This window comes from Podarcis muralis, chromosome 2 (assembly GCF_964188315.1).
Source record: "Podarcis muralis chromosome 2, rPodMur119.hap1.1, whole genome shotgun sequence".
Classification (NCBI taxonomy): Eukaryota; Metazoa; Chordata; class Lepidosauria; order Squamata; family Lacertidae; genus Podarcis; species Podarcis muralis.
Window position 1 is genome coordinate 7,219,155 of NC_135656.1, and position 72,089 is coordinate 7,291,243.

At 45.3% G+C, this 72,089-nt stretch overlaps 1 protein-coding gene across 1 annotated transcript; it reads right to left on the reverse strand.

The window, feature by feature from the left end:
• Positions 1-1,412: 1,412 nt before the first annotated feature.
• FAIM2 (Fas apoptotic inhibitory molecule 2) lies at positions 1,413-40,009 on the reverse strand. The gene is made up of 12 exons (XM_077923823.1): positions 39,593-40,009; positions 34,952-35,141; positions 25,222-25,322; positions 24,367-24,431; positions 20,937-20,990; positions 17,945-17,995; positions 16,569-16,608; positions 14,830-14,867; positions 13,429-13,516; positions 12,273-12,368; positions 7,561-7,614; positions 1,413-1,617 (listed from the first exon to the last, which is right to left on the reverse strand). Exons 1-12 carry the CDS (start codon positions 39,605-39,607, stop codon positions 1,468-1,470), a joined length of 942 nt encoding a protein of 313 aa, XP_077779949.1. The 5' UTR covers positions 39,608-40,009; the 3' UTR covers positions 1,413-1,467.
• Between the last annotated feature and the right edge of the window lie 32,080 nt (positions 40,010-72,089).

Consider the following 72,089-nt stretch of genomic DNA (forward strand, 5'->3'; position numbering starts at 1 on the left):
ATTCTATCCGAGATGGTGAAGGGATCTAGCTAAGAGGCTGGAATGTCTTCGCTTGCAAGGATCTATCTATATATGAGATTTAGAGGAGACACGGGGCCTCCATTCATGCACCCAATATTTCTAAACAGATGCAGTGTCATAATGCAAAGGTGATCTGAATACAAATGAGAATGGTAGGCTCCTGTCTACATTTCTGGAATCTCCTACACATGGATTTCTCAGTGCTGGGGTGTGTTTCCCTCCATCTTTCTGTCTGCAACAATTGGCAAAGAAATGCTAGGCCATGAGAAATGCCATGGCCATCCTCTCTAAATCTGCAAAGACTTGCTTAGCTAGACATATGAAAGCAGAAAGCATTCTTCTATCACTCCCTCCTTCTCTCTGCCTCGTCTCCTTTCAAGCCCTGATCCACTCATGGGAAGAAGTCTTAATGTCATCCACATCCCAAGAAAGGGATGGAGAGACAGGTGAAGTCATTGGTGCATGGGAGCACAGCATTAAAGTGGCGGCAAAAGGTATTATCCCAGATCTAAGGACATGTTTGCTCTTGTTAGTGGCTGGGACTGGAAATGCCAACACTGACTGAGCAGGAACACAGGGACCATTTATTCTGGATGTTTACCCTCCCCTGCTCCTCTTGCTATGCTGGAAATAGTGCTGAAACAAACAAACAAACAAACAAGAAAATGGGCAAAAGAATTGAAATTGGACTCTGCAACTTCAAATCAGCAAATTAAAACTCAAAGCCAAGCAGAACAGGCTCAGAGTCTGGAACCACCCCCACCCCCAAAATATCCTAGTGAGCATGAGGGCATGTGAAGAAGTTCTACCAATGAAGCTAAGCGAGATGGACCTTGTAAGCTGCTCTGAGCTCTTCAGAAGAAAAGCATCTAGTGGCTAGAAAGCAAATTAACAGATTGGACCTAAATGTGTGCCAGGACTTGAATTTGAGGCTTGCACAACAATTGTCAGGAAGAACACCAATAAATAAATAAATAAATAAGTAAATCAGCCATTCTGCAGATTTTCACAAACATTTGTGACCACCTTGATTAAGATCGTTTCTGAATTCCCAACTGCTTTGCTTCAGCAATTGAAACCACACACATAAAAAAATGGGCCCCCTCCCCTCCACTCTAGTGCCCATTCTGGTCCTGCAACTCCAGGTTCAATTTACAGCTTGAAGGCAGTTGCCAGAGCAAGTACATTTACACCCCAGTTTGCTTTTTGAGTCACAAAAGTTTTAACAGCATCTATATGTATATATGTACAGCCTGCAGGAGCTCAACGAGGCCGGTGGGTGGACAGGGGCCCGTCTGATGGAATGGAGTTTGCTAAAGGGCTAGAGAGGTTGGATAACTTTTTCCTCTCTCCTTTCTTTCTTCTTGTGTCATCCGATGTATATTCCTTTCTTTCTTTTTAATAATAATAATAAATCTGACACAAGCCCTAGCAGCTCTGCCAAGCTCACTCTCGGCTAGACCCAAAGATCTGCAGGAGAAAGGAGAATATGTAGATGATGTCTAGGTAGATGTTGAGAGCCCCAAAGATGTATTCCTCTGGGCTCATAGCATAGCGTCGGTTTCCCATCAGGAGCTGCGTGTCAAAGGCCAGGAACTGAGGAGAGAAAACCAAACACAGGCCAAGGTCAGTGCTGCCATTTTATACATGTCTGCTCAGCGCTGAGTCCCCCTAAGTTCAGTGAGACTTGCTCCAGGGGAAGCGAGTATAGGATTGCAGTATAGGATTGCTAAGTGTGCCAGTAACCTCTCTGGAGAAATGTGTCAAATCAGTTACGCTTGTTTTCTCTGTTACAATTCCAATTTGCCACATTTCCACGTCTGTTTACATTTAAATGAAAAAAGTCCTGAGCATTTTAGTGTGCCCACATTTTCCCCTTAATACACATTTATTTATTATTATTGTATGCAACTTTTGCCCATTAAACATATTTGGGCAAGCAATTTCCCCTAAGATAAAGCATTTGGGAGGAATGGAGGGCTAAAAATATAATGACTCCTCCTACTAATACACACACTTTTATGTGCCTATTCTCCTGACGTACACAATTCTGGGTTGGAGAATGGCAACATTTGAAGGCTGGTGGTGTTTTGGTTTGTATATTGATTTGGAAAGGGTGAATGAGGTAGGCCCAGATGAAGCTGGGGACTGAACTGAGTTTCATCCCATCCTTTCTGACCTTCAGAGCTTATGGTGATAACAGTATTGGCATGATACTTTAGCCACCTCCCTTGCTGCTGGTAGGTCAAGTCCACACCCATACCCAGCCTCAACCTCCTTCGCTCTGCTCCTCACCCGGAAAGCTCAGGCAGCTCCCATGGCTTGGATTAAGAGGGAGGATCCTCGCTGGGTGGGTGCCAGCCTGACTTGCCAGCCTGAGCCAGTGTAATCAAGATCTCGCTGCCCAGATGCAACACCTCACTCTCCTGCCTTGTACAAAGGGGGAAAGGGATCCATAAACAGAACTGAAAATGTGCATGCTTAAATGCATTTCCACTATACTCATGTCCCTGTGGCTCTCTGAGCGAATGGAAACAGGAGAAAAGAATTAAAAGGCTCACAATGGGCTACAGAATCCAGTAGATTTTCCCTGCATCCCACTATCTGCTTAAACAACAACCGCCACGATCTACCAACGCATAGCTGTCAACCGTCCCTTATTTGGTGGGAAAGTCCCTTATCCCAGCGCTGTGTCCCACTGCTGTCCCTTATTGATGATGTCACTTAAATTTCCCAGGTTTCAAAGGAAGCAGCTCCTCTCCCTCCCTCCCTGCTGGCCAGGGAGGAGGGAGGCTCCAACTGTGTTGCTTGGCTGCGTTGCTCACCCAATAAGGAGTCTAAGAACGACTGGGGGGTGGAGCTTGCATGCCTTGTGCCAATCAAATCAGCTGCTTTGCCTGGGGACTCGCCTTTGCTCAGCGCTTCCCAGTGGAGAGGTGACGGTGGTTTTCCTTGCTGCATCCCCTTTGCCGGGTTGCTGCGCTATGGGAACCACTGCTTGAGGCTTTGTTTGGCTGCTTGCTGGGCTTTCTGCCTTTGGCTCGGAGGGGCTCAGAAGTTGAACATACCTGTGTTCTGAAAATCCCTTATTTTGGCTGCTGATCCCTTATTTTCGAGGCTGCTGGTCCCTTATTTTCAAATCTGTAAGTTGACAGCTATGTACCAACATGGCCTACTGCATTCTTCCCAAAGGAGGAACACAAGGAACATCACGCAACCTTCCCCTATGCTACATATTTGGTTTTTAATTCAAGGGTGGGGACAAATTTTGCATTTCTTCCCCCGCCCGCTTTTGCTTCTGGCTTTTCCCACCTGTGGCCCCTGGAAAAGGGTGCTCAGAAAGGAATGTGACCTTCAGCCCAAAATGTCTACTCTAATGTAAACAGCGCTTTGCGTCCCGCTTTTTCTTGCGTCACAGAGCCCGGTTAAAATGCTTGCCGAGGACTGCAGTTCAGATTTGTGGTTTAGTTTCATGATAAATTGTGGGTTATCAAAGGTCCAAAGGGCAGTCGTTAGAAAGCTGCAGGAGAACAACTCTCTTTTGTTGGGAACCGGAACCTCCAGGTAGGTTTGTTCCACTAAGGTTAACATGGTTACAGAAACAATGGCAGGATCACCTGGTTAACCGAGGGCACTGGGCCATTCCCTTAGACTGGCCTGTATCTTAACCTATATTCCCTACCAGTGGGCAAAGTACAGGCTTCAAATATCCCAAAGTTAGACAGTGGAGATGGCAAACTTCTTTAGAGGTTGGTGTTTGAAGGAACATGTTGGCATCCCTGAAAGCACACCTTTTTGATTAAAAACAGGATGGGAGAAAACGTGTTCTCCCTAACAGAGAGCACGTGTTGTGGTGGGGGATACAAGCCACCCCATTGTTGCTGGGCGGATTTGCGGAGTGACCCAGGCAGTGAATTGGTTAATTTGGGTCGCTGGGGAGAATTCCTTGTTGCCAATTTTGAAGGAGGGGTCAGAGGTGTTAAATACTGGACGCCCAACTTTGGGCGTCCTCTTGGCTGCTTGCACCGGATCACCGGCCCACCCTCCCTGTATTGGGGGGGGGGTTGTTCGCTTGACCTTGCTATGCCTGTCATGGGGTTGTCTGCTTTGAGGCAGGGGCCTGGTAGGAATTTTGTACATTTGGCTGATTGGCTGGTGCCATTTGGTTTTTGCCTACTGCGTAGCAAATCGTCACAACTTGTAAGGTTGGTGGTTAGGCATTGGTTCAAATTGGTTGGTGGAGAGGTAAGTGTCTACCCCTCCAATGGTGGTGCAGAAAGGGAATTCTGTTAAAGGAATCCAGGGGCTTGCCATTCTTTTCGTCCTTGTCCCTGGCATTGGACTTGTGCCGTGCAAGCCACCAGGAGCATGAGGGTGAGAAGTGAGGGACTGAGGCCCAGCTTCATTTTCTCCCCAAAATTGTTTCCCTCACTGGCTTCCGCTGGAATCCGGAAGTCAGTCCTGTCCCCTGGGCAAGGACAGATAGTCAGAACCAATGTCTAAGCAACCACTCACTTGTGTGTATTTAAATAAAGTTGTGGCCAAAATCATGCCAAAAACCCAAACCAAAATTGATGTGTGATGTGTGAATTATTGGGGGGTGGCTTGGGGACCTCAACACGCAACATTCACCACTGCATTAGAAATAGGCATATTTGGGGCAATATTCTCTCTGATGTTGGAAAGGTAACATGGTGGCTGACTAAAAATGGTTTGGGGGAAGGCCTGATCTGGCCTGCAGGTTCAGCCAGAGTAACATCCAAAACCGACTTTTCCATGTTCAGGGAATAAGCCTTTCCGAGGTGTCAATGATAGGGAGGTTTAACTGTGCCATTGAGAGTGTGCTCACTTATGGCTTATGTGTGTGGTACGGAAGCTGTACTACCCAGGACAGGATGGGGTTATGCAGAGTTGTCAAGGCAGCAGAGAGCATTGTTGGCTGCCCACTCTCCACCTTAGAGCAGATTTATGCCACAAGGTGCCATAGGAAGGCACTGGACATAGTAAAAGATCCACCACATCCTGGTCACTGTCTCTTCGAGCTCCTGCCGTCGGGAAGGAGATACAGGACGATGAAGACAAGAACGAGCCGTCTTAAGAACAGCTTCTTCTCCAGAGCGATCTCGGCCCTGAATGGGAAGCCTGGACTTTGAAAGTCATCTAATCTTCCTTGCTGTATTATACTGTATTGTTTTAATTAGTGTTTTTATGGAGCAGTCAAGTAATTTTGTTGTCCCCGAGAGGGGGCAATGACAATAAAGATATTATTATTATTATTATTATTATTATTATTATTATTATTATTATTATTATTGGAAATACTACATTGCACGGGGACCTTCTTCCTGTATGCTGAATTGTTGTATGCACTGAGCTACGCACCGGCTGAACTCTGCCTGCAGTTTGAGAAGGTGGCACACAGTTTCATTGATAAGACACATTTCTAACAAGGGAAGAGACATGCAGCAATGTTCTGAGGATATACGCTAAGACTTCATGCTGCAGCTCAAGCAAGAAGAATCACATGATTAGTTTTAACACACAGGTACATGCAGTTGCACCATTCAGTCTACCAAAGTTTAAAGGTGCTGACCTTTAAGGCCCTAAACAGCCTCAACCCAGTATACCTGAAGGAGGGTCTCCACCCCCATCGTTCGGCCCGGACACTGAGGTCCAGCGCTGAGGACCTTCTGGCGGTTCCCTCACTGTGAGAAGCGAAATTACAGGGAACCAGGCAGAGGGCCTTCTCGGTAGTGGTACCCGCCCTGTGGAACGCCCTCCCATCAGATGTCAAAGAGATAAACAACTATATGACATTTAGAAGACATCTGAAGGCAGCCCTGTTTAGGGAAGTTTTTAATGACTGATGTTTTTAATCTTTTGTTGGAAGCCGCCCAGAGTGGCTGGGGAAACCCAGCCAGATGGGTGGGGTAGAAATAATAAATTATTATTATTATTATTATTATTATTATTATTATTATTATTATTACCTTGCTGTGAGATACATATGTCTGCGGCAAATAAGGGAGGCAAGATGAGGAGCTGCTGGTGACGATGGCAGAGGTAAGCAGCCATGCTGTGTTGCAGCTCTGGTAGTAGGGAGGGTCCGAATGGTGGTGGGCTTGGCAGGATCAGTGATGAGCCTTTCCAAGCCTCTGTGCCCTCAATAGATGCCCAGCCTTGCCAACTTCAGGTGCAGGCGCTGGTGCCCTTGTGCACCAGGCCAAATGTCCCTACTTGCTAGTATCTCTTTGAGTTTCCCCTCACTGATGGATGGCTGTTGCCTCTTACCAGCTTCCACCATATAGTTAGAGCCTGGCGACATTCACAGATGTTGTATAAAATGAATACATTCTCATGCGCGCGCATATATCTATATATAGCACAGGCGTCAGACTCTGAGACTCCTGCAGCTCCCTGGGAGACTGGTGGAAAAGGCTGCAGGGAATGCTATGCAAGCCCAAGGGGTTGTAGGCCTAGCCCATTGCTTATCTCTGCTTCTTAACTGATATAGTGGCCAATTGCCCCCCTCAAGCCCTGAGGACAATTAGCTGTGAAAAGGGAGAGAGCAAAGATAGCAAGAGATAGACAACACTCTCAGCTGATGCAATCCTTTTTTTTAAAAAAAAAAAAAAGTATATTCAGGGAAACGGTGCAAAAAATGTGTCTAATAATGAAAGTAACATAAAAACCGAAGATTGGAAACATGAGGACCTCAGAAAAAGCAAAAGTGACAGATTTATCTGCCCCTATCTTTTCACCCCCACACTCTGATGGTGAGGCATCAATAGCAAGGTAAGTTTAAAGCACATATACAGCACCTAGCACCCCTCCCAAAGACTCCCGGGAACTGTAGTTTGTTAAGGGGGTTAGAGATTGCAGTTCTTTGGGAGTAAATTTCAGTTCCCATGATTCTTTGGAGGAAAATCATCTGCATTAAATCTATGCTGTGTCCACAGCCAAGGTCTCCAAGGGGATAGCTTGGTTTTCCCATTCTGAACTGAGACAAGTGGGTGTCTTGCCCATCAGAACTGAGACCGAATCCTGAACAGTGTAGGCTTGAACACATGGATTGCAGATTGGATTGTATAAAGCACAGATTCGTGAAATACAAGGAGAGGCTCAGCTTGCGTATTTGAAGGAGTGGGGTTAGAGGAGCCTTCTTCTCCCACAAAATCAAAGGGAGCAAAGGAAGGAGCAAAAGCTTAAAATGGACCTGGGGTGGTGGTGGTTCTGTATAAAGCAATAAGAGTTTAAGAGACAAAAAAAAAAAATGACCCAATGCCTTTTGGTTGAGGACAACCTTCTTCTAGGGCACAGCAAGAGAAACACATTGGACCTTTAATCGTTTTATATGGACTCAATTGGTGGTGGTGGTTTTGAAAGATGCACTTTCTCCCCAGTGTCATTCCCCCACATCTTTTGCATCCTCTGCATGGCTACAAGTGAAAAGCACAGCTGATATTTTAACCTCTGTGAATTCTCACTCCTGGTTGCAGTGAGTCGAGGAAAGAATTGTCTTGAGCTCAGCTTACTTACCATAGTAAATACAATTGCACCCAGCACAGCATAAATGGCCTGGAGCCACGGCACCTACATGGAAAGAAGCAAGAGAGATTGGTCAGCCTCATAGGACAGAAGGATGTAAACAATGCAATCCATGTGAGAGGATGAATGGCTGGATGTTTCTACATAGTAAGATGCTCTGCTGGGTTCCATTTCCAGCCTTTCCTGAAGATGCCAGGTATTGAAACCTGAGAACTGTAAGAATTCCTGCTCCGTGGTTGCAGTCATGGGATTGTTGTCTTTCACATGACGGTGTATGTTTTGATTCCACAGAGTGGGAAGTGATGGAGACAGGATGTTTGTGTTGCTGTGTTCCGTGAAGTGGGACTATTGTCCTTTGTTTTTGCTCTTTGCTGTCTGATGCTAGAGAGGGAGGGAGCCATGTTGCAGTGCTCCGTGTGTGTTTATATGTAAATAAAGTAGATTAGCCAAAATGCTGAGTTGCTGAGGTCTGTTACGCGAACTGCAAAGACTCTGCGGATCCCTAAGTGTGCCGATGTCTGTTGGCATTGGTCGCTGTGATGTTCGAGCTGAAGGAAGCTTTTGAAGCTCCCGAACGATCGACTAGGAGGGAGAGAACATGCCAGTTGGGCATGGGTCTCTGCCAGGGTCCTACTTGAGTGTAGGACAAGCTCCTGCCTTGTAATGACTGAAACCATCAACCATCAGTTTTGATTGCACTGGCTGGCAGCAGCTCTATTGAGTTCCATTTTCAGCCTTCCCTGGAGACACCAGGTCTTGAACCCAGAGATCTTCTACATGGGCATCAGATGTTCTAACCACTGAGCTATGGCCCTTCTCTTAGTAGAGGCTCAAGGTACAGGTTGGCTCAAAGTAAAATAATAACAACAACAATAATAGACACTTCCAGAAAGAAGATGGAAAAGGAACCAACAAGATGTAAGGAAGAGAAATTATATTTGCATTGTTCTCATTTCATTAAACAGGCTCCCAAGCACAGGCTGAGGACCAAACATCACTTGATAATGATTTGAAGGGTGTTGGATGATACTGGAAGCTGAATAAAGCTCTCTTTTTTGGCAAAGACTCCTGTAGTGTGTCAGCAACAGAATCGTAACCATGTCTACACTGAAGTATGTCCTACTGAATTCAATGGGACTTAGTCCCAAGAAATGAGGGTTAGGACTGCAGTCTGTGCGGGGGACAGACAGACAGACAGAAACAGTTAACTTGAACTACATGGAAGCATTATTCTCTACTCCCTGTTAATATTTAAGATAAATGTATGACAGGAATGTGTTATACATTTCCTACCCAACTTGATAATATCTTGGGTTGTATTCAATGTAGCGCTAAGGAGAATGTTCTGTCAATATGAGGATTTCTCCTTGCACAAAACAGAACATTCCCTCCATTCCACCCCACCTCAAAAAAACAAACAAACCTGTTCTGTGGTTTTCCCTAATCATCTGGAGCAGATTTGGGTAGGGTTGTGATACATCTGGATTTTCATGGGATTCCAACAGCAAAATTAGTGTCCAGGGAAAATTTCAAAAAAATCAGCAAAATATCCAGGTTTTTGCCAACAGAACCAGGAAGTGTGTTTGAGTAGTAACAACGACTGCCCCGCCCCCACCCCCCAAAAAAGATTTCTACTTTTGAAATATAGCAACCATAGATTTAGGGATGGTGTGGGGTACATGCAGGGGGAAAAGAAGTGGAAAAATTCCATTGTACTAATGTCAATCCTTGTACAAGCACAGCTATTTAGTTGAATAAAGGTAAAGGACCCCTGGATGGTTAAGTCCAGTCAAAGGCGACTATGGGGTTGTGGTGCTCATCTCGCTTTCAGGCCAAGGGAGCCAGCGTTTGTCCACAGACAGCTTTCCGGATCATGTGGCCAGCAGGACTAACTGCTTCTGCTGCAATGGAACACTGTGACGGAAACCAGAGCGCATGGAAATGCTGTTTACCTTCCTGCTGCAGTGGTACCTATTTATCTACTTGCACTGGTGTGCTTTCGAACTGCTAGGTGGGTAGGAGCTGAGACAGTGCAATGGGAGCTCACCCCATCACAGGGATTCGAACCTCTGAACTTTCAATTTGCAAGCCCAAGAGGCTCAGTGGTTTACACCACAGCGCCACACGCTGAATATCACCTGGTGAAGATGATGGAAGCACGTATTCACCTGGGTCAAGTTTTAGATAACTATCCAACACTATGCCAAATTAAAATAGCAACATCAAAGCAAGGCCACGATGGACCTGTTTGGTGTTTGCCATCGAGAAGTACATAGTGTCACATAGAACCTGCTTCAGGGATGAGAAATCTGGGGCTCTCTATTGCAAAGCACAACATTCTCACACGCGTTGACGTTCGGCTTATTCAGGCCTGAATCATGGAAGGGTGTGAATCAAAGGACGGATTGTACTTTTAAGGCAACATAATCAGGTACTCAGTATGGTTCCAGCCACTTGAGGTCATGGAAAGCCCAGCCCACCCTGGAAATCAAGCAAACAAGCCAAGTCCGCAGTGATTAATGGGGGCTTCAAAACCCAGGCTAACACTCCTTCTTTTGTCAATATCTAGCAGGCTCTCGTGATAACTGCAGAACGAAAACTCCCTGATGGAGAATGATTGAGAGATTCTGGCATCTTTGCCCTCTTTCCCATTTCTCCTCCTCCCTGTCATAATCAGTCTTTGCTTCATGAGCAACGGCTGGTCAGGAACAGTAAACACAAGCTGGTGCCAAACCTTGCAGTTGTGTGTGTGTGTGTGTGTGTGTGTGTGTGTGTGTCAGAGGGGGGGGGTGTGGAAATGGAGACCACAGCACCACAATAGAAATGGAGATAAGGGTTAGGAAATTAGCAGGAGGGAACATGTTTGTTTGGAAAAGAAGGGTGAAGGCAAAAATGAAGACTTCTGAGCCAGTCTAGCTTAGTGGTCTTGCAGGTAGGATTCCATAGGCTGCAAAAGGAAAGGGGAATGGCCAGAGCCACCTCAGACACAATTTTGCCTAAGAATAGAGATGGATAAGGGACGCGGGTGGCACTGTGGGTAAAAGCCTCAGCGCCTAGGGCTGCCGATCGAAAGGTCGGTGGTTCGAATCCCCGCGGCGGGGTGCGCTCCCACTGCTCGGTCCCAGCGCCTGCCAACCTAGCAGTTCGAAAGCACCCCCGGGTGCAAGTAGATAAATAGGGACCGCTTACCAGCGGGAAGGTAAACGGCATTTCGTGTGCTGCGCTGGCTCGCCAGATGCAGCTTGTCACGCTGGCCACATGACCCGGAAGTGTCTGCGGACAGCGCTGGCCCCCAGCCTCTTGAGTGAGATGGGCGCACAACCCCAGAGTCTGTCAAGACTGGCCCATACGGGCAGGGGTACCTTTACCTTTACCTTTACCTTTACCTTTACCTTTACCTTTAGAGATGGATAAATCTGTCAATTTTTGTTTTTCTTAGTTTCTCATTTTCCCAGTCTTAAGTTTAGTTATTCAATGTCTGCATCAGGTTCTAAGGTGTGTTTTTTTTAAAAAAATTGTCTGCATGGAAATTCATATGCATTCTTCTTCACAATTTTGCCTAATATAATGCACCTTTGTGCATTATTTTCTCATACGGCCCATGTTATCTTGGGGAGGCAGTGAATACCATTTGGTTTTTCCATCCCATGTGCAGATGGAGAAAAAATTCTTTTTGGTTTGCATTTTAAAGCAAACCTACCTAATTTGCACTTCCCCAAATTCAAAACTGACACCTCTTTGAATCTGGAACCCCCAAAATGTGTACAAAAATATGTACATTAGTGTGAATAAAACACACTAAGTACTGAAAACAACATGTTAAAACTGCAGTAAAGTAGAGACAATGGCTAGGAAAAACATGCGAATTAGGCAAAATTGCATACAAAAATGGGCATGCTAGGAAACGTTTAGGCTAGAATGCTAATGAATTTCCATGATTTCTTCTTCTTTTTCATTGCACACTGATGCAGAAATGTGGAGAACTGAACTTAACATTGGAAAAATGAGAAGCAGAGAGAAACCAAAATGGACAGATTCACCTATCCTTTTTCACTTTCTTGAAACAGGCCCAAGCAACTTTCTCCTGTTTTTGCTTTGTAGTTTAGGTTCTGAAGAAGAGTTTGGATTTGATATCCCGCTTTATCACTACCTGAAGGAGTCTCAAAGTGGCTAACATTCTCCTTTCCCTTCCTCCCCCACAACAAACACTCTGTGAGGTGAGTGGGGCTGAGAGACTTCAGAGAAGTGTGACTGGTCCAAGGTCACCCAGCAGCTGCATGTGGAGGAGCGGAGACGCGAACCCAGTTCCCCAGATTACGAATCTACCACTCTTAACCACTACACCACACTGGCTCTGAAGGTTGGGCAGCAGAGAACTGGTAGCAAGCAGAGGGTTGACTTAAAAGCCCATTTGACTCCTGTTCCAATGCTGTGATTCCGTGTAGATTAGGCTTTAAACCAGGGGTAACCAACATGGTGTTCGCCAGAAGATACTGGACTATAATTTCCATCAGTCCCAGCTAGCATGGCCAGTGGTCAGGGATGATGGGAGTTCTAGTACAGCAACATCTGGGTGGGTACCATGTTGACTACTCCTGCTTTCAGCAATTTTGAGTGCTCTGGCCCTGAACCTCACTGTCCCAGTGAAATGACACATTCCCATGTGCCTATATTTTTGCTGGTAGAAGCAAGATGAGACTTACATATTTGAAAGGAAGCAGAATAGCCAGGATGATCCCGCTAAAAAGCAGCACCATCAGCATCACGAACAGCACGCCCTGGCAGGAGGTGAAATCATACTGTGGGAGGAAAGAAAAAGGTCATCACTGTAGCTGTGTACCCCGAATGAGTATATTCAAGGGCACCCAACTTCCAGGGAGCACGAGGTACTCACATAACCAAACACATATAGCATTTGCCAGGCAATTGCTACTGAATCTTGTACGCAGATGGACGCTCATCCTTCTCAAGTTATATCTCATGCCTTGAGATCCCTTCACTTACACTGTCTTAGACTCAGACAAGCTCTCCATCACATCTAGCTTTTTGACTATATGAGCCACAATATCCACCTCGGCATGTGTTGGGGAAATTTCAAGAGATTTCAGGAAGCCTCCTCCCAATACAATCCAAACTCAGACCCTTCCAAATTAGAACATAATGTATCTCATATTTGTGTTTGCCCCTGTCACTTCAGTTTATAGAAAATTCAGAGTTTCAATGGGCCGTTCATGTTTTATGGAGATTGAGTGATTGATTGATTGATTGATTGATTGATTGATTGATTGATTGATTTAAGTTGCATACTGCCCTATACTCATAGATCTCAGGATGGTTCACAGCATAAAATTCTGTTCTTCAACCATCAAGATTCCCAGAGTGACTTGCAGATTACGAAAGAAAAAAGTAATGTCTAAAAAGGCTTAATGCAAAAGAAAAATGGATTGAAAGGAAGGAACAAATAAGCAAACTCAGGGGCTGAAGGTGGCCCCATACCACCTCAGCTCCCCTTTTAAACATTTCATTTTGCTGCTTCTTGTTGGTGGTGGCCGTCTCCCCAGTAGGAATGGCAATGGTGCTCCTTCCAGTGATGGGTGGCTGCCATTTTTTATATCCAGATGTCTCCTTGAACAATACTATGTTAACATGTGGTGTTATTCTAGGAATACATCTGAGGTGAGGAATGACAGCTGCTGCTCCTGGCTCTGCACTTACTAATGGTAACTGTAGCTTATTTTTGCCCCGTTTTGCCCCCACCCACCTGAAAATTGCCAGAATGACCCTCCCAACTTCTCCTTCACCTGTACACGGAGTGACAAAATTTAGGATGCCCAACCCTACTAAGACACATTCACTCACCTTGGTTTGGAAGCTGAATAAGGTGACAGAGAGGCATACCAGTGCTGTTATCCCCAGGCACAGAAGGACTGACTTGGTGTTGTAGTAGCTGCAAAATGAAAAATGGAATGGAATGGTTTTAGAGATCCAAACTAAGAGATCCGCCTTCAGAAAGGACATGTGCTATAGTTTGGGGACACATTTGGTTTAGAAACTAACCCGAAACTTTGGGTTCTGATCAAGTCATTAAGTTGGAAGAGGGATGCCAACTTGTACATGTTGCTCAGGAGCACAAGGAACAGATGTTGTCAAAATATCTGAATTCTCCACATTCTGAGGAATGGGGCCTCATAATGGTACCTCTACATATCCAATTACAGTATGAGGCTACCTTTTACCAAGTCTGACAATTGGTCCATCTAGACCTGCCTTGTACATGCCAGCCAGTGGTGCTTATTCAAGGACTTGGGTCTTCCCCAGATCTGGCACCCAAGCTTTTCTAACTAAAGAGGCCAAGAAGGGATCCTAGCATCCCTCTGCATGCAAAGGCAGGTGCTATGTCACTGAGCCACAGTTGCTGACCTCAGAGGAATCTCATTGGACAGGGACTCTGAGAACCACATCCTGGGAATAACATAACAGGGATGCCCAACATCACCCTCCCACCTGCCTTGTGAACTTTCCAAAGACTCAAATATAATTAATGATAATAAAGTTGATCATGGCTGGACAAATGGAGCTGAGCTAAGTGAATCTTTAGCCTGCACCCAGCAAAGCAATTGCTTCCCCATCTTCAAATGTGGTGATAAAAACTAAGAAGAATGCACCCATTGAAATCTAATCCTAAACATGACTACTCAGAAGAAGAAAGTCCTATTTAATTCAGTGCTTACTCCCAGGTAATTGGGGTTAGGACTACAGCCTTAATCAAGAACAGCCCAAATTGGCATACTATGCTTTTGTTTTGTATTTGCAACAGCAGAATATCTTGCTGCAATGTGTTGATTGCTCTACTAGATACTGTGACCAACTAATGCCTTTGTTTTGTCCTTCCAGTACCACTGACAGGCCATCAGACAAAAATAAAACAATGAAAATTCATGATGCACCTCTGCATGAGATTGTTACAGCATGGTGGTGGGGAATGACAAATGTACATGACTTGGGCCACAAGTAGGGATGGAGGGGGAAAATGATTCATTTCATGCTTGAAGCTGAATCTATCAAATTTGCACTTTCCAAAACAATATGAGAACCTCAAGCAGCAAAATGGATCATGCCACCCTTGGGATAGAGAGGGGTGTGTGTAAATAAGCATGCTCTGACTTTCTAATGAAACATCAGAGGGTGAGGCCAAAGAATGAAATCTCTCACATAGAAGAAATATGGCAAGCATGCAGTCTCTTCTTGTGACCAACCTACCTGGAGAGCATCCCAGTCAGATAGGCCATGGAAAGCGTCTGTGGAAGGAAAGACACTTGGTTAACTTCAGAAGCTGGAGCTGAGTGTTAGGGAAAGAGGCGCAACCAGATGTCACCAGAAGCGCATGCTCTTTGTCCTTTCTGAGGACAAGCTCAAAGAACTTGTGAGCCACCAAGCAATAATAGTGCATAAAGGATGGATTTACACTGGGTAGTTTCTTCCTCTGTGGTGTCATAAACAGGCCAAAAGCCAAAGAGAACTATTCATTTAATAGTTGCATTTCAGGGGGAATTTCAGATGGTGCAATTTTTTCCTCACCCCTGCATGTGCTGCCAAAATCCTTCAATCTAGTCAACTCTTTAAGGTGCAAGGACCCCCAGCCTTCTTTGCTGCTGGGCACCCTAACTGAGGCACTGTTTTACCCCCCCCCAAATTATAGTACCCTTTGTCTACACCAGGGGTTGTCATCCTAGTCCCTACTGCCCACTAGTGGGTGTTCAGGATTCTAGGGGGGCGGTAGGGGGTTCTACAGCACAAGCTGAATCCTCCTTCCATCGAGCACTGGTGGGCGGTAAGGAAATTTCACCATCAAGAAAGATGCATTAGTGGGCGGTAGGTATGAAAAGGTTGACTACCCCTGGTCTACACCTTTCTGATTTGGGGGCTTCCTGGTGTTGTTGGACTTCAACTCCCAGCAGCCCAAAAAGCACGGTCAATGGTCAGGGATGGTGGGATTTGTGCTTAATCAACCAAAGATATTGCTGGACTACAGCTCCCATCATTCCTGGCCATTGGTGGGGGCCGATGGGAGTTGGGAGTTCAAAACATTTGGAGGGTTCCATGTTGGCGAAGGCTGCTTCACAGAGTCAATGGTTTCAGACTTTGGCTTCCAGCCACTGGAAATGGAAAGACAACTTTAAGAACGTGACGTGAGAACATAGAAAGCGTCTTGCAGGATCAGGCCAATGGTGCATCATCATCTTGTTCTCACAGTGGCCAGCCAGACGCCTGTGGAAAACCTTCAAGGAGGAATCAAGCACAAGAACATTTCCCCTCCATTGGGTTTCCAGCAACTGGCAATCAGAGGCATAATATGGAGGCAGATCACAGTCATCATAGCTAGTAGCCACTGATAGCCTTATCCTCCATGATTTTGTCCAATCCTCTTTTAAAGTCATTTAGGTTGGTGTCTATCACTGCCTCCAGTGGGAGTGTGTTCCATAGCTTAACTATGAGTTGCATCAATAAACACTTTCCTTTTCTGCCCTTATTCTTCCTTCGGCTTCCTGTTGAACATGTGGTCCGATGCTCCTGTAAAATCCCCCTTAGTAAAGGTAAAGGTACCCCTGCCCATACGGGCCAGTTGTGTCCAACTCTGGTTGGGTTGCGCGCTCATCTCGCTTAAGAGGCCAGGAGCCGGTGCCGTCCGAAGACACTTCCGGGTCACGTGGCCAGTGTGACGAAGCTGCAGCTGGCGAGCCAGCACCAGCACCGCACACGGAAATGCCGTTTACCTTCCCGCTATAAAGCGGTACCTATTTATCTACTTGCACCCGGGGGTGCTTTCGAACTGCTAGGTGGGCAGGAGCTGGGACCGAACGACGGGAGCTCACCCCGCCGCAGGGATTCGAACCGCCGACCTTACGAGCAGCAAGTCCTAGGCACTGAGGTTTTACCCACATCGCCGCCCGTGTCCCCCTTAGCTTAGCACAAATCACAGCCCCAGGTATACTACTTACAAAGATGCTCAGGAGGATCAGGTTCCATGGGAAGTACCTCCTGTGAGTTAAGTGAAAGGGAGCCAAGAAAACACTGTCGTTACTCAAAGAGCATAACCACTAGAAGGAAAATTGCACAACAGCATCTTGCATAATCAGATAATTAAAGCAGGGCGGATAGAGCAGCAGGGCAATAACAGGTGTACAGTTCTACTGGGTAACTATCGCTCAAGAGATGCTCTGGAGCACAAATGTTTCTCTTGCTGATTCAACTTAACTAAGAGTTTGCCACCTTTTCAGATGTGCCTTTTCAACAGTGGCTTGCGAAGTGTGGTTTATATCAAGCAAGCATTTCTTGGCATGGAAATGAACAATGTCACTCCTTTGCTGCTGCGAGTATAAAAAGGTAAAGGACCCCTGTCAGTTAAGTCCAGTCGCAGACGACTCTGGGGTTGTGGCACTCATCTTGCTTTACTGGCCGAGGGAGCCGGCGTACAGCTTCCTGGTTATGTGGCCAGCATGACTAAGCCGCTTCTGGCAAACCAGAGCAGTGCATGGAAATACCGCTGGAGCAGTACCTATTCATCTACTTGCACTTTGACGTGCTTTCGAACTGCTAGGTAGGCAGGAGCAGGGACCGAACAATGGAAGCTCACCACGTCGTGGGGATTCGAACCACCAACCTTCTGATTGGCAAGCCCTAGCCTCTGTGGTTTAGACCACAGCGCCACCCGCGTCCCTTGTGGGTATAGTATCTGCTAAAAGGGCAAAGCAGCTAGGATCTGGATGGAAAGAAGGATTTGGAGGGACTAATACCCAAGGACATCAATATACTGAAAAACACTGGCAAGTTCAGTGGGGGAAATCAGATCTTCCTCCCTTCCTCTTCTTTCCAATGCATAACTATAGCAGAGCATTTTCCTCACTGTGGCATGCCTCAATCAGAAAAGAAGGTCTGTTCTCCCTGTGCAATGCAAAACCAGAACCCAGGCCAGTGATGCCTAGTTCACTACATGCACCACAAGGCAAACTGATGAGCCATTATCTCAAACTGACATCAGCACCACCCACCCCTGCCAGGGAAGAAGGGATGAGTGAAGATCTACATCAGAGAGACAGCTAGAAGACCAGCTAGTAGTAGTAGTAGTAGTAGTAATTTATTTATACCCCGCCCATCTGGCTGGGTTTAAAGTATTAAAATACAGTGGTCTGTTAAACATTAAAAAACTTCCCTAAACAGGGCTGTCTTCAGATGTCTTCTAAAAGCTTGTACTGATATGAGAATATCCAGACTTCCAAGGTGACACAGATGTCTCCCACAAACAAGACAGAAAGGGAGATGCACAGAGAACCCAAATCCCCTTTCTCTATCAAATGCACTAAAAGTAGGGTTTTACCTGGGTCCAGAGCAGCAAGCCAGGATCAAGTAGGTAATAAAGAAGACGGCACTGCAATGAGAGGGGTGGCGAGAGAGAGAGAGAGAGAGGGAGAGAGGGAGAGAGATATGAACCAAGTGGGGTGGGATTGCAGATTCCCATTCAGGGCATCTGGTTGGCCACTGTGAGAACAGGATGCTGGACAAGATGGACCACTGGCCTGATCCAGCAGGCTCTTCTTATGTTAGCTTTCCTAGTCTTACCTGGAGATACCAGGATATTGAACTTGGGACCATTTGTTCTACCACTGAGCTATGGCCCTTCCTGATGTTTGGTCAATGCAGGGATGGGGAACCCTTGCAGATGTTGGACTACAACTGACCATTGGGCCATGCTGCCTGGGGTTGATGGGAGTTGCAGTCCAACAACATCTGGAGAAGCACAGGCTCCCCATCTGTGGTCTAATAGGGAGAAAGAAGAGGATCTATGACTTACTTGGCACTTTAGCTCAAGCCTCTCAAGTTCCACCTTGAACCCCAGCCTACATCCCAGAGGGCTAAGGGCTACAACAGAAACAGAAAACACCCTTCTTAATGGGATGGGGGGGGGAATGGTCCACACAATCAACCAGTTCAACCTGGTGGAGAATTATTAGTGGCTCCAGACAACTGAGTGAATAGGGAACAGGAGGTCAACCTTCAGAGAGTCTGTGCAAGAGGAAAACTTCTCCAAGTATTTTTCCACTGTGTGAAGGGCTGTAGAGTGTAACCCTAAACCGTTTGCCGTACTGTCACCTTCTGCCTGGTGGGGAGATGGCTTGTGACTGAGAAGACAGGTTCCAATTAACATTTGCAACAGTGAGGCTGAGGCATGTGGTCAAGCTGGGAAATAAAAACAGCCATGGAGTGGGGGTGGAAGTACTTGCAGTTGCAATGCCCCACCTCTTAAATCTGGTTCTTTTTAAATGAAAACATATTTTATTTATTTTGCAAACCTAAGCAGATTTGCATAGCAGCAGCAACAACAAATAAAACTCCCTCCAACCCTCCACTCCCAGAGGGCAGATTTGCACCTAGGTAAGATATGGCTTCTGTCCAGCTCTAGATTTTCACAAGCATCAATAAAGTAATGGATTGAAAGTGTCTTTCCCCAGTGTTCCATGTGTTCTTGGTGGGCGAAAGCCACGTTCAATGGATTGTGCGTATTGAATTAAACCAAACCATGTTGCATAGAAGGTGGTACTCCTCTTTCCTGTATGATGCTCATGTTCTAAAGTGGTTAACCCTAAACTTTACCTCTGAGCTACACGGCCCTCTCCACAGAGTTTTTCTTCGGTGCTTTCTAACTACCCATCCTTGGTTACACCTTGCCTGTTGCTTCTCTAGTGCTGTGTAAAGAAAAGCCAGGCTGGCATTAACTGTGCACACCTGCACAGTGGCGAAGCTACATCCCAGAAGATGTGGCGCACATCCCGGGGGCATGGCATGCATCCCAGGGGGCGTGGCACGTGTTGGGAGTGTGTGCGGCAAGCGCCGAGTTTCCCGGCGTGCTTGGCAAGCACCATGGCTGTGATGGCACCCCCTGGATGATACCCGGGGCAGACTGCCCCCCGGGCCCACCTTCGTCTGCCAGTGCACCTGCACCATCTCCCTTGTAGCACTGAACCTGCATTTCTCTGCTATTTTGCATTGTTTGCTGATCATGGAGAGGGGGAAGGGAATGATGAACCCCTCTGCCTTCTGAGGTTTCAATAAACCATTGTTTATTGTAGGTCCAAACCAGCAGGTCAGGGGTCTGCTTGTAAGTCCGCTGTCTCCCAACTCTTTCCCCCCAGGGACTCAATCATAGAGGGAAAGATGTCTAGGGTCCTCCTCTCCCTGTACTCTTTCCCACTGCACACTAAGGGGGTTCCTTCCTCCTCATCTCCAGGGCTCAACTAAAATGGGGTGGGGCTTAATGAAAGCTCCACCCCTGACTCTGCCCACTTTGGGCCAAAAAGGGCTGAAAGTGTTTGCCTATTTCTTTTTCCTCTTTATTTTATTTCCCCAAAGACCTCCTAAAACAGTCCCATACATACACCACAAGTAATAACAGTATACATCTGTAACACATGTTCCCAATTAAATGATCCACAAGTTAGTATAAACCTTTGGAACGGGTCTTTGGTTTTCTAGAGAATTTGTAAATGAAATGATGCTCCATTTTCTCCCGCCTAGCATTACATTCACCTGGTGAGCCCCAGCTGTATGACTATTCCCAGTGCCACTGAAGCCATAGGGTCCATAGCTGTCAACTTACAGATTTGAAAATAAGGGACCAGCAGCCTCGAAAATAAGGGATCAGCAGCCAAAATAAGGGATTTTCAGAACACAGGTATGTTCAACTTCTGAGCCCCTCCGAGCTAAAGGCAGAAAGCCCAGCAAGCAGCCAAACAAAGCCTCAAGCAGTGGTTCCCACAGCGCAGCAACCCGGCAAAGGGGATGCAGCAAGGAAAACCACTGTCACCTCTCCGCCGGGAAGCGCTGAGCAAAGGCAAGTCCCCAGGCAACGCGGCCGATTTGATCAGCACAAGGCATGCAAGTTCCATCCCCAGTCGTTCTTAGACTCCTTATTGGGTGAGCAACGCAGCCAAGCAACACAGTTGGAGCCTCCCTCCTCCCTGGCCGGCAGGGAGGGAGGGAGGGAGAGGAGCTGCTTCCTTTGAAACCCTGGAAATTTAAGGGACATCATGAATAAGGGACAGCAGCGGGACACAGCGCTGGGATAAGGGTCTTTCCCGCCAAATAAGGGACGGTTGACAGCTATGATAGGGTCATTTTGAGCAGGATTATTATGGGTTGGAGCTCAGACTCTACCCTTTAGCTTGTTCTTAAGGTTGCTTTTGTTTTCCTATGTCCGCCTGTCCATCAATAACTCTTGTACTGGGCCTACAAAATAACTAAACTTGCCTTATATATTAAATAAGAATGTAAAGAGAGATGGAGCTTATTTCTGAGATAAAGCCAGTACTTACTAGGAAGCCCAGTACCAGGCTGGATTTGCTTGGATATATGTTTGGACTGGTTCACTGCAGCAAAGAAAGAGAAAGACAAGGCACATGAGAGCAATTCAAAGAGAGCAGGGCACCTGTGATTCTGGCATCTCAACCGCTTGCCCATGGCCTGTAGGAGGCACACCAAACCAAACACCCTCCACCCAACCATTGCCTCTTGCCTCCCTCTCCTCCCCATCCACACTGTGGCTGTAACATTGTGTCCTCTGCTGCTAAATCTTGACACTGGTGTACAATACGGACAACTAGAGGGAGCCTGATCCACCACCCTCTTCCCAGCAATTTTTTTGGCTCTCCCAAGGCCCCACCAATTTTAGTATCAGATTTAAAAAGTTGTTGTTGTTAGATATATTATCCATCCTTCACCAGGAGATCTCAGGGCAGGTTACAAAAATTTAGAATTCAGCATTAGAAGGTTAAAACGAAACAAAAATAAAAGTAGACACAATGCTGGGCTGGGTGGAGCCCAGCACCCTGATGGGAAGGCAAAGTATCCCCTTTCCAGTCATCAGATTGATCATCTGATGAGCAGAGAGGCTGCAGTATCAGGTGATCTGCATGGTTTACCCAAAAAGGGGTCCTGGGTGTGCATCTGACTGTGTGTACATGCATATAAGCAGTTTGCATGAGAATATGATTAGCCACACCCACTGCTGCCATGTGACCTCAGGAAGGTTGGCCAACAAAACAAACAAAAAAGCAAGCCACTCTGTTGTTGAGTCTAGTTACAGGGCCGTATCAGATCTGGGTCTAGTCAGAATGTTCTTAGTATCTTGTGTAACAGGCTGCTGCTGTGTTAGCACTGGAGAACTGGGTCACTCACCCCAGCATCAGTGCAAAGGAATGGTCTATCGACAGTGCTAGGAGGGGCTTATTCTGAGGCATTTTTTCTGTGCAGCTATACACCGATTTGTGGGAAATAAATGCTTCATGTACTTTTACTGAGCAAGACCCTGCAAACAGCAAGCCCCGCTTAAACCACCCAGTGTTTGAGGAAAGGGGTGGGGTGGGGTTGATGCTCTCAGTTTCCACACAGCCTCAAAAATAATTGAAGAGGGCATCACAATCAGCATAATGCCGTCAATTTATTTGCTTTATTCTACTCCAGGGAAATGGCTGTTGGCTTTGTAGCCAGGTGATTAAGTGGCTTGAAAAGTCTCAAGCGATACCAATGTATTATTCATGTGACATGCAATTTGATGCAGGTAAGCCTTTGCATCCACCACCTCTGCCATTTGAGCATCAGACAGGTGGCCGCTGAAAACCGAGGCTATGAATAAAAGTGCACCAAACGGTGTTGCAGAGTCCTAATGCTTTCTTCTTCCAGATACAGCTGCTAGGGACAAAAAAAGGGTGATCTCCAATGTATCTCACCCAGGGAGGGGGTTTTGCTGCCTGAGACGAAATGGGAATGTGCCACTGTGCTGTCACTCCGCCCCACCACTGAAGCCTCCCTTACCAGGGTGGTACAGCAGTGCCCGTGAAGCAGTGGCAGCAGTTTCCAGGGGGATCTCATGCACTCCACGAGATCTCGTGAGATTTCAGCAAGGTCTCACCGGAGGCAGAGAAGCACTCATGGAGGCACCACCTCTTGGGTTTGGGCCACCCGAGGCAGCTGCTTCACCCCACCTCATGGGCCCTGAACAGTGTGGTATGAAGGTCAGGGGTGCTCCCTTCACAAAAGCACAAAGAACATACACCCATCTTTCTTTCACTCTACGTGGGGCTGCCCTTGAGACTGACCCAGAAACTCCAACGGGTGCAGAATGCCACGGCGAGACTCCTTACGGGGTCCTCGCTGCGAGATCACATTCACCCAGTGCTATACCAGCTGCACTGGCTCCCGGTGGGGTACAGGATCAGGTTTAAGGTGCTGGTTTTAACCTTTAAATCCCTATACAGCCTAGGACCCTCGTACCTACGGGACTGCCTCTCCTGGTATGTCCCACAGAGGAACTTGCAGTCTTCAATCAAAAACATCCTGAAGGTCCCAGGCCACAGAGAGGTTAGGCTGGCCTCAACTAGAGCCAGGGCTTTTTCGGCTGTGGCACCGATGTGGTGGAATGCTCTGTCACAAGAGACTAGGGCCATGCGGGACTTGACATCTTTCCGCAGGACCTGCAAGACAGAACTGTTCCACCAGGCCTTTGGCCAGGGCACAGCCTGACTCCCTCCTTTCACAGAACTTTAGCTTAATGGTTGCCATCAATTTGATTTGAATTAATTTTATAATGAAATGATTTTAGAATGTTGTACTATTTTATTGTTGTTAGCTGACCTGAGCCCGGCTTCGACTGGGGAGGGCGGGATATAAATAAATAAAAAATTATTATTATTATTTGATTTTATCTTAGTTTTGTGAGCCAGCTTAAGCATGTAGAAAGACAGGCTATGAATGTTTTCAACAAATTTCACTGATTCCACAGACTCTAATGTATGAGATTCCCGTCATTCTTGATACATATTGGTGGAACATATAGCTATTGAACGGAGCTGCCACCAAGGATGGAGGAGCAATTCAATTCAGTTTGCATATAAAGCTGAATTGATCAAATCCACACTTTCTGAAACAATACGAGAAGCGAAACACAAGTCGCCCTTTGAAATTTGCACTTAGGCAAAATTTGCAGTGCAGGTCTCCAAGCACCCAATGTTTACAAAAGAAGGCATATATTATGGGGAAATGTGCATAAAAAATGAATATGTTCGTGAAAGTAACATACAAAAATGCATTATATTAGGAGAAATTGCCTGCAGAAAATATGTACCTTAGTCAAAACTGCATACAAAAATATGTTTGTTAGGAATAACGTGAATTTATAATTGGAGAAATGAGAAACTGAGAGAACCAGAAACTGACAGATCCATTCCTAGGTGCTACCAATTCTCACCTAGAACAGGGGTAGCCAAGATGGTACCCTCCAAATGTGAACTGCAACTCCCATCATCCTTTGCAATTAGTCATGCTGGATGGGGCCAATGGGAGTTGGAGTCCGACAGCATCTGGTGGGTAACACACTGGCTGCTCCTGAAAGCAATGTTCAAGGCCATTGTGGATGCTCCTCTTTGGTTAAAATATCCCAGAAATTTTGAGGGAAGCTATTAATACCTTCCTGTAGTCTGCTATCATTCTGTTTAAGGCTCCAGACACACAATAAAACAAACAAAGAAATAATATATCATCGATCAAGTGTGTCAGCTTGAATGCCAGTCCACGGACTTAGACGTTTGCAAGATAGTCCACAAGACAGAAAGTCGTGCATAGTTTGCTCCTTTTATTCCCCATGCACAGGAAGAAATAATACTACTAACAGTACTACCATCAGGAAACATTAGCCAAAGCACAAAAGGCACCTAAAGCAAAATGCTTCTTAGTGGGCCAGAGACTTACCAGAAGGTGAAGAGGGCCACAATGGCAACTGTAACAAGAAGCTGAATCAAAAGGATGCTGTAAACCTAAAATTGGGGGGAAAGGATTGAATCAGCATGGCTGATGCTTAGAAACAAAAGGTAGAATTCAACACTGTGCTAAGGCAATCGTTCCATCAGTGCAAAAATGATTCTCCCTCTTCCTCCCCCCACCCATTGTGGAGGTTCTCCTGAACCTCCTGAGCAACTGCACAGGGAGGGGGCAAATCCTGCTGCAACAGCAGGCCTAATTGTGCTGGTTTCCAATAGTGCAACAACTTAGTTGAATTCAGCCCATAGTTTGACACAATCCTTCCTTGTGGGATGTGAGCCATTAAGAATCAAAGCTATCTGCATAGCCCTTTCCATCAGCTATGTTTCTTGAAGGGGGTTCACATGACACACACCAGTGACACAAACGCAAAGTCCTGTGGCCTATATGGGATCACACCCATAGGTCTCCAACCCCACTCCCACCCACATGTAACTGGATAGGGAGGCAAACTGGATAAGAGCCAGCATGGTGTAGTGGTTAAGAGTGGTAGTCTCGTAATCTGGGGAACCGGGTTCGTGTCTCCGCTCCTCCACATGCAGCTGCTGGGTGATATGGGCTAGTCACACTTCTCTGAAGTCTCTCAGCCTCACCTCATAGAGTGTTTGTTGTGGGGGAGGAAGGGAAAGGAGATTGTTAGCCATTTTGAGACTCCTTAAGGGGAGTGAAAGGCGGGATATCAAGTCCAAACTCCTCTTCTTCTTATAAGTGAGCCTAGAGCAAGAAGCATGTTGGACACCCTTGTTCCATACAGTATGGAGGAAGGTTGACTGTAAAAGACATTACCTTCCTAATGAACACCCTGCGCACACTGCGGTCATCCCAGCTGAAAGTTGTGAGTGTCTCAGTGTCCCCCGAAAATCCACTGCCATAGTTGGGACTGGAGCCTGAAAAGGATGAAAAGCAAGACATGTCAAGCTTTGCTCCACTGCTCTTCTGGGGGCAAGTAGGGCACATCTCTCTTCAAAGAAGCACAAAATCTTCCAGGCACATTAATACCACTAGGACATTCTGTCACTGGTTTCCCTAAAGTTTGCAGCAAGTCAGATGATGTTTTCTATGGCAGGTCAGTATTTGCATATTCAACTGCCATTAACAAAAACACAATGCCAGCTCCTGCCAACCTAGCAGTTCAAAAGCACATCAAAGTGCAAGTAGATAAATAGGTACCACTCCGGTGGGAAGGTAAACAGTGTTTCCATGCACTGCTCTGGTTTCGCCAGAAGCAGCTTAGTCATGCTGGCCACATGACTCGGAAAAACTGTCTGCAGACAAACATCAGCTCCCTCGGCCAGTAAAGCGAGATGAGCACCGAAACCCCAGAATCGTTCACGACTGGACTTAACTGTCAGGGGTCCTTTACCTTTTTTTAATGTTCTACCACACAAAAAGGATCAGGTATGAATGAACTTTATGTCATAAAACCAAAGGCCTTTGCAAAACAAAACAAAGATAAACAAAACCCCCAAACTTACTTACTTCTTGTTGATACATAAGCTTTCTTCAGACATTATAAAATGGTTAATATTAACCATCATAAAATGGTTAACATTTATGTTCCCTGGATTTAGCCAGCAACATTGAATGAGACTTGTATATTTCATTGATTCTGTGTCCGTATATCAGATAAAGATCTACCCACGTTTTGCCAAATTTGTCTGAGAAGACAACACTTTGTTCTTCATTGAGCAAAACAAGCCAAATCTCTAGCTTTAGATGTGATGCTAAGCTAGAGATCATGGTTTGTCTCTCCCATGTGCTAGCAGGGATAAGAGTAGCCCAGATCAGCATGTTAATAGAAAACATGTGTGATGTGTGAACTGTGCCAGTGTATTAAGCTGGAGTATTTGGTTAGATTGTGGCTTCGGTTAATGGGGACCAAAACAAATTCTTTGCAGGTTGGGGGAAAAGGCCAACATTTGATTCCCTTTTGAGGGTGAAGTGAATGGAAAGTTACCATCTTCAAGATGAACAGTTTAAAAAGATGTCACAGGTGACAGTATCATAGATCAAAGATATAAGGGGGGGGGGGAAGAGTAGCAAACCCAGCAAAACAATGAAAATTGCATGTTCCAGTTCTTACCAAAGAAACACAAAATAGGATCAAAAGGCCACAGGGCCTGGGGAGCCCAGGTAGACTTTGTACTCTCAGGATCATGTGAATGTCCCAAGAAAGAGGACATTTCACAGGACTTTCCAGTTCTGAACAAAATGTGCTTGGTGTGTGTGTGTGTGTGTGTGTGTGTGTGAACTTTATACTAGTGTATGCCTTTTTGTACACATTACTTAGCTGGACAACTGCACTGCAATATTCAGAGAAGTGCGAATTTTGAAGGCAGGCCCTGCTTTAGTTTGTGTGTTGTTTTCAGAAAGTGTGAATTAGCTAAGTGCGCTTTTTAATGTGAACTGGATTAGATTTCCCCCCTATCCTTTGTGGGAATGGACTCGGGAGATCAGCTCAAATCTCATTTGTCTCAGACTTTGGTTTAATGTGAATTTTCCATTGTTCCTTGAATAAGCATTCAGATTTGTTGTTATCCATGGATATTTCTTAATGAAACCCATTTAAAGATTTTGAAGAAATATAACAACAAGATACCAACACCTATTCAGTGCTGTTACACTGTGAAAAACCTCTACTATGTATCCCTTGTGATTCCCCCCCCTCTAAACTGAAAACAATACACACTTTAGTCTTTTTCATAAGGAAGGTAATTCACCTGTTTCCTGCCCCTTTCCAACTTTACAATAATCCTTTCTGAGATGGAATGACCAGCACAGTACACTGTATTCCAAAAGTGACTGCACCATAGATTTATATGATGCCATTATGATAGTGGTTCGTTTTATTTTCAAACCCTTTCCTACCACCATCCAGAATGGAAGTTGCCTTTCTTCATTGCCATCATATATTGAGCTGAGCTGATCTTTTCACTGAGCATTTTCATTCACCATGACCCAAATATCTCTTTTGAAAATAGGGGGGGATTGGGGGGAAATAAAATACATACTTATTAATTTTAAGAATGTATAAACCATGCCTTTATCCAAAAGTAGATTACGGAGTTGTATAGGTAAACACTTGAAATATGCAGTGTGGTATTAAAATAGTGTAAATGAACTCAAAAGAAATTCAACAAAATTATAATAAAATTGAGGGGACCAAAAACTCAACAATATTTAAAAATGTATTTGAAATTTATTTATTTTTTAAAAGTTTATTATTATTTTTTAAGGCGCCAAACAGAATATAGAACTGATGCTAGGCATATCTCCCACAGGAGAGCATTTCATAGCTGAAGTGCCAGCACAGCAAAGGGCCTATCTTTTTAATACAGTGGTACCTCGGGTTACAGACGCTTCAGGTTACAGACTCTGCTAACCGAGAAATAGTACCTCGGGTTAAGAACTTTGCTTCAGGATGAGAACAGAAATTGCGCAGCAGCAGCACGGCAGAAGGCCCCATTAGCTAAAGTGGTGCTTCAGGTTAAGAACAGTTTCAGGTTAAGAACAGACCTCCAGAATGAATTAAGTACTTAACCCAAGGTACCAATGTATACAGGGACGCGGGTGGCGCTGTGGGTTAAAGCCTCAGCGCCTAGGACTTGCCGATCGAAAGATCGCAGTTCGAATCCCCGCGGCAGGGTGCGCTCCCGTTGCTCGGTCCCAGCGCCTGCCAACCTAGCAGTTCGAAAGCACCCCCGGGTGCAAGTAGATAAATAGGGACCGCTTACTAGCGGGAAGGTAAACGGCGTTTCCGTGTGCGGCTCTGGCTCGCCAGATGCAGCTTGTCACGCTGGCCACGTGACCCGGAAGTGTCTGCGGGCAGCGCTGGCCCCCAGCCTATAGAGTGAGATGGGCGCACAACCCTAGAGTCTGGCAAGACTGGCCCGTATGGGCAGGGGTACCTTTACCTTTACCACTGTATACATATTGTATTCCACCTATAACTGGAGAAGAACCTGCTCCAAAGATCTTAATATATGGGCGGGTTGATGAAATTAAAGGCATTCCAGTGATTGTACCTTTGAAATCCCTTCTCCACTGTGTGATGGTGGGTAATAATATATATATAATGTGTGCAGAAAATGCAGAGATACAGTTTATTGCCTCCAGGAAATACTGCAGTACAGTTGCCTCTTCTCCACCATAGCCAATCATGGCAGACATTTTGCTACAAAAGGATATGTGTCTATACATATCATGGGCTATATAGATATTGCAATTAGGGCTCAGGTTAGCCCTTTATTTTTCAGCTGTGGGGCCGAGGTTTTTCCTATTACTGAGCATTAAGTCTTCTTGTGAGCATATGAGGTGGGTCTCCCAGGGAATATTTCTCCTTTACGCCTAATGCAGAAGAAATCCCTCAGCTTGGTTTAATTGTCTCAGACTATACCATCTTGACATCACCTATTATGACAACTCTATCCACACCAGGGACAAATTTGGCCAAGATACAACAGTCTGCTTCATTTACAGAGTTCGTACTGCTTCATTGCCTAACTTCCAATGTTATTCGGTTTAAAATGGTGAAAGATTTGCTTGTTTGGTGCAAGGCTCACTCTGTTTTCTATTGCTGTTGTTATGTTCTGAGTTGAATAGGATCCAAAATGCAGCAGTCTGATTGGTCCTAGAACAATAGGATCCAAAATGCAGCAGTCTGATTGGTCCTAGAACAATAGGATCCAAAATGCAGCAGTCTGATTGGTCCTAGAACAATAGAATTCAGAATGCAGCAGTCTGATTGGTCCTAGAACAATGCAGCAGTATGATTGGTCTGCAGGAGCCACCCAATCCGGCTCCAGATGGAAGTGAATCCACAACCTGATTGGCCTACAGGAGAATTCTGGAATTAGCCAATCACGTGCAGCCCTTTGTGTAAATAATGTATATAAAGCAGATACTTTGAGGGGACTTTCATTCCTCCTCACCACTATGAGCTGAATAAAGAGCATGAAATCCACTCTTGAGTATATAGAAATTATGTATTTGAACCAGGTAGCTACACTATAGCCGAAGCAACCAGTATGATGCTCTCCAGTTATTGCTCTCATCATTCCTGACCATTGGCTATGCTGGCCTCAAACACTTGGAGGGCACCACACTAGCCCTCCCTGCTCTGCAGCTTAGCCAAATTATTTTACCCCATGTTTTCATCCATACAGGACTCCGAGATGGCTAACAAGCCATCATTTGAAAACAACAGCAATTCAGATTCAAGCACTACAAATAAAACAGCCACCAGCAAACTCCAATGTGATTCAGCAAGAGTAACACAACACTATCAAACCGATAGTTACATAAATTCAACTAACAAATATACCCACAACGTGCATACAACAACCATACTTTGCAAAAGCAGATGTGGAACATTACAAAGAAAAGTTCATCTTTTGCAAGTACTGCTCCTTAAAGTTATTAGGTTTGACACTTGTATTCGCTAAGACATATGTGGAACACAAAAAGCTTTTGTTTGGACATTACGTTTAAAAAAACTGATTCATTTGTGCATACAGTGGTACCTCGGGTTAAGAACGTACGGTAAATCATTCTGGAGGTCCATTCTTAACCTGAAACTGTTCTTAACCTGAAGCACCACTTTAGCTAATGGGGCCTCCCGCTGCTGCCGCGCCGCCAGAGCACAATTTCTGTTCTCATCCTGAAGCAAAGTTCTTAACCCGAGGTACTATTTCCGGGTTAGCAGAGTCTGTAACCTGAAGCATCTTTAACCTGAAGCATGTATGTAACCCGAGGTACCACTGTACATGGAGCATAAAAGCTTCTATTTGGACATTACGTATATAAAAACTGATCTATTTGTATTTCATGTTCTAAATGTTGGTCCTTAATTGCTTCTACTCAGTTAGATAATGTGAAAAGAGTTATGTTTATATGATGTATAAAGAATTTATACACAAAGAATTTAAACACAGCCAGTTACGTTGTGGGTATATTTGTCAGCAAGAGTAACAGCAAAACCAAATCAATAATTACCGTATTTTTCGCTCTATAAGACGCACTTTTCCCCTCCTAAAAAGTAAGGGGAAATGTGTGTGCATCTTATGGAGCGAATGCAGGCTGCGCAGCTATTGCTGAAGCCAGAACAGCAAGAGGGATTGCTGTGCAGTGATCCCTCTTGCTGTTCTGGCTTCTGGGATTCAGAATATAAGGTGTGTCTTATGGTCTGGTGCGTCTTATAGAGCGAAAAATACGGTAGTTGTGACTCTGGTTTTTATAAAGTACTGTAATAGTAACAGGCAGATAGAGAGGAAGGTAAATGGATAGTCTTAAGCCATGGATTTCCACAAGTTGGTATTATCCAAAGGTAACACCTCTCAGCCAGAGGTGCGAGATAAAGTGCTGGACGGCTTGGGAGTCAGGTGGAGTCATAACAGAAGCAGCAGCCCTTACGATATCCAGCCCCCTTAAAGCATTCACAGTCACCAACAGGACTTTGAACTGGACTTAGAAATGGATCAGCAGACAATATTAGGCAGAATGAGGCAGCTGTAGTTCCCCACTGCCACACCATTTCCTCTGAGCCCCCTAAGGGAGTAGGAAACCCTTGCCCATCTACTTCAAGCCATCCAGAAATAATACCAGTAGTAGTAGTATACCATACATCTGGTATACTGTAAGCCAGTGTTCCCCAACCTTGGGCCTCCAGCTGTTTTTGGACTACAATTCCCATCATCCTTGACCACTGGTCTTGCTAGCGAGGGATGATGGGAGTTGTAGTCCAAAAACAGCTGGAGGCCCAAGGTTGGGGAACATTGCTGTAAGCCATACCAGCAGTTTGCAATCTACCTCCTGCTCAGTCCTGCTCTACTCTACCTTGTAGTTTTGCCGGCATGATGCTGTTACCTGGAGCTACATCTTTTTGTGGTTAACTTACTATCTGGACCAAACTTTCCATATGAATCATTTGGTCCAGAACTTCTATCAGGACTCTTAAATTGCAAGGAACCTTCAAACATGCAGTCCTCAACCACCTACAGGCTAAAGTGGTAGTGACCTAGGAACTATTGGCCATATGTTTTTATTTCATGTGTAGGTTGCCTTTATGCTTGTAGGACATTATGATCTGCTCTGCATAGCATAAATTGACTTGCAAAAGTAGGTAGGGGAGGGTGTGGGTGGGCCTCCTACTTTTGGCAGGGAGGAAACTGGACATTTGGTCCTTTCTCTTCCATAAAAGAGGCTAGATTTTTGAGAGAGGGAGCCTGGATTGTCAAGCATGTAAAATTGTAAAAATTTAATTGCACGGGTTTTTAGTGGTCAACAACCCATGATGCAATCCCTCTGTGAATTTATATAGGCTATTGCAACTTGCTGCTCTTTGTTACTAAGCCCAACTTCATTTCCAGATACACTTAACTGTTGTGAAGCAGCAGGCTGAAAGCAAAGATGAACAAGGTTTAAGTGTCTTAAGGGAGCTGCAGATAAGGAGCTTAGGGGCTTATTAATTCTAAACCACCCTTTCCAGCTTGCGGGCAGCCTCTCCCTAATGATGTTTCACCAACGTCAGAGAGGTTCATGAGATGCAGTTTTTGAGGAAGTATCATACAGAATTCCCTCCTATTAATACCCCCTTCCTAGAGTTGCCGTACATTCCTAATTCTAAGGGACCTCAAAAAACGATAGGATACTTTGGTTACGGTTGATCAAGCCACAAAATAGGGTTCATTGCGGTCAGAATCAATTTGGGCAAATATTGAAACTAGGCCACTTGCAATACTTCAGGGAGAAGATTAGAACATGTCAAAGAAAAAAGAATTATGTCCATTAGATTTCTAACCCACCGCAGCAAAACAAAATATTCATTAATCACAATGCTACTCAAAGCCACCCCTAGCATTAGGCAGAGTGAGGCAGCCCATCTCAGTCACCTGATTTGGGGATACCAAAAATAGCAGCAACATTTGGATTATTCGGATTATTAACATTATGATTGCTCTACATCATTTTACAGCCATTGGGATTGCTATTTGGTTGCTTGCCCCCAGTATCCAAATGCTGTGTTCCAGCTCTGTGTATATTGGAATCGTTGGAGTGGTTTAATGCTGGTCACCCAGAATGAGTGCTTTGAGAGGGGGAGCCCGGATTATGAGACATGTGATAAAGGTGAATAATATACCTTTGCTTTTCTGAATTATCACCCACTATTCAACCCTAAACCCAGGTTTGCTGGTAACTAGATTCCACCACTGTGTTGCAAGCTTTATGCAGCAAACTCCTGTGGAATCAGGGCATTCATATTAAGAACAATCAAATGACACTGCCGCCCCGGGGGACACTTAAGGTGTATATTTTTAGGACCCACCTTATTTTTGTGACTGTAAATTGTTTAAAACTGATTTTAATATTGTGCTTTACTGTTGTGTTACGTAACCCAGCCTGGGACCTTAGGGTGATGGGAGGGGAATGAATCAATGAACGAATAAGCGCCTGAACCAAAGCCAACGTTCACTGAAACCTTTTCATAGTCACTCAGTTGGACCTTGTATTAAACTCCCAACACCCATTGGAACATTAAGATCCAAGCTATAAATTAAGTAGCTGAAAATTCGCATTTACTGTATTTCTCGAGCGTATTCTTCTTATTGCTGCTTTTACGTAGCAAAAACATGTCCATTGTCCTCTGAAGGCTCCAGCACCCAGAAGCAGATGTGAAGATCAATGAGAGAGTAACCATTCTGAAAGGCTGCATGCCCCTCCTTGGTGACATCATTGTGATGGCACAGGACTAGAACCTTCAGGTGGCAGATGAACTCACCCATCCCTCTGGGGCCTTTGGTTCCTCACTGAGGATTTCCTGGGGCATGGTTAGGGATGCCCAAGGAATCCATTGAAAATGGACTATCAAACAGATTTTCTTCTGTCCACCCATTCAAGCCCTATTGCAGCACGGACTCTTGCTATTAATCAGGCTTCCTCAACCTCGGCCCTCCAAATGTTTTGAGACTACAATTCCCATCATCCCTGACCACTGGTCCTGCTAGCTAGGGATCATGGGAGTTGTAGGGAAAACATCTGGAGGGCCGAGGTTGAGGAAACCTGCTATAAATGCTCTTCATCTTAGCTCATGAAACTGAAAATATTTTTTAAACATGCTCACATGATACATATATAGATGCATAAATTGTTTTGCAATATACATTATTTACATATCACTGATGTAGAATTGCCAGTGTCCCAATAGATGCCTCTCTGCTTTTTAAATTTCTGAAGTGTTTGTTGCTAGAGGGAGCCTATATGCATTGATTGCAAGCCTAACCATGTTCTACTCAGAAGTAAATCCCAAAACTTCAATGAGGCATACTCTCAGGTAAGTGGGGGTTAGGATTTCGACCTTAATCTGTTTCCTATTGTGAATTTCAAAAACCAGTGGAATGAATCACTCATTCTTGCTTTTTCACATGGAAAGAAATGATCTCTTGTTACCTGTGGATTTTATCTGTGCTCTACAGTTAGTCAGAGTCCCTTTGTCAAACTGGGGAAAACCATCTGGATTTGACTGCTCATTTTTACTTACAATCCATCCCCTAAATCTTTATTTTCAAACCAAAATTTAATTTAAATTTACTTTTCTCCCCCACTACCACCAGCAAGTTTTGTTGATTTATAGCTTGTACTTTCCTAGATACTACTCAGTTCCCTTTGTACTGTGCAGGGAATTTTAAAACTGGACATTATTTTTATTTTCATTGCAGGAATACATTCACACAATGAGGATTTCAAGCTTTCAAACACAAAGTCATGTTCACTGTAAACATTTAAAACATTTAAAACCTAAATTGGTTTGAGTGTAATGTTTCAGCAAGCACATGACCACGAACATTTTCCATATAAATACACATTTATTAAATAGACGATGCAATAAAAAGAACTTATATGTTAACTGAGCAAAGGAGAATGTCTGTAGAATTTAGAAAATCCAGCAAACATAGAGCAAAATATCAACAAGATATTAAACTGTCCCTTCTTGACTCCTCAGTCAGGGAAACAAGAGAGAATGGCAAGTTTATACGGAGCTGTGAGAAATCAAATCTCCCAGTTCTCTTAACAACTAGTACATAATTTATAGAGTTTCCACAAAGGTAGCAGTGGAGGAGCTCCCAACTTATCCACAAAGCTATGAATTAATGGAGACATTTTAATTAAAGATAGATAGATAGATGATAGATGATAGATAGATAGATGATAGATAGATAGATAGATAGATAGATAGATAGATAGATAGATAGATAGATGATAGATAGATAGATATAGATAGATAGATAGATAGATAGATAGATAGATAGATAGATAGATAGATAGATAGATAGATAGATAGATAGAGATATGAATATTTTTATAAATAAATAATTGCATATAACTGCATAATGACACCACAAATACTCAAATACTCATGCAGGGTAAGAAGTCAATAGCAGTGCAAGACTATGTGTATCTACTCAAAAGTAAGTCTGATTAAATTCATAGGGTTGTATTCTAAGAGAAAGCGGAAACTCACTGGGATCCACATACGCCCAAGCTGGATGGAGAGGAACGTTCAGAGGTGGAGGGAATGCCCCTGATTTCAGTCCTTCTGCTGAGGTCGCCTCTTCGTATGTTGGAGGAGCTGATGGGACGTTTGTGTTGTCCTTTTTGTCTGCATCTGCCTGCTGCCCTTCAGAGTTTGCAGGCTTGTTATTCACGGAGAGCTGCAGAGCAAAATAGGAAATTGAACATTATTATTTTTTGTTTTTATTTTTAAGAAAATAAATAAAAAACCCTCATGTGTTTTGTATGGGACAAAGAGGAGGCAACCAAAACAAAGTTCCAGTTCCAGTATTTTTTTAAGGGGACACATGGCCAAGGGAGCTTCAGCTGCCCTCTTAGCCTAGAAGAGGTGGGGCATATATACAGAGAATGGTCTGACCTTCTCAGCTTTCCCATGTCCAGTAAGAACGGCAATACTGTTTAAGCAATGGATCTGTGGTGAACCTTGGTTGAACTAAATGCTGAGTCTTTCCACCTTGAGTAAACTAAATTGACTACTGCCCAGATTTAGGACATGCTCATTTCTCATATACACCAAGTAAGGTCTTGGAAAATGATTTTTTCCTAAGACCTCTTGTCAATGATGGCATGTTAGCCAACAGTCGTAAGAGGGAACTTTAATGGCAGAGGTGGTTCATATGCAGGTCAGCACGGAGATTCAGAGACTTGAAGTAAAGTTAGCTTTTTATTAGGATAAACAGCATACAGTACATCCAGAGAGCACCACAGGGCACAGCTTGCCTCCAGGAGCACAGTGGCCAAGACTGCCTGTCTGCACCTCCTAAGGTAAAGGTAAAGGGAACCCTGACCATTAGGTCCAGTCGTGACCGACTCTGGGGTTGTGCGCTCATCTCGCTCTATATGCTGAGGGAGCCGGCGTTTGTCCACAGACAGCTTCTGGGTCATGTGGCCAGCATGACTAAGCCACTTCTGGCGAACCAGAGCAGCACACAGAAATGCCATTTACCTTCCCGTCGGAGTGATACCTATTTATCTACTTGCACTTTGTGCTTTCGAACTGCTAGGTTGGCAGGAGCAGGGACCAAGCAATGGAAGCTCACTCCATCGCGGGGATTCGAACCGCCAACCTTCTGATTGGCAAGCCCAAATCTCTTCATTAGATGTATGTCTTCCAAACAACCTTAACCTCTTGTTCCCTCTGTGCTCTTTGTTTGGCTACATGCAAAACTTTGTGTGTCCTTGGAGACAAGGGCAGGAGGGGAGCTTAATACAGTGGGACCTGTCAGTTCCCGTGAAGCTGCCATAGCTCCTGTCCCCTTCCTCCTCTGCTTCAGGTCCTGAACCTGAATTTCTTCCCTCTGCTTCCTGCCCTGCCCTTGAATGGCTTTCTACCTGTGGCTCCTCTCTCTCCCTCAAGCCTGTTGCTTCTTCATCACCCCACCCTCCTCCTTCCTCTGACCCATCTTCCATGTCCCACCACAAGTTCCCTGGTTCACAGGCTTCCTCCTCTGAGGTTTCCTGTGGGGGTTCTTCCAGAGCCTCCCACCACTCTTCTTCATCCAGCCAGTCCCTGACCCAGAAGCTCAACTTTGTGGTGCTTTTAAAGAAGCAAGTGGGAACTAGTAGGGTTATAGCAAAAGGTTCCTCATTACGTTTTTCATGAAAGCCATTGTTTCCTCATGTATATCAAGCGAGGGGCTGTGGTCCTCTAGATGTTGCTGGACAACAACTCCCACCATCCCTGGCTGTGGCTGGTGGAAGTTGTAGTCTAATGACATCTCGAAGGCCTCAGTGGGTTCCCCACAGTTGTCGTATTCCATTTTGTTTCGTAGATGTGTCCATTGCCCTAGACCAGGGGTCAGCAAACTTTTCAGCAGCAGTCCCCTGTCCCTCAGACCTTGTGGGGGGCTGGACTATATTTTGATGGGGGGGGATGAACAAATTCCTATGCCCCACAATAACCCAGAGATGCATTTTAAATAAAAGGATACATTCTACTTATGTAAAAACATGCTGATTCCCGGATTGTCCAAGGGCCAGATGTAGAAGACGATTGGGCTGGATCCAGCCCCCGGGCATTAGTTTGCCTACCCATGCCCCTAGACTGATCCACTGGCTTTTTGTGAGACTGTAAGCTCAGCCTTGCCATCTAGGAGTTCAATCTGTAGACCAGAGGTGCATAGCTGTCAACTTACAGATTTGAAAATAAGGGACTAGCAGCCGAAATAAGGGATTTTAGTCTACCAGCTGAAATACGAAGTTAAAAGGGACCAGAGAATTTTGGAGAGCAGCGCCAGTTTTTAGCCCTTGGTTTCCAGAGGTTGCTGCTCAAGACACCAGCCGATGAAACACTGCAATTAAATAACTACAAACAGCAACCACTTTTCACGCAAAACAAAGTCCAAGCTACGAAGATGCTGCTGCAGTTGTGTATCTTTTCTCTCGTGCTCCATCTGCAGCTCTCAATTCCATCAGGTGGGGCGGGAGGAAGGGGGGGGAATAGTGCCCGAAGTAAACCCACAGATCAGACCATCTATGCTAGTCTACCACTACAAATCTATGGGAGAAGCATTTGCGGTCCTTCCCTTGTAGCCCTTGGAACACCTGCCCACGCCTCCGCCTCCTCCTCTTCCTCCTCTCTTGGAACTGCTTTCTCTATGGTTGCCCTCGCTCTCCTCTCAAGGCTCCTCAGCAATTCATAGGCCATGCCAGGCTGCCCATCTCATCCGGGTCCTTCAGCGGCACAGCCGCAGTACGGCCTAGCGGGAGCGGCAGTGACGGGCAGAGGGGAGGCCCCAGGCAGAGATGCTCAGTTCGGCGGCCGCGAGGAGGATGGTGGCGGAAGGGCCCGAGGCTCCCGCCAGTCCCGGCGGGAAGGGGCTCCCAGGGGCTGAGGCTGGTGAGAGGAGGCCGGAGGGGGGCAGGCCGGGCAGCCAAGCAACACAGATGGAGCCTCCCTCCTCCCTGGCCGGCAGGGAGGGAGGGAGAGGAGCTGCTTCCTTTGAAACCCGGGAAATTTAAGGGACATCCATCAATAAGGGACAGCAGCGGGACATGGCGCTGGGATAAGGGACTGTCCCTTCAAATAAGGGACGCTTGACAGCTATGCAGAGGTGGGGAACCTGTGGCCCTCCAGATGTTGCTGAACTGCAGCTCCCATCATCCCTTTCCATTGGCCACGTTGGCTGGGTCTCATGGAGTTGTAGTTCAACAGCATCTGGTGGGCCAAAGGTTCCCCACCCCTCCTGTAGACTGCAGGATAATCCAGCCCATAGTATTTCAAATTATGCCTCTGCTTCTGTGGCTTGAACAAAAAACACATGTCCTCCCTAATGTCTCACAGCAGTTAAAAATACTTAAAACAACAGAAGCAACACACTCTGTGGTCCAGCATCACTTGGCACCGCTATCTTGAATAACAGATTCAAAATAAGCCCTATTGACCTCAGAAGGATTTAGGTCCTAGTGCAGCCTGACACTCAATTTGGCGTCCCCAACTCCAACCCTGTACAATCAACAGCACAGCTCCATAAAAACAATGCTAATGAAACCCCCCGGCTGTTTCACAGCAGCAAGAGCCGTCTTGCAGTGCAGCCACCCCACAAAAGCTTTCTATAATTATAACAACTCAACACATGGCAGCTGAACAATCTGAGCCAATCAGCAGCAGTGCCAAAATGAATCAGAGGTGTGTGGAGTTGTCCAGGAGTTGCGTCAGTGTGGTGCCATCTGGATTGAGGTGACCTAATTCAAAGGGAGCAAGTGCCTAGAAGGTGAGGAGGGGGGGGGGCAGAAGAAAAGGGAAGGGGACCTTTGCAAAGGAGATTTCTTAGGTCCAGCTTTGTGCAAGAAATTTAGCATTTCATACGCATCCTCTAGTATAGGCACGGGAGTAGAATCTCATTGTATGACATCAACACCCTGCTGGCCACATTCCAGTTCCACAAGCAAGGGAGCATTTGGGATAACTCATCCCTATTACATAACTCCCTTTGCGCACAGGTGAGACCCAGAATTATGGAAGACACAACATAAGCGATTGCAGCAGCATCCAAAATTGAACCACCATAGATTTGTTGCTTGCATCATAGCCAGCAGCCCAGGGTTCTAACACCTACAGGAGGCTAAAAACTAAAACATGCATTTAATGCCCCTCTGATGCTGCTTTTACATGGCAACTGATTTCTTATAGGGGGGTTGGGGAGGCTAGGGCCAGGGGGTGTGATGGATGAAATTTAATCTCCTTCAGTTCAATCTCCTGCAATGAGTAAGAGCAGGATTTCTTATTCTTGCAAGGTTTCAAGAGCACTTTTAAAGGGCTGGGAGGAACACAAATCCCAGGGAGAGATGATAGGGGATAAGTTGAGGTGATTGACAGCAATCCTGTCACTAGCCCTGCGCTGACATGCAATAAACCTCTTCCCACATCCCCCCCCCCCGCTTTTTCTCTTTCGCAACAGGGATTTGGTGCAAAGAACAAGCAGATGGATGATTTGCTCTCATACACAAACACACAAAGATGGTGAGGTTGCATTAATTCAGCACCACAATTGCACTTGTCCTTACACCACGCTTAATTCTGCCAAACATCTACAAGCCAGCTTGATTATTAGAATTAAGCAAGGCATATTTGGTCCTGATCCCCACCTACCTTTCCCTGCGTCATGTTTTCCTATGGACTGATGCTCCTCTGCTTGAGAGAATGGCACTTCGCAGGAAGCGAGAGCGAGGATAGCTATTTTTCTCCCCTCTGCTCAGCAGCTGACTGGCTACGTATTATTTGCTGGCTCTTTCCCTGGCGTGTCGCTTCAACCTCTGCAGCCTGGTCTGGTGATGCTCTTACATTCCAGCAACATCTAGATCTCATCTCCCTTCTGGTGGTGGAGGTGGGAATCTACCATTCCCGAGCTGCTGAACAGGGGGGGATGCTGAGGAAAGCAGATGCAAGAAAGAAAGGTGGGGGTGCCGAGGAAGGACAGTGCAAGCTTTTGACGTAGCTTCTTTCAGAGCGTGATGCAGTGTCACACGCAGAGAGACAAACCCAGCAAATGGCAGAATGCAGTTTAACGGCGGAGGACCAGAATCGCAGAGTGAACAAACAAAAGGGGAGGTGAAAGAGAGGAGGTGATGCAGAGGAGAGCTGGGAAGGATGCTCTTCTAAGACTTAAATGCACCACTTTGCTGCGTTACTAACAGCAGCCCAGGGAGCGATTAGCAGCAGAGCAGCTTGGGGAACCACAGTGTTGCACATCAGAAGGGAAAGACGCCCTTGCTTCCACTCTGACTTTCACATAGTCAGCTAGATAGTTTTATCAGGTTTGCATTTATCACTTCACCCATCCAAAGACATCCCAAAGAGATTTGCAATGGTAAAATGCAGAATACCTTTTAAAAATAAATCAATAGGACAGTTCAAAATCATTTAAAACAACACAGTGGCTTTGTGCATATATAATCCTCTCTGAACAGCTGGCTATGGGGCTGTGGACACACCACATATTTAAAACAATTCCCCTTCAAAGAATCCTGAGAATTGAAGCTGCTGGGAAATGTAGCTCTCCTATGGAAGACTACACTTCCCAGGATTTGGGGTGTGTGCTTTAAATGTAGGTTTCACGCAGAACCTTCATTATTCTTTGTACTTTCTTGTCAGATTCTCCTTTAAAATACGTACACATTTACATGTTGTGTGCATTGTGGCCTAGATGCCTTACAGGACTATTTTCATCCCTCTTAAAACTTTAATGGGTCATGCATTTTATTTGCCTTAATTGCTGAGCCCTGAAGACAGTCCTGTTTTATTGTCGTGCTCTTAAAAAAACAATCACAAGCCACATGCACATCAGCAAGAACACGAGCAGAAGATCTACCCAGTTTCAATGAGGTGCAAGGTTTAACAACTTAGCTCTTAGGTTTTTGGCATTGTCAAAGATTCATTGTACAGTTGGAAGGTATCCCAAGGATCATCTAGTCCAACCCCCTGCCATGTAGAACTCTCAACTAATGCATCCATGTAATGGTTCTAGGGGTTGCTTGTGCGTAAGCCGGTGCTTATCTCCCCGGCTGGGTGCAAACACTTGGCTGGGTTGCCTAAGTGGACCTTTTCTGTCCAGACAGCCACTCACCCGTGGCTGACTCAATCGCTGGCAGAATCCGTGAGTGGGCGTTTCTTAAACTTCTTCCAGCAAAGAAGTTCTTTGACGCCTAGTCTCTGCCTACCCTCTCTGCGCGGAAGCCTTCTGCGCAGGGAGGGTGTGGGCAACGGAGGACCCCTACTCTCCCCGCTGGTCTCCGGCAAGGAGTCATGAGACCGCCTCGCCGCTTCCCCCATCTGCCCCCCTTCTCCACTGGTGCTACGCTGATTCTCTTCCCCCAGAAGATGGGCTGCTTCTCCCGATCCCTGGACGCTCTCTGGAATCCCTCTGGCTTTTGCTCTCTCCCTCCGGCACTGATGGCAGTTCCCTGACAATCCATGACAGATCTTTCTCCTCTGTTCCTCCACTCCCCCACAGGGAAGCCACATGTCACTTTTATGTGGCGGCAACAACGAGTCTTGCAGCACCTTAAATATTAGCAAATTTGTAAGAGCACAAGCTTTTGCGGAACACCCACAAATATGTTGGCCTTCAAAGTGCTGCAAGACACGCATTCTTGGTCTTCCCCTTTGTGTGCCTTATATTCTGCATGCAAACCAGAGCCCTGAGTGTGCCCCACTGGCATTCCTAGATGGTGTTTGACAGTGGCAGTGCAGAGGTAAAGGTAAAGGGACCCCTGACCGTTAGGTCCAGTCGCGGACGACTCTGGGGTTGCGGCACTCATCTCGCTCTATAGGCCGAGGGAGCCGGTGTACAGCTTCCAGGTCATGTGGCCAGCATGACTAAGCTGCTTCTGGTGAACCAGAGCAGCGCACAGAAACGCCGTTTACCTTCCCGCCAGAGAGGTACCTATTTATCTACTTGCACTGGCGTGCTTTCGAACTGCTAGGTGGACAAGAGTTGGGACTAAGCAACGGGAGCTCACCCCATCGCGGGGATTTGAACCGCCGACCTTCTGATCAGCAAGCCCTAGGCTCTGTGGTTTAGACCACGCCACCCACATCCCTATGTGGCATTGTATACTGAATTTTTAATTACTGGGAGTCCATTTTCACCTAAAACATTCAATAAAAATATAATAAATATAATTATAACATAATATAATATAATAACAACATAAAATAAAATTGAAGCATTATGTCTAAGGTGCCCACTTGCAGGGCCAGCCTGCAGGAATTTTTCCAGGTTGCAGGGAGGACATAAGTACTGAAAGGATGGAGCAGATGAAAGATAGAGACAGAGAGAAAGAGAAAAGATGAATAGCTCCTGTACATTTTGCCTCATATCCCAGGTTCTACAAATGCGGCGGGGGGGGGGGGATTCTTTAAAGAAAATGAAAGCTGGAAATCTGGGGGTTGTTCCATTTGCAGAAGCTGACTGGACTGGCAGTGTAATCTTACTTTGACACTGATGATAGTATAGCCCATTTCTCCCTTGCATCTGAGGGTAGCAAAGTAGCTTAGAAGAGTCAAGAACAACCATCGAGCTTCACAGCTCTGTCCTCCAGCAGAGGGGAATAGCCGGGACAGATGGTCACCACTTCCCCCTAACATCTTCTGCCTGAGGCAGTTGCCACAGTATTTGCCTAACAGTAGGGCCGGTCCTGGCCATTTGCTAGGATACTGTAAAAAGTACTACTGATGTTGCAACAAGATTTGCTTTACTTATTTACTTACTTATTTCAACAATTAACCTGCAGTTTATACTTTTAGCATGTTAATTAGTTATACAGTCCAGAAAACATTTTGCTCTTGAATGCTTCCAGAACAAAGTTGGAAATTCAGGAGTTTATTTTATTAAAGCTATAGGCACAGTGCATTAGCTACTGTTGTGTCGAAAAAAATACTACTATTGCATTCTATTTCCTCCCTGTAAATTGTTGTCTATTTCTGAGTCATTCAGAGTGATGCAGCAGTTTCACCCTCAGACTTTAGCGAGAAAGTAAACTCCTTATACAAGATGAATATTTACCTGTCAGGATGACAACGGTTTAACAAGTTGTATTATTTATACGTTCAGTTCAATACAGTTTGTTTCTCCCCCTTGAGCCCAAGAGGGGGTTTGGTCTTCTTGCTCCAGAAGCGCATTCTCATCCTCTCCAACATTTCTCAGATGAAAATAGGGACATCCCATTCCATAATGATAATTTTACTATTTATACCCCACCCATCGTACTGGGTTGCCCCAGCCACTCTGAGCATCTTCCAACATATATAAAAACATAAGAAAACGTAAGAGGGACACGGGTGGTGCTGTGGTCTAAACCACAGAGCCTAGGACTTGCCGATCAGAAGGTCGGCGGTTCGAATCCCCGCGACGGGGTGAGCTCGGTCCCTGCTCCTGCCAACCTAGCAGTTTGAAAGCACGTCAAAGTGCAAGTAGAGAAATAGGTACCGCTCTAGCGGGAAGGTAAACAACGTTTCTGTGTGCTGCTCTGGTTCGCCAGAAGTGGCTTAGTCATGCTGGCCACATGACCCGGAAGCTGTACACCGGCTCCCTCGGCCAGTAAAGCGAGATGAGCGCCGCAACCCCAGAGTCAGCCATGACTGGACCTAATGGTCAGGGGTCCCTTTACCTTTACCTTAAGAAAACATTAAACATTTCTTTTTTAAAAAAAAAAGACCCTCCCTATACCTCGGGTTACAGATGCTTCAGGTTACAGACTCCGCTAACCCAGAGATAGTACCTCAGGTTAATAATTTTGCTTCAAGGTGAGAAGAGAAATCGTGCTGCGGCAGCGGGAGGCCCCATTAGCTAAAGTGGTACCTCAGGTTAAGAACAGTTTCAGGTTAAGAACGGACCTCCAGAACGAATTAAGTTCTTAACCTGAGGTACCACTGTACAGGATGCCTTCAGACCAATCAGGGATCGAATAACTCCATACCCTCCAAGATTTCTCTAAAGAAAATAGGGACATCTTAAGGAAAAGTGGGACATTCTGGGATCAAATCAGAAACTGGGGTGGCTTCTCTAAATCCGGGACATTCCTGGAAAATAGGGACACTTGGAGGGTCTGTAACCTTTCGTAGTAATGCATACATCATTAGTCTATAGCATGCCTGTCTTCATAAATTCTTCCAGTCTACTGGCAGAGGAAGAGGGGGGAGGGGGAGCGCACCATCCCCGGCACCACAATCCCAGTGGGGTGCCATCGCAGATGCCCCCCTCCCATGCTGGGCATCATGCCCCCACAGGTGGTGCACCATGCCCCAAGAACACGCACCAGCCCCACTCCCACCTGCTCTCCACCCTCGGTGCCGGAGCATGAAGCTCCGCCACTCTGCTTGAAGTCTTCACACTCCCATGTTCTCAGTCAATGGCAAGAAAACTCCCACCCTATGTGCTAAGACGCCCACGCCCACATTTTTTAAGATGGGTAACAATTAATAAGGCCATGATTCAGCATTTCTGTGACCTGAATTTGCGGCTGCCACAAGTTCCCCATCTCTGCGCCATGCTTTTTGCAAATACCATTCCTAAGACCTATTTTATGGTTAGGTAGCTGTGGTTTGGTCCCTCCTTCCCGCAGGCCGCAGTCAGCACAACTAATTTCTTCAAGGAAGTTTGCCATGTGGAGATGCCTCTAGGTAAAAACCACAAGCCACAGTAATCTAACGCTAAATTACAAAGCACTATGTAAGGGGAAGAAAGCCAGCAGTTAATTAACCGCAAAACCCAAGATACATACTTCACTTACAAGACAACATCTATAATCACTTACAGTAATCAGCAGCTAGAAAGACAATTTATTTAATTATGTAACCAATGTGTGTGTTCTGTAGGCAGATCAGCATTACTCTGTTTACATATATAACCAATGCCTTGCAAAAAGGTTTTTATTTGTCTAGAATCATGATTGTCAATCAAATTATGGACGTATGCAAACAAAGCAAAACAGACAAATGCCATTCTATAAACACGAAAGGTAAAAGAGATATCTACCGTTGTGAGGACCTAGCAATAAAAGGAGAGAAAACTGAACTTGGGTTCGGGAAACCCAGAGCAGCCTAGCCTGGGCTGCAAACTCGCTTACTTGACGAGCACATTAAGGCTAAATTGTAGACCGTGTTTGAAGATTGTTAGGCAAAGAACTCTTTGGATTTGCTCAAGCCAAACAGAATTCTGGATAGTTGCTTTTTATGCTTATGGTTTATGGTAAGCAGCACAGACTCGCCAATTGGGAGGTCAGGTAAGCCTCCACCCCACTGTCTGTTACTGATTATAAAGTATCTGCTTTTGTCAGAGGACTTAGAATAATTCACAGTTTCAAAAACTAGAGGAGGGTATATGCACTTTTATATTCACCCTTTCCCCTAATATAGCATTTTTTTGTTTCGAGACCTGCATCAGAAAATTCAAAAAACTTTCTGAATTTTTGAAGGTTTTGGGAAATTTTGAAGGTTAGCTCTCTTTTGGTTTGTGTGTTATTATTTTTTAAGTGTGAATTGGTTTCAAATTAAAATGTGAACTGAACAGAGTTTCTCTGCCCGTCCCCCAGCTTTGTGTCTTTAAAAGTGTTTGGATTATTGCAACAAAATAATAATAATAATAAAATCCTTCCTGTAGCACCTTAGAGACCACTGGAAGGAATTATTATTATTATTATTATTATTATTATTATTATTATTATTATTATTATTATTATACTATGGCAAACCAACATGGCTACCTACCTGTAACTGGATTATTGCAGTTATTAGTATTAGGTTCATCCCAGGAATTGATTCATCCAATGTCTGTCTCCTTCTTTCAGGCACTGACAGTCACGTGTCTTAGAGTATTATAAGTCTCTAACAAAGTATTGTTGCACACCAACCAATATCTGAGCGGCAGAAGATTCCAGGGGTTCAAGCCTGCTCTTTAGGATATCCCTGCTCTATTCTTTTAATAGTACCTGAGAAAGCAGCTGCTACAAACAGCACAGCTAAACTAAGGGCCCATCCATACCTCGGCTTAATGTGGATTGGGAACCCCTTGTTCCTCTTTTGATTCCCCCTCATTCATGTGGTGTTCTCCTCCAAACTGCTGCTGCCCCACATTTTCTGCCCCCTAAATCCAGAGGTTCCCTATGCAATCGATGTAGCTTTGCTATTCAGATTTTCAAACCATAGGGAATCTCTTGCTTTTCATGGGAGAAAGTGTGGGACAGCTGCAGTTGGAGGAGAAGGCTGCATAGCTGAGGGGGGATTAAAGTAGGCACAAGATATTTGCCACCTAAATTATTATTATTATTTTATTATTATTATTATTATTATTATTATTATTATTATTATTATTATTTCAATTTTATGCATTTCAATAATTTTATAATCATTTTAACATTTCAGAACTTGACTTTCCTCCCCTTCTTTTGGAGGTTCATTAACTTTATTTTTAATATTTTCTGCATATCCAAATTAACTTAATTTGTTCATTTATTCATCTACTTTAAATATATACTTTTATAAAACTGCAGCTTAATTACAGCTTGTTCTTATCTATTTACAAGTTTATTATTCGATAAACCACTTCCATTCTTTTATAAAAAGTTTGTTATCTTGATTTCTTATTTTTCTGGTAAGTAAAGGTAAAGGGTAAAGGGACCCCTGACCATTAGGTCCAGTCATGACCGACTCTGGGGTTGCAGCGCTCATCTCGCTTTATTGGCCAAGGGAGCCGGCGTACAGCTTCCGGGTCATGTGGCCAGCATGACTAAGCCGCTTCTGGCGAACCAGAGCAGTGCACGGAAACGCCGTTTACATTCCCGCCGGAGCGGTACCTATTTATCTACTTGCACTTTGTGCCTTTGAACTGCTAGGTGGGCAGGAGCAGGGACCGAGCAACAGGAGCTCACCCCGTCATGAGGATTCGAACCGCCGACCTTCAGGTCGGCAAGTCCTAGGCTCTGTGGTTTAACCCACAGCGCCACCCGGGTCCCTTTTTCTGGTACAGGTAAGTTTTGCCATTTCTGCATATTCCATAAGTTTTTGTATCCATTCTTCTTTTGCTGGGACTTCTTCTCCCCATTTTGGGGCAAGTAACTTTCTTGCCGCTGTAGTCGCATACACGAATAAATTTCTATTCAGTTGGGGTAGTTCTGTCCCTATAATTCCCAAAAGGAATGATATCACCACTTAAATTAAGATGTGGTATGAATGGGCCCTAACAACCTATATTAACATTTTCTGCAAATCTTGGATGAGCAGAACCAGCTGAAATTTTACTGGTCTTATCCAATCGCTTTTTCGACCAACATTCCTCAGCTCTTTTCCCCAAGCAGGAGACGTTTACTGTGCCTTGAAATTTCACTTTACAGGTGCGTTTCAGTGTCAAATCTACTGTGGGTTAAAAACACACCTGTAATATTAATTCAAAATCAACGGTCCCAGCAGACATGGAGCTAAACATGAAACTATTCTTTCTTCCAGCAGGTGAAACTAAAACACCAAAACTCTGGGGTGTGGCAATGAAAGCAAAAATTGAGCCACTCCCTGGGATTAAATTATTCTGCCATCTAGGAGAATGATTGGGTCACCACCCCTTGAAGAACATGCTACTGCCATTATGGCATGGATTTAGGTGTGTGCCAGGTATGTGGAGCGGTGCCACTGAGGCTAGAGGGGCCTAGGAGGGGAAGACAGTGTTGGAGAGCTCAACAGAGTCAAGATGTATTTCAGAGGATGGTGATATTCCCATGATATGGGGAACTCCCTCTTGCATAAGGAGATCTGAGCAGAGTATGATTTATTCTTGCTGTTTCAACCAAGAGCTGATCAGAGGCTTTAAAGAGACAGCAATCAGAAAGGCAAAATGAAGCTAAGTCACTTGTCATTATTATTTTTATTACAATGACAGTGCTGTTTTACTGCATAAACACATGTTTTCTTTTTTTTTAAGTAATTTTTATTGAATGATTTTATCTTACAAAAAACAATACAGCCATACTACCACTAAATATAATTAAGAAATAAAAATTACATACATGGATATTTAGTTTGTTATTTGTTATTTACCGTCTTATTTGCTCCCAGACATTGCATACAACAACACACATATGTGCAGACACACACACACACACACACCCGCACACAAAATGATAATACAGTGGTACCTCGCAAGACGAATGCCTCGCAAGACAAAAAACACGCAAGACGAAAGGGTTTTTGGTTTTTTGAGCTGCTTCGCAAGACGATTTTCCCTATGGGCTTGCTTTGCAAGACGGAAACGTCTTGCAAGTTTGTTTCCTTTTTCTTAACACCGTTAATACAGTTGCGACTTGACTTCGAGGAGCAACTCATAGCACGCGGTGTGGTAGCCTTTTTTGAGGTTTTTGAAGACTTTGGTGATTTCTGAAGCTTTTCCAAAACTTTTCCGACACCGTGCTTCACAAGACGAAAAAAATCGCAAGACGACAAAACTCGCGGAACGAATTAATTTCGTCTTGCGATGCACCACTGTAATGAATGTAAATATTTTTCCCCTTTTATTTTCCAAAATCTTTTCTTCAACTTTGACTTCCTGTCAAGTCCCTTTGCATATATTTTATGTTACATTTGAATGTACACAAAATAATAAACCTTTCTATATAATTTTTCTAATACATTCTGAAAACATAATAAAAAATCCTTAATTGTTGTCCACCTCCTTTTAGTTCCTTTATCACTCGAATGCTAGCATGGAGTCAAAACTATTATTGTATTTTTGAACATATCTTCTATAACCATCCCATTTTTCTGCAAATTTTTGCTTTGAGTTTTCTCTGAGTTTGCTAGTCAGTTGAGCCGTCTCCACCAATTCCTGTAATTTGATTTGCCAATCTGTTATTTTTGGAGCCTCCTGATCTTTCCATCCCTTGGCCACAAGTATACGAGCCGCTGCGGTTGCATACCTCTCTTAGATTTTTTGGGATCTCTTTATCTAAAATGCCGCATAAACACATGTTTAAATGGTTTTACCTTCGGAGCCAGCAGTTCTTGCCAATGGCCCCCTGTAGCATCTCATCAGGCAGGGCTCTCACCTTGCATGGAGCCACACGTTCCTCACCAAGAAGGTTCTCACCCTCTCTGCTTGCAGTTGCTCCATCTCTTGCTTGCTTTGCTGCTAAAGCATTAACTTGCACTGCTCTGGAAGAGTTGCTGTTCCTCTTTCCATTTTGGCTCAGGCATATCTTGCTAACAGGTCCTCCTCCAGGAAACATGTATCCCACATCTAACACCAATGTTGCACACCACCCCAAACTCTGAGCGGTGTGAGATTCCAGGGGTTCCAGGCATTTACCCAGGGTTCACTTTCCTTGGAATGAGGGACAGCAAAGACTGTGGTCTAATTGTAATATATAGTTTGTTTGCATACATACACAACCTGAGACTATGATGTACCAGCTCATAGCATTAACACCCCAGGAAGGTCTTAGGTAAAGGTAAAGGGACCCCTGACCGTTTGGTCCAGTCGTGACCGACTCTGGGGTTGCGGCACTCATCTCGCTTTATTGGCCGAGGGAGCCAGCGTACAGCTTCTGGGTCATGTGGCCAGCATGACTAAGCCGCTTCTGGCGAACCAGAGCAGCCGTTTACCTTCCCGCCAGAAGGTACCTATTTATCTACTTGCACTTTGACGTGCTTTCGAACTGCTAGGTTGGCAGGAGCAGGGACCGAGCAATGGGAGCTCACCCCGTCGTGGGGATTCGAACCGCCGACCTTCTGATCGGCAAGTCCTAGGCTCTGTGGTTTAATCCACAGCGCCACCAGGAAGGTCTTACTTCTCCCATAGCCATAGCTTTGGAATCAAGCAGAAATTAAGCATGGCTTTGACTCTCTGGCTTCTACCTGCTTCTGGCTTCCAGCTCACACAACTCAACTCAGCGTTTGACTTTTGTTCTTGTAACTTCTAGACAGTTGAGGGAGGGGGGTCCACACATTTGCTCTCTGGCACAGAGCCACTTCCTTTGTTACCTTAACAACCCGCACTTAGGGGGTCTTTACCAAGGAGATTGTCTGACTCTTCAAGTAATTGAATCATCCATTTGATTTTGACGCTTGTTGGATCCAGGATTAGGCATGCAGCCAACTCCCCTACCCACACACACCTGTGAGCAACTCACAACAATATTAAGCTGAGGGAGGAACTGGGCTTTATGAGAGAAACCAGTCTATGAAAGCAAACATCAAAGGTTAATCAAGAATTAAATGAAGCCTAACTGTAGAGTTGGCAGCTTTTCCTGTTACGGCTCTGTGCCAAGTGTGGCCAGCCTTGCTTTGGCTTGATGGCCACATTCATCCCTGACAGCAATGGGCATGGCCGCCTCACACTGTCACATGCACAAATACAGAGGACACAGGGAAGCAGGCAGCCCCCTCCTTTGATGATTCGTCCGCCTGATGTCCAAGGAGAAGGAAACTTGCACCCCCATCAGAATGCTGGGCACTGGCGGAAGAAAAGGAGTGCAGGGGGAGCGCACTGCCCCCAGCAGCGCAATCCCAGTGGGGTGCCATCACAGCTGCCCCCCGCCCCCTGGTCTCTACTTTTCAAAAAATGTTGCTTTTGTCACAGCTGCAAAAAGATCTGTGGGATCTTGGAGGTGCAGTTGTGGCATGGAATAAACTATATCACTGAAGGGGCAAAGTATATTTCCAGGTGGGTGAGTTGTTAAGATCATGGAAAGAAATACAGTCGTACCTCAGGTTACATACGCTTCAGGTTACATACGCTTCAGGTTACAGACTCCGCTAACCCAGAAATAAGAACTTTGCTTCAGGATGAGAACAGAAATCGTGCTCCGGTGGCGTGGCAGCAGCAGGAGGCCCCATTAGCTAAAGTGGTGCTTCAGGTTAAGAACTTTGCTTCAGGATGAGAACAGAAATTGTGCTCCGGCGGCACGGCAGCAGCAGGAGGTCCCATTAGCTAAAGTGGTGCTTCAGGTTAAGAACAGTTTCAGGTTAAGTATGGACCTCCGGAACGAATTAAGTACTTAAGCCGAGGTATAACAGTATATGACTATATCTCCAGGTTGGACAACCCTGCATCTGCTAAATTTCTTCCTGTCAAAAAATTGACAGGATTGGGGGAGGGTGACAACTGTGCTATATCTTTACAGACATTTAAAAATGATTGCTTTCCTCATTTTAAAATCCCAGGGTTGAGAGTTAGGTTCCAGAATCTGTGGATGTGCCTCACGTGCAGAAGTCTTGAACATTTGCTTCAGGTAAAATTTAGTGCCATTTGTAACCTCAGCTTTGCCCAGTAAATGGAAAAGAAGCTGCTACAAACAGCACAGTTAAATTAAGGGCCCATCCATGGCTCGGCTTAATGTGGATTGGGAACCCCTTGTTCCTCTTTTGATTCCCCCTCATTCATGTGTTGTTCTCCTCCAAACTGCTGCTGATCCGCATTTTCTGCCCCCTAAATCCAGAGGTTCTCTATGCAATTGATGTAGATTTGCTGTTCAGATTTTCAACCACAGGGAATCTCCTGCGGAGGAGAAGGCTGCATAGGTGAGAATGAATTAAAGTAGGCGCAAGATATTCACTATCTACATTAAGACAAGGTATAAATAGCCCCTAACATTTTCAGCATGTCTCAGACAGGCAGAAGTGCTCCATTCCCGAAATTTTACTGGTCTTTATCTTATCTCTTCTTCCACCAACATTCCTCATCTCTTTTCCCCCAGCAGGAGCTGCTTGCTATTCCCTGAAATTTCACTTTACAGGTGCAATTCAGTGTCAAATCTACTGCAGGTTTAAAGCGCACCTGTAATATTAATTCCAAATCAACGGTCCCAGCAGACCTGGAGCTAAACACAAAGCTATTATTTGCTCCAGCAGATAAAAAACAACAACACCCAAACTCTGTGGTGTGGCAATGAATGGGGTAGGAGGATCACAGCGTATCAGCTCATTGCAAAAACCGAGCCACTCCCGGGGATTAAATTATTCTGCCATCTAGGAGAATGATTGGGTCACCACCCCTTGAAGAACATGTTCCTGGCATTATGGCACGGATTTAGGTGCATTTAGTGAAAGGCTGGTGCACAGGTATGCAAAGGTGTGCCATTGAAGCTAGAGGGGGCTGGAGGGGGGGAGGTGGTGGTGGAGAGCTCAACAGAGTCAAGATGCATTTCAAAGGAAGGTGATATTCCCATGCTATGAGGCACTCCCTCTTGCATAAGGAGATCTGAGCAGATTATGCTTTATTCTTGCTATTTCAACCAAGAGCTGACCGGAGGCTTTAAGGAGACAGCAATCAGAAAGGCAAAACTGAAGCTAAGCCGTCTGTGTTATTATTATTTTTTACAATGACAAGGCCGCTTCATAGTTTTAATGCCTTTACCGTGGGAGCCAGAGGTTTTTCCCCATGGCCCCATGAAGAGTTCAGAGGTGTTTTTGAGACAATAGGTTTGGATTGTTTAGTCCCACTTCCCCCTCTTGTTAAAGAGCAGTGCTGGGATTGCTGGCTTTTGTTTGAATGGTCACTAGTCTATGTCAGTGTTTCCCAACCTTTTTTGGGCAAAGGCACACTTGTTTCATGAAAAAAAATCTCGAGGCACACCACCATTAGAAAATGTTTAAAAAATTAACTCTGTGCCTATATTGACTATATATAAAGTAACTCTCTTTAATAGGAATCAAATAAACACAAAGAAAGTATTTTATAATTACTTTATTATGAAATAGTAAGTAAACAGAAATATGAAAAATTATAAAATACTTTATTCAGTGCGCAACCTGGGCCTGTTTGGCTGAACACAAAGCTGATATTCTGGCTGGAATCGAAGAAAGACACACACGTACCTCTTCGTCAACAGCTCTCAGTCTCTCTCTGTATTTAGTTTTTATAGCAAATGAAGGAAGAGTAAGCAGGCTGGGGTGGGTTAAGTAAGGGCTGAAAGTGCCTAGATGAAGTGGGGGAAGCTAGAGAGGAGGTACATTCTGACGTTTGAGGATAGACTAGGTTCTTTATGTGAATGATAGGTGAGTTATTTGACAGATCGAACTGAGAGCAAGGTGTGGCTTGTGTAGCTGGGGTGGACATGAATGTTTGGGGTGCAAACCCCAGGCCGGCCAGGTCCGAGGGGGGGCAGGGAGAGACGGGCCTGCCTGCCTCTGCCTGCGCTGTGGTGTGTTTTGCCCCGACCGACGGACGGACCGACCTGCCAGCTGTCTCCGCAGTAGCAGCGCGGACTGGAGCTCCGTCATTCTCCCCGCCGGTGCCCGGGGAGGGGAGTGTGGGGCGGCCGCTGTGGAAGCGACGGCGTGCTCCTCCTCCTCCTCCTCCTCTTGCCGGGCTAGAGCCAGCCGGCTAGCGCTCGCCCCTCCTTGCTCAAGCCGACCCCGCCGCCGGGGGCCTTCCCGTCCTCTCAGCGGCGCCGCCTCGCGTCCCTCGTCCGGGGGTTGGGAGGGGGCTGGGGGGAGGAAGGGGGCGAGGGGGAGCAGCCGCCGCCGCTCCTGAGGAGATTCTGAGGCGGTGACGGGCGACGCGTGGCGGAAGAGGAGGGGTCCCGCCAGCCCCGCGTTTCTCTCTCTCTCTCCCTCACGGAAACCTTCCCCTCAGCTTCTGCCGCTTTTTCTCTTCTTTCCCTCTTCCTTTTTTTTTTTTTTAAAAAAAGAAAAATCTTTCCTTTCTCTCTTTTCCAGCCCCCCCTCCCCTCTTCACGGAATTTCACTGCACTCGGGCGCCGCGGCGCGCAGGCGCACTGCTCGCTCCTCTTTCCGCGCAGGCACCTTCTCTCGCTCTTTCGCCTCCTTTTCTTTCTCTCTCGATGGTCCGCCTACAAAGGAGCGAGGGAGGCGCCCGCCATGTTTGGATTTGCATCCAGCAGGAGATGCCGCCGCCGCCCCGCCTCTCGCCGCCCGACTCGCCCGCCTCCCTCCCACGGCACACCAGGCAACGTCTCGCGGCACACTAGTGTGCCGCGGAACACCGGTTGGGAAACACTGGTCTATGTTGCTATCTGGAGCTGGACACTGCAAACATATTACTCCAGAGCTTCTCAAATGTTTTATGCTTAGGACCCTAGGAGGAAAGAGGAGAGGGGTGAATCCCATTCTTAATGAGGCTTGAATTGAAAGGAGAATGAGTCCATCTTGAAAAGGAGTGGTGCTTTTTGAACTGACAGGGGTTGTACACTTAAGTCCACTCTTTGGGATGCCCCCCACCCCATCACTGTCCATGAGTGGACCTGCCTCAAAAAGAGTGCTAGGACAGTGATTTAGGAGTCTTGTTCCAGCAGTGGGTCTCCTAGCTAAGCAGCATTCAAGCCTGTCCTGCGTTTCTCACTGTACTTCTGCCAGTCCTGGTTTATTAGTCCCAGTGGTGTTTAAACACTGGCACTGTAAACACAGAAAGAGAAGAGTAGGAGCAATGAGGGGCAAACTGAAACAAAGTACAACGGGAAAGGAAGGAAACAAAGATCCAGGCACAATGTGAAGGCTCATTTATTTGTTTATTTATTGAATTATATCCCTTCCTCCCAAAGGAGCCCAGGGTGGCAAATATTACAAGCATTAAAACAACCAAAGCATATCAAAACATCAATCCCAAAACAGGTGCAGACTGGGAAAGATTTCTACTTTGGAAGACTTGTTGAAAGAGGAAAGTCTTCAGTAGGTGCTGAAGGGCCAACAGAGACAGAGCCTGACTCATATTCAAGGGGAGGGAATTCCTAAGGGTAGGTGCCGCAAACGGACATCCTGATCAGGTGGTATTTGCAGGCATTTTTGTCCCTTGGTTACCCAACACTTGGTGACTCACAGCTCAATGACTCCATGGAATCATATTGTGGGGTGAAGTAAGGTGACAGCACAGTTCTGTCTGTGGAGCTTGGCCAATAATAATAATAATAATAATAATTTATTATTTATACCCCGCCCATCTGGCTGGGCTTCCCCAGCCACTCTGGGCGGCTTCCAAAAGAATATTAAAATACTATAATACATCAAACATTAAAAGCTTCCCGAAACAGGGCTGCCTTCAGATGTCTTCTAAAAGCCTGGTAGTTGTTGTTCTCTTTGACATCTGGTGGGAGGGTGTTCCACAGGGCGGGTGCCACTACCGAGAAGGCCCTCTGCCTGGTTCCCTGTAACTTGGCTTCTCGCAGTGAGGGAACCGCCAGAAGGCCCTTGGAGCTGGACCTCAGTGTCCGGGTAGAGCGATGGGGGTGGAGACGCTCCTGGAGTTTCAATCACTTGTTACCCCTGCAGACTGTAAAACCTAGCCATACTTAAGGAAAACAAAATGATTAAATGTTACTGTCAGGGTACTGCCATCAGCTCAGAGGCGAGAGGTGGAAGGGCAGTTGGGTTACAGGGAGCCTCCAAAGATCATGAGAAGCAGCACTTCCTCCGCGGAGGAGGGAAGCCACACCTCCAGTGGGGAAGGGGTGCAGGGCTCAGAGGAGGCAAGGGAGTGAAACAGCACCAAGCATGAACAAAGCAGGGGGGGAGGCAGGTCCCTCTCTGCCCACGCCCTCTTTGTGCAGTTGGTTTACGCGCAGAGAGGGGAAGCATAGGGTGGGGGTCAAAATACTACTCTGCTGTGGAAAGTTTAAGGACCGCCCACTCCCAGATTCCGCTAGCGAGTGAGCAGACATGGAATTGAGTCGATCTGCATTGTGAAGGTTTTGGACAGATAATAAAGCCTTGAAAAGACCAACGGGGAGTCTTGCCAGTTTGCTCTTGAGCAACCACGCCGGCACACATAACAGTTACAGTGACCCGGTAACTACAACTAATCCAGAATGTGGCAGCTAGACTGGTGAGTGGGATTGGCGGAGGCCATATAACACCAGTCTTGAAATACCTACATTGGCTCTCAATACTTTTCCGGGCACAATTCAAAGTGTTGGTGTTGACCTTTAAAGCCCTAGGTCCAGCTCTGAGGGCCTTCTGGCAGTTCCCTCACTGTGAGAAGTGAGGTTACAGGGAACCAGGCAGAGGGCTTTCTTGGTAGTGGTGCCTGCCTTGTGGAATGCCCTCCCATCAGATGTCAAGGAAATAAACAACTATCTGACTTGTAGAAGACATCTGAAGACAGCCCTGTTTAGGGAAGTTTTTAATGTTTGATGTTTTACCATGTTTTAAATACTCTGTTGGGAGCTGTCCAGAGTGGCTGGGGAAACCCAGCGAGATGGGTGGGGTATAAATAAATTATTATTGTTATTATTTATTTCATAGGGCCACAGAGGATCAATCTCACTGCCATGTTCTTGTGAAGTTCCCCACGGCACCTTGCTGTCCACTGGCTGGAGACTAATCATAGGTCTGGGACAGAATAATCTTCTTACTTTCTCTTTAAATCTAGTGTGGGAAACTTTTTCAGTTTGATGACCATGACCATCAGACAGAAAATGTTCCCCCATGCTTGCTTGAAGCTGGTGGAGCAACGAATATAATTTTTTACTTTATACAGGGAAGTTTATGACCTCCATACACACTGCCCAGCCTTGTGCCTCGGGGAAGTCACTAACACAGCAGTTTGACTTTGCCCCTGGAGGCACACTCCATTTTCTTTCGAGACAGACAGGTGCCAAGAACAGTGGGCTAGTTTCTACACAAACTCACATACCCTTCTCCCTCTATCCTCCATGAAAGCCAGCAGAAGGCATGCCATAGCTGTCAACTTTTCCCTTTTTTAAAGGGAAATTCCCTTATTCCGAATAGGAGTCCTCGCAAGAAAAGGGAAAAGTTGTCAGCTATGAGGCATGATCAGAGTTCATGTCTAGTTCAAGTACACAGTCTAGCCAGGCCAAAACATTCAGGGTGCAAAGCAGGGCCAGTTAGCAGTGTGACTTGGGGAGTTCCAGAGAGGCATGGAGGGCCACATTTGCCCCCCAGACCTGAGATTACCCACCCACATTTGAAATCCTATGCTTTAAGGCAGATAATTGTGGTCAGTATTGGGGGTATGTCCATGGAGTTTTCTTGGCAGGGATACTGGAGTGGCTTGCTGGTTCCTGCTCCAGGTGGATCACGTTTGGTCAAAACTCTCCACTATGACCTGTCCATCTTGGGTGGCCTTGCACGGCATAGCGCATAGCTTCTCTGAGTTATTCAAGCCCCTTCGCCATGGCAAGGCAGTGATCCATGAATGGTGCTGGAGGAGACTCTTGAGAGTCCCATGGTCTGCAAGAAGATAAAACCTATCCATTCTTAAGGAAATCAGCCCTGAGTGCTCTCTAGAAGGACAGATCGTGAAGCTGAGGCTCCAATACTTTGGCCACCTCATGAGAAGAGAAGACTCCCTGGAAAAGACCTTGATGTTGGGAAAGATGGAGGGCACAAGGAGAAGGGGACGACAGAGGACGAGATGGTTGGACAGTGTTCTTGAAGCTACCAACATGAGTTTGACCAAACTGTGGGAGGCAGTGGAAGACAGGAGTGCCTGGCATGCTCTGGTCCAGGGGGTCACAAAGAGGCGGACATGACTAAACGGCTAAACAACAACAACAACATTGGGGGTATGTGTGTATAAGGGCGCAGTTCTGGTAGGTAGAAAGATAAAACCTTCAGCTTTCAGTTGTTATCGAAATTCTAGTTTCTCCCCACATCAGTGATATGTTCTCTGTGCCCTTGCTACAATGTGCACTATGCAATATTGCAGCTGGCGGCTTATCATCTCTTAAAACATATCTGACAGGAGGGAGATTCTGTTGTAAATCTACAATAGCCTTTTTCCCCAACCTGGTGCCCACAAATGCTTCTGGATTCCAGGTTCCAGCATTCCTAACCACAGATAGGCTTGAGAGCTGAACAACACTTAGAGTCTAGCAACACCAGGTTGGGTAGATGTCAAATCAAATCATATAACTTTATTGGCATCACAGCGTACGTGCCTGTACAGTTCGGCCTACCCCGGCCAAAAAAAAAAAGTACTGTACATTGCGTGCTAGCCTTTTGGGCTATGTACTAAAAGCTTTATTTGGTAAATTGCCTTAGGCAACTTCCCCTTAGGCAAAAGATGTGATGTGGTTTGGACACCTCCCTGTTTGGGGTCATGTTGAAACTGAGCATTTTACACAAAAGGAAAATCATTTTCCTTGTCATTTCTCAGGTGACATTGATCAGGATGGAGATAGTGGCAACATTTGGGGTTAATTGTTTGCTTTCAGGGAAGATGAGTAATTTCTTACCTGTTTCCCTCTTGTGGATTCGCATTACAGAACTCTGCATGAGCGAGAGATGCCCTTTGGTTGTGCCATCATCTTCTCCCATCATGTATCAGGTTCTCCAGCAGTAAGGTGTGCCTGCCCTCCAGACTGAAATAAGGTGCGATTAGTACATGGTGATGGGTTACCCAAGTCCTGCTCATGAGCAGATCTACATACAGTGGCACCTCGGGTTACAGTCGCTTCAGGTTACAGTCGCTTCAGGTTACAGACTCCACTAACCCAGAAATAGAATGGGTTAAGAAATTTGCTTCAGGATGAGAACAGAAATCGTGCTCCGGCGGCGCAGCAGCAGCAGGAGACCACATTAGCTAAAGTGGTACCTCAGGTTAATAACAGTTTCAGGTTAAGAATGGACCTCCAGAACCAATTAAGTTCTTAACCCAAGGTACCACTGTATACACCTCGTGAGAAGAGACGACTCCCTGGAAAAGACCCTGATGTTGGGAAAGATGGAGGGCACAAGGAGAAGGGAGCGACAGAGGATGAGATGGTTGGATAGTGTTCTCGAAGCTACCAGCATGAGTTTGACCAAACCGCGGGAGGCAGTGGAAGACAGGAGTGCCTGGCGTGCTCTGGTCCATGGGGTCATGAAGAGTCGGACACGACTAAACGACTAAACAACAACAACAACAGCAACAACAAACCACTGTATAACTTTTGCTAAAATATATTATGCTAGCCAGGAATATCTAATTTTTATAAAATGAAAATTAACCCAGACTTCCAGTTGATCAGCACTGTCAGTGAGCCCCAATTGCTAAGGAACAACCTGAAGTCCACTATCTCTGCTTTGTAGCAACATCCCTGCTTGCCCTACACTTCCCCCCTGGGCAGGTCAGACCTTCACTGATTGTGATTCTTCAGCCTTTTAATTTTATTTTTATACAGAATCATAATACTGAGTGGTGGTTGTAACAGAGGCTAGAGAATCATTAAACCACTATTCACGTAGTGCATAATTATTTACCGTCCTGTTAATGGCTTGTCAATACTGCGCTTCCTTTCTCATTGTTCAGTTCTATTGAAAGTAACAATAGGAAAGTAAGTGCAGTACTGACCATCCATTAACAGAACAGTAATTAATTAAGCAGTTAACGATTAGCAGCTTAATGATTTTCCAGTTTCTGTTACAATGGCTACCATGTATTATGATTTCTATATTTCAGGTGGGGATTGAAACTGGTGGAAAGAGCCCACTCTGCTGAGAAGCTCACTGGAGTGACTTCGGGCTAGTCACTGTCTCTCTGCCTAACTTACCTCACAGGGTTGTTGTCCTGATAAAATGAGGAGGCAGAAAGAGCTGTGTACATTTAGCTCCTTGGGGGAAAGGTGGAATGGAAATGTAATGATAATAATGCGGTCTAAACCACAGAGTCTAGGGCTTGCCGATCAGAAGGTCAGCAGTTCGAATCCCCACAATGGGGTGAACTCCTGTTGCTCAGTCCCTGCTCCTGCCCACCTAGCAGCTTGAAAGCATGTCAAAGTGCAAGTAGATAAATAGGTACTGCTCCGGCGGGAAGGTAAACAGTGTTTCCGTGCGCTGCTCTAGTTCACCAGAAGCGGCTTAGTCATGCTGGCCACATGACCCGGAAGCTGTACGCCGGCTCCCTCGGCCAATAAAGCGAGATGAGCACCACAACCCCAGAGTCGTCCACAACTGGACCTAACGGTCAGGGGTCCCTTTACCTTTACCTAATGTGGTTTACAACAACTGTCTAGTTGTTACAGCTGCCTTGATTTTCTTTTACAGCTAGTATTCAATAAATGTGTTATCCCTAAATAGAGAAAAGGAATGGCCAACATATAGAGAGCTGTTTGAGGAGAAAGAGGGAAAATTGAAAGTTAAGGATTTTGATGAAATTAGAGAATATGTTCAAGACTGGCTGCAATATCAACAATTAAATGAGGTGTTTAAAGTAGATAATAAGAAAGGTTTTAGTTTTACAGTATCCAGATTCCAAAAAGAAATTGTAGATGAAAATTTCAAACCATTAAAAAAGATGTATAATATTTTATTAGAATGGGAGACCAAAGACAAGGAAGTGAAATCCGCAAGGATTAAGTGGGCACAAGATATAGGACACAATATACAAATGGAGGACTGGGAGAAATTATAGAAAGTGAATTTGACATTTACTGACTGTATTTTGTTAAAATTATATGAAAATGATGTACTGTTGGTATATTACACCTATGAAAAGGGCTAAAATGTATAGAACAAGCTCCAATAAGTGTTGGAAGTATAAAGAGAAGGAAGGCACTTTTTATCATTTGTGGTGGAATTGTAAAATAGTTTAAAAATATTGGGAAATGATATATAATGAAATGAAAAAAATGTTCAAGATAACCCTTGTTATCTTGCCCAGAAGCTTTTCTGTTAGGATTTTTAGGTCAAGATTTACCAAAAAGCAAACAAAAACTTTTCATGTATGCTACAACCGCAGCAAGGATGCTACTGGCACAAAGATGGAAAAGCGACAAAATACCAACCAAAGAAGAATGGCAAGAGAAACTTATGGAATATGCCGAAATGGCAAAACTAACTGAAAGACTTCGAAATAAGGACAAAAAAAATCCTTTAAGAAAGACTGGGAGCCATTTTTGGCCTATTTACGAAATCAGTGCAAAGAATTGGACCCATTAGTAGGTTTTTAATAATCATTTACAATTAGCAGGATTTATACAATTTATAAGCTAAAATATAAAAAAGGAGTGAAAAGGGAAACATGCAGGAAATGATATTATCTTGAAATAAACCAGAGAAGGAGGTTGAGGGAAGTCCTGGGGGGGTGGGGAAATTTTGGAATTGTGAATTATGTTATTTGTTGTGATGTAATATTGAAAAAAAAGGAAAACTAACTAACTAAATAAATAAATAAATAAATGTGTTATCCCAAAATTGGAATTCTAACCCCCCACCCTTTCCAGTTAGCAGGTTCTCTGCTGTTGCATCAAATGAAAGCAGACACACACACACACACGGGCCTCGGAAAGGGCTTGGCAGAGAGAGTGGCGGTGGTAGCATTGTGGGAAATTTAAATGGCCACCCATTGATGCCACCAGCTAAGCACAAGAGGGCGTTTTGCCAAGGGATGGCTGTGTTTAAAAGTTCATGTATCGTTTTGGAAAGGTAGGTTCAACTTCATATGAGAAGATAATCCAATTTCTCCCTCATCCTTAGTTAGTAGGTCAACTTGTATCTAACTGGATATCTGCTCTGCGTTTAGAAATAGTTCACCACAGCGCTGCCTGCAGAGTCAGAATTTTTTATGAGCATGAGTTACTGAATTACTGTGCTCAGCTTGCATTTGACCACGATTCCCGTCAGACACCCAACACAGGCTTTTTTCCTTTTCGTTTTTAATATTTATGCTGCTAATGTTAATGATGGGTTTAACCTATAGATAGCATAGGTTTCGTGACTGGCGTTAAAGATATCAGACGCCCACATACTTCTGAGAAGGAATTCCCTATCTATTCATTCTTCAAAAGTGGACAGCCCCTGGTTGCAACTTGACATTCTGTTTATAAGTTGTTACTTTTTCCAATGCGGAGCTAAAATTGACCGTGGTATATCAGGTTCAGACATCCAACAGCACAGCAATTTACATATGTTGTTGGGTCAAGTTTGGGGGAGGGGAATCTTATAGCTTCGTTATTTCTGGCTGCCCAACAGGGCATCTTTCATCAGATGCCAGCAAAGAGAGAAAAAAACCTCTGCTTTTATCACTTCAAAGGACCCTTTGTTCAAAATGGTAAAAATCGCTGCTCCTTTAGGTACTGAATTTGGTACTTTTCGACCAAGGGTGGCAATGGTGTAGAGGAGCAGCTTTGAAACTCTCCATCTTCAGGCAGACCTCTCCAAATCTGCCTGGTTCAAATCATGGTTTAGCTACTATATTTTAAATGATGATTTGCTGAGGCAAGCCAACTTCTAATTAAAGAAGGTGGCTTCCAGCAAACCATTGTTATGATTAACCAGTTTAGCGTTTGGTATAAAGCAGGGATACGGTATAAAGCAGGGAAGATCATGGCCACTGGTCCCGTCACCTCCTGGCAAATAGAAGGGGAAGAAATGGAGGCAGTGAGAAATTGTATTTTCTTGGGCTCCATGATCACTGCAGATAGTGACAGCAGCCACGAAATTAAAAGACACCTGCTTCTTGGGAGAAAAGCAATGACAAGCCTAAACAGCATCTTAAAAAGCAGAGACATCACCTTGCCAACAAAGGCCAGTATAGTTAAAGCTATGGTTTTCCCAGTAGTGATGTATGGAAGTGAGAGCTGGATCATAAAGAAGGCTGAAGAATTGATGCTTTTGAATTATGGTGCTGGAGGAGACTCTTGAGAGTCCCATGGACTGCAAGAAGATCAAACGTATCCATTCTGAAGGAAATCAGCCCTGAGTGCTCACTGGAAGGACAGATCCTGAAGCTGAGACTCCAATACTTTGGCCACCTCATGAGAAGAGAAGACTCCCTGGAAAAGACCCTGATGTTGGGAAAGCTGGAGGGCACAAGGAGAAGGGGACGACAGAGGACGAGATGATTGGATAGTGTTCTCGGAGCTACCAGCATTAGTTTGACTAAACTGCGAGAGGCAGTGGAAGACAGAAGTGCCTGGCGTCTCTGGTCCATGGGGTCACGAAGAGTCAGACATGACTAAACGACTAAACAACAACATAAGGCAGGGGTAGGCAACCTAAGGCCCGCGGGCCGGATGCGGCCCAATCGCCTTCTAAATCCAGCCCACGGACGGTCCAGGAATCAGCATCTTTTTACATGAGTAGAATGTGTCCTTTTATTTAAAATGTATCTCTGGGTTATTTGTGGGGCATAGGAATTTGTTCATTTCCCCCCGGCCCACCACATGGTCTGAGGGACGGTGGACTGGCCCACGGCTGAAAAAAGTTGCTGACCCCTGGTATAAAGTTATGCTGGGGTTAATATAACATGGTTTAATAACAACAACAACAACAACAACAACAACAACAACAACAACAACTTTTTATTTATACCCCGTCCTCCCCAGCCAGGGCCGGGCTCAGGGCAGCTAACAAGCAATAATAAAAACAAGTTGAATGAATACAACTTAAAAACAAGATTAAAATACAACATTAAAATATTGAAACATTAAAATATTAAAATACAGCCTCATCACAGGAGGAGAAAGGAAAAAGAAAGAGGGGGAGGGAATCAAATTGGCTCCAAGCCAAAGGTCAGGTGGAACAACTCTGTCTTACAGGTCCTGCAGAAAGAAATCAGATCCTTAGGGCCCTGGTCTCATGAGGCAGAGCGTTCCACCAGGCCGGGGCCAGTGTTGAAAAGGCCCTGGCTCTGGTTGAAGCTAATCTAACTTCCTTAGGGTCTGGGACCACTAGGGTGTTGCTGTTTATGGACCTTGAGGCTCTCTGTGGGGCATACCGGGAGAGGCGGTCCCATAGGTACGAGGGTCCTAAGCCATGAAGGACACCTTATAGGCACACTGGAGGAGGAGAGTGGGGAGTTCAAGTCTGAGGCTCACTGAGACACAACCTCTTGGGACATTTCAGCATGAAAAGTGAATGCTCTACTACTGAGCTACACCCCTTCCCCAAATTGGTGCTAATTGTAGACAGACAGTTTCAACACCCTCCATGCTATCTCCCCTCTGGGTCCGTTATGTTTACACTGTAAATCAGCCCCAAGGGCACTTAACCTTTCAGACAAGCGAAAGGGGGGAAAAAAGACTCTGATTGATGAACAGTGTGAGCACGCCAACTCATTCCCCTCCCACACAGATCCGACAGATAACAGGCATGCTGCCTTGCAACTTTAGAAATCCCTATAACAACCATAAGGTTCACAGAAGAAGTCACACGCAAAAGATGGATAGGTGTGACTTATTGCATCTGTGCCCTGTAGCAACAACGGCCTCTCTGCACCTCTTCAGATGATGACCTGGCAACATGCAAAGGGAAATAGGTGCTGTACCAGACGCCGTTGTTCTTCACCTGCCTGGGAAGAAGCAGCTAGAACAAAAACAGAAATGACACAGACACACATGGAGAACATTTGCTCCTACCTTTTGCTGCATGATAAGTTAATGAGTGAGTTGACATGCTAATGTCAGCGGTGTGTGGTGCCTTTTGCATGGAGGCTAAAGCTGTCAATGGCTGCGAGCCACAGTTGGAGGCAGTATGGCTCTGAATACCAATTGCCAGGAGTCAGGCGTGAGGAGAATGCTCTAGCCCTCAGGTTCTGCTTCTGGTAAAGGTGAAAGGTAAAGGTAAAGGACCCCTGGATGATTAAGTCCAGTCAAAGGCAACTATGGGGTTGCTCATCTCGCTTTCAGGCCAAGGGAGCCGGCGTTTGTCCACAGACAGCTTTCCAGGTCGTGTGGACAGCAAGACTACACTGCTTCTGGTGCAATGGAACACTGTGACGGAAACCAGAGTGCACGGAAACGCCATTTACCTTCCCACTGCAGCGGTATCTATCTACTCGCACCGGCGTGCTTTTGAACTGCTAGGTTGGCAGAAGCTGGGACAGAGCAATGGGAGCTCACCCCATCACAGGGATTCGAACCACCAACCTTCTGATCGGCAAGCCCAAGAGGCTCAGTGGTTTAGACCACAGCGCCACCCGCATCCCTCTGCTTGTGGACTTCCCACAGGCAATTGTTTGGCCACTGTGAAAACAGGACACAGAGCTAGATGAGCCTTGGGCCTGACCCAGCGGACTGTTCTTATGTTCTTACCTCTGAAAATGTGCCAGTTGTGCAAAAATCTTGTGCCCTCATCACCTGTAGGTTGAGCAGATCAACCCATATTAGTAATTAGCCACAGTGCAGAGGCAGTTGTATTGACTTATGCCACTTCTGGGTTCCTTTGTTTTGCCAAGGAAATGCATTCCATCTTGACATCCCTTCTGACATGACGAACAGGGTGTTGCTACTCAATGGAGGGCTTTATTACCTTGTGCCACGTTGTTGTTGTTTGATCTGGCCCTAGCTCTCCAGTGAACTTTCTGTGTAGGCTTAGCAAAGGATGGGGAGGGAAGGTTAATGCACCTCTTTCTCTGCAAATTATGGGCAGCATCCTGGACTGGCTAGTGTGAAACTGGAAATTGTGCTGGCAGCTTTTTTAAAAAATGAAGGAGGATTTCACAGCTATGTAAGGAAACCTTCTTCAATCAGTAGTACTGACAGTGCCCTTTGATGCATGTGTACTTATGAGTAATTCCCACTGAGTTCAATGAGACCTCCTCCAGGTAAGTGTGTATAGGACTGCAATCCAAGTGGCTGTTATGGTAGGCCAGGTATTGGAAACCTCCAGCCCATGGGTCAATGATCACCTGGCAGGGGGTCCAATTTGGTCCACAAGGACATTTTCCCCAAACCATGCCAGTGATGTCAGCTGATGGGCAATAGGACAGGTTTAATCCTGCCCTGGCTGTGTGATCCAACAAGCAGCATAATTTAATCCCTGCTCATCATGTAAGAAGGAATTATAGTCCTTTACAAAAGTGTTCTTTGAAACAGATCACACGAGAGCTACAACAAAGAGTGCTTTTGCAAACGGTTTAAGACAGAAACATGGAGGTTGCCATACAGCCTCTTGCAAAAGACTTTGTGATGCTCCCCACACTCCCCTTTCAGCCTCCTAGATCAGGAATGTAAAAGGGGAGTGCAGGAAGAGTTGCAAAGCACAAGGGATTCTGACATTTGATTGACAGGTGAGGGGCTCTGTATTTGGATTTGGATTTGATATCCCACCTTTCACTCCCTTTAAGGAGTCTCAAAGCGGCTAACATTCTCCTTTCCCTTCCTTCCCCACAACAAACACTCTGTGAGGTGAGTGGGGCTGAGAGACTTCAAAGAAGTGTGACTGGCCCAAGGTCACCCAGCAGCTGCATGTGGAGGAGCGGAGACGCGAACCCGGTTCCCCAGATTACGAGACTACTGCTCTTAACCACTATGAATAAAGTTGATTAATAAAGCAAACTACATTTTGAAACTGGCATGGTGTTTTTAAAAAAAAAAAACAAACAAACCAGGCAGGCATTGCTGGGAACTGATAATTAGCAGTCTGGCTGAACTTTATGTTTTGATCCTGTATGTCAATAGTTTCTCACAAGAAGACTGAGAGTCAGTGTTCTGCCTGCTTAGGAGGAAATCATGAGGAACAGACAATAACTTTGCTTGTTGTACTTGTGGCAATCAATTATAAATACATCCCCAAGTTTACATTATCGTGACAGGTGTGGTTCCAAGACATGCAAATTGTCCTTTCCAAGAACACTGGCATTCTCAAGCTGAGTTCCTGAAACCCACAACTGGGAAGGCTGTCATACAAAATATATTGGAACAGGAGCTAGGCAGCGTGATGCAGTTGGGCAGGAAATGGAAGCCATGAATATGTTGATATGCACGCAATGTACACACATATACATTATTAATTTTCCAAAGACCTGGCCAATTGGCTGAGAAACACACAGTTGGAACCTGCAGCAAATCTCTCAGGAGCAGAATGTACTAGAAAGAGAACATTGCCCTCAACTATTCTGTGGACACAGCAAAGACACAGGAAGGAGAGGAAGGAAGACTTGGATAAAAGAAAAGGGTTAGCCATCTTGAAGACACATGTAGGGAATCATTTGTGACCAAAGGCACAAGTCTTGCTCAGCCACACAGGAGCACTGGGGGGGGGGGAGAGATATATCAGCAGGCTTGGAGGCATCCCAAAGTTTCAGAACAAAATATTTAGTGGGTGGGGGGACCTAAGAGGCAGTAAGGTAAAGGGAAAGGTACCCTGGACCATTAGGTCCAGTCACGGATGACTCTAGGTTTGAGACAGTAGAAACCCCCCAAACACTCCAGTTTGAGAATGCTTAGTGGCCATGGAATACTGACTAAGTATTTTGTGTGTGTGTGTGTGTTGAAAACCAGTGGGGATGGAATGGAGTAAATTGAAAAGGTTGTTGGCTGGCTGGAACATAGAACACTACAGGAGCAAAGTGTAGCATTCTGCCCCATGTCCCGCTTCTGGTTGGTTCGTAATGCATAAACAGCCATGAGACCTAGAATATTAAAAAGGTGCTTTGTTATACTCAGTGTATATCACATAAACTATATCAATAAAGCCAAACCAATATAAAAAAGAAAAGATAGATTAGAAGGCAGAAATTTATATTTTCTGATTTTACATTGGTTGGTTTGGTTTCATTGTGGCTTTACTGATGATTGTTATTTTACTTGGAGGTGTTCATATCTTTAAAGCGGGGGGGGGGCACCTCTAGCCCATGGGTGCAATTAGGCCCAACATAGGTCCCAATCTGGCCCACAAGGCCATTTCCCTCAAACCGCAGCCACCTATCTCACACCAAACAATACATGTGATGTCAGATATGGGACAAGTAGAGACATGGGTACACTCCTGCTTGTGTAGTGGCCTGCAGGGCTCACTGTTGCCTCAGCTGCACTGCTGAGTTCCCCATGGGGCTTCAAGGCAGGATATAGATAATTATAAGAAACAAACAAACAAAAACGGTGACCCCAAACAGAATTCCTGACTAGGCCACTTCTCCCACCCCTTAATAATTAGCAATCCCAATGCTAGGCCAGGTTTCTTCAGGACTCCAAGGTAGTAAAAAGCATTTTGGCCTTAGGTCAGTAGGGAAGAAATTCATTCACCTGAAGTCCACCATTTTCTGGTGATGTTCGGACTATTTCCCCCTCATAGCACCAGCAAAGCTCAGACTGAAAGGAAGGATAGCACTTCAGAAGATAGTTTCCAGGACCTTTCCAAATGAGGCTCCTTTCAGATGTTTCTGAGCTCCCAACTACCATCTCATCCCTGACCATTGACCATGCTGGCTGGGGTTGATAGGAGTTGTGGTCGAGCACATCTGGAGGGCACTGTTATGTACTGAAGTTCTCACCCTGGGCCAGCAGGGAGATACTGTAGATAGTTATGCAAATAAGGGATCGAAAGTGACGTTCAGTGATTGGATAGTTTTTGGAAATGGTTACTGTTGCGTTCTAGTGGAGCTCTATATAAGCAGGCTGGCTGAACCCTTCAGTTCAGTTCTGTTCTGGCCTGTGAATAAACAAGAGCTGTTTGAAGAATCACTGTGTCGTCTGATATGTTCACCCACTACTTAACAGGCACCATGTTGAGGAAGGCTGATGTAGAATAAATATTGATAACAGGAAGTGCCATCCTCACCCTGTTGAGAGTGAGCCTCCTTCCCCCCCAACACAGACACCTTTGAAAGGAAGCTGTGGATCAAAAGCAAGTGAGACGCGTGGTGGCAGCACTTGGGTGTTTGCTGGGCAAGGAGCATGCATGCCACCCCTTAACTGGGTCACCAAATGCAAGCAGGAGGAAAGTGGAAAGCAAGCCGGCCTCCCTTTGCAATACTAATGAAGCTCAGCATACCTTCTTCAGGTGGAACTCAGCTTGTGATATTGTTTATGTCTTCTTTGGAGCCTGAGAAGCATGGATATCTCCAAGATCTAAGCCACAGTGAGCATTGCAAAACAGCTATCAAACACACATTACTGGCTCACTTCCTTTATTTTCTGTAGTCAGAGGAAGCCAAAGCCCTCCGGTGTCTCTTCTCAAACATAAGGGAGCTGCAGAAGCTTCGCTAACAACCATTAATGTTTGATCACTGTGAAATGCTGATAAAGAGTGTTCCACTCCAGGAACTCATGGGTATGGGTTTCCACTGATCAAATGGTCAAAGCCTGACCTACATCGGAGAATAAGATCCCAGACATCATCATTTGTGCTTTCATAACCTCAAGAGCTGACTACTGCCCTGGTGGGGCTGAAACTTAAGCAAGTGAGAATATTGAAACTTGGAGTCTGGGCAAGTCACAGGTTTTAAATTAAATAAAAATAATACAAAATTATTAGTCAAAAACCTTACAGCAGTAGATAAAAAGGAATTATCTCATGCTATAGGAATAAAGGTAAAGGTAAAGGTACCCCTGTCCGTACGGGCCAGTCTTGACAGACTCTAGGGTTGTGCGCCCATCTCACTTAAGAGGCCGGGGGCCAGCACTGTCTGGAGACACTTCCGGGTCACGTGGCCAGCGTGACAAAGCCGCATCTGGCGAGCCAGCGCAGCACACGGAAACGCCGTTTACCTTCCCGCCGGTAAGCGGTCCCTATTTATCTCCTTGCACCCGGAGGTGCTTTCGAACTGCTAGGTTGTCAGGAGCAGGGACCGAGCAACGGGAGCTCACCCCGTGGCGGGGATTCGAACCGCTGACCTTCTGATCAGCAAGTCCTAGGCTCTGTGGTTTAACCCACAGCGCCACCCACGTCCCCTGCTATAGGAATAGAGATTCATAAAAAGTAAAATATTCCTGACTAGAAACATTAATATTTATGAAGTTAATTACAATTAACAAAACCAACATAGAAGCTATAAAGATGAGGTTAAAGCGACAAAAAAACAACAACATCTGATTGATAGGATTTTGAAGTACAGGTATAATATTGCAAGCAGGACAAGCTTATATGTAAAAAAAAGTCCAGAAGGGGAAGTTGAGGGAAGTCGGGTGGGGGGAGGGGGGAAACGGGAAATTCCATTATTTGTTATGATGTGATTGTGATAAAAATGTAAAACCCAATAAAATTATCTTTTTTAAAAAAAGAATATTGAAACTTAAGTATTGTGAGACTATCCTGCTTATGAGCTCACCAGACCAAACCACAGACTAGGCACAAGATTTTGTTAGGTGAATGGCTCGTTGACTTTAACCTTAACAGAATTAACCCTTAAGTTTCAAGCTGAATGAGCCCTGCTGTTGCACTGCTAGCACAACATCTGTCAGTTAGTTTCAGTAAACTTTCAACCAACCACAGTACTAAAGACTTATGCAAATTGGAGAGGGTGGGATAATAATGTGGAGGTGGATATTACAGTTAAGTCCTTAGTCCACTAACATGGTCTGAGTGTTGGCCAAACTGGTCCTTTTCTTGGTCCAGGTATGTTTCTGCTCCAGATGACATAAATTCCATTTTCCGTGTATTTGACTGTGGGGCTTTGTATTTCACTAATAGGTTCATCTCAGGTGTTTTGCTCCACTGCACTAAGTGCTATGTGAATACTGTCAATTGCTCAATTCAGCATGTGATTTCCCCCAAAAAATTAGTTCACAAAAATCATTTGTTAATAATTTATAAACAGAATAAGCATAACTCACGTGGGGAGAGATAGAGGCGGAAATGAAAGAGGCAGAGAATGTTCTCTAGTAACCATTTGCCAAGCTTGTTACTTACCATTACATGTGCATGGTAAGCTGGTCGCCTGTAATTTCCTGACATGCTGTGCCAAGTGGAATGGAATGGGGTCAATGCCCAAAGTGCAGGGTGTGTGTGTGTGTGTGTGTGTGTGTGTGTGTGTTATTCCTTCTATACCCAGCTTATTACTGTGTTCTGCAGGAGAGGGCAACTTGCAGATACAATCTTATTATGAACAGGGCCTTTAAGCAACACGCGGGTGGCACTGTGGTGTAAACCACTGAGCCTTGGACTTGCCGATCGGAAGGTTGGCGGTTCAAATCCCCGTGATGGGGTGAGCTCCCATTGTTCTGTCCCAGCTCCTGCCCACCTAGCAGTTCAAAACCACGTCAAAGTGCAAGTAGATAAATAGGTACCGCTCCCGTGGGAAGGTAAACGGTGTTTCCGTGCGCTGCTCTGGTTCGCCAGAAGCGGCTTAGTCATGCTGGCCACATAACCTGGAAAAACTGTCTGCGGACAAACGTCAGCTCCCTCAGCCAGTAAAACCCCAGAGTCGTTTGTGACTGGACTTAACTGTCAGGGGTCCTTTACCTTTACCCTTTTTCAACTGGCCCCCATTGCAAATCAGACCGATGCTGTTTTTATGGTATTTTCAGTCGCTGCTGAAGACTTTTATCTCAATCATAATCTGAATTTATTCAAATTGTTTTATATAGGCAGCTGTTTTCCTATATGTCAGTTTTTTGATTGCTTATATATGTAATTGTTTTAATCGTTTTTCAGTCAATCAATCAATCTCCTTTATTGGCATTGAAAAAGTGCATCCTATACATGGATCAGAACACAACACAGAGAATGAAACATAGTAGGATATAGGTAAAGGTAAAGGGACCCCTGACCATTAGGTCCAGTCGTGGCTGACTCTGGGGTTGCGGCGCTCATCTCGCTTTATTGGCCAAGGGAGCCGGCGTACAGCTTCCGGGTCATGTGGCCAGCATGACTAAGCCGCTCCTGGCAAGCCAGAGCAGTGCACGGAAACGCCGTTTACCTTCCCGCCGGAGTGGTACCTATTTATCTACTTGCACTTTGATGTGCTTTCGAACTGCTAGGTTGGCAGGAGCGGGGACCAAGCAACGGGAGCTCACCCCGTTGCGGAGATTCAAACAGCCGACCTTCTGATCAGCAAGTCCAAGGCTCTGTGGTTTAACCCACAGCGCCATCCATGTTGCCCTTAGCAGGATATACTTTAGGATAAAACTGTCCAGACATCGTGAGGTACGAAAATGGCTCTTAGGACCTATGGTGACATAATTTCATGGCGTCACTCAAAAATCTTGCCACATTCTCGACAACATCATTCCTACAATTGTTCAGCAGATAAGACACCCTGGAAGAGTCAGTGTGATAAATCCCCTCCTTTAATAATAAGGGGGCAAAATACTTGTCATATATTTCTGCATAAAATGGACAATCAAATGAAATGTGTGTGATGGATTCGACCTGTTTTCTGCCACAAGGGCAGTATTCTTTTTCATATATGAAGTTGTTTTAACTGTTTATGTACACAATTGCTTTGCAGTTGGTTTTTATTATGTTGTAAAATTGCTTCAAGCTGTTTTGCAGGAATTGATCCATAAATAAAATAATAACAATACTAAATTACTGGTCCCCTTTT

Bases quoted from the DNA above. Each gene is read 5' to 3' on its own strand.
- FAIM2 (XM_077923823.1), bottom strand. The intron at 25,323-34,951 runs GTGAGTTTCCGC...CATCCTTTTCAG, and splicing joins TTGGGCGTATGTGGATCCCA to GCTCCAGTCCCAACTATGGC. The intron at 7,615-12,272 runs GTAAGTCTCATC...CTTTCCATGTAG, and splicing joins TTCTGCTTCCTTTCAAATAT to GTGCCGTGGCTCCAGGCCAT.